The sequence below is a fragment of the Aquarana catesbeiana genome, linkage group LG12, assembly GCF_042186555.1.
Source record: "Aquarana catesbeiana isolate 2022-GZ linkage group LG12, ASM4218655v1, whole genome shotgun sequence".
NCBI classification, from domain to species: domain Eukaryota; kingdom Metazoa; phylum Chordata; class Amphibia; order Anura; family Ranidae; genus Aquarana; species Aquarana catesbeiana.
In genome coordinates this window covers 227,228,433-227,300,521 of record NC_133335.1, presented here as the reverse complement: position 1 = coordinate 227,300,521, position 72,089 = coordinate 227,228,433, and the positions used below count along the sequence as shown (strand labels likewise).

Below are 72,089 nucleotides of genomic sequence, written 5' to 3'. Positions count from 1 at the left end.
TCTGTGCAGTAATCCAGTGTGAGACTTCCTGTAATGAAGACCGCTCACTGCTGCCCTTGTGCAGGCGGGCTGGTCTTGTCTCCGCCCCCTCTTGTAGTTTTCTGCAGGCAGCCTGTAGTGGGTGGAGCCTGCTAGGCCCCTCCCACAGCTCTGCTCTCTTTCCGTGTGCAGGGGGACTGGTCTTGTCTCCGCCCCCCCTGTAGTGGGTGGAGCCTGCAAGGCCCCTCCCACAGCTCTGCTCTGGCTCTTCGTGTGCAGGGGGACTGGTCTTGTCTCCGCCCCCCTGTAGTGGGTGGAGCCTGCAAGGCCCCTCCCACAACTCTGCTCTCCCTCTTCGCGTGCAGGGGAATTGGTCTTCTCTCCGGCTCCACCCCCTCCTGTAGTTTTCTGTAGTGGGTGGAGCCCGGCAGATACTTCCCCATTATGTCAGGGACATGTGTGATTGGCACCAAATTTATTCTGCAGCAGGACACCCCCCCCCCCAAACATCCAACCAATGTCATTAGAGAGTAACTTCACTTTTGTTGAGAATAACCCCTCCCCCTCCGGGTGATCTCTGTACATTGCAGGGATTGTAACAAACTTTGTAGCCTTTTGTTACTCTGAAGAAATAGCTGTTTGTTTCTCTGTGTGAATGGGAGTGACTTTATCTTTGTCAATCAGCTGCTGCATCTGCAGGGCTCTAATGAGGGAAGCAGCAGGGTCTGCATCCCTTTAGATGTGATTTTCCTCTGGGAGTATTTCACCAAAAATGACATTTTTGTTGCAGGGGATGCCCAATACCAGACTTGTATCTTAGTAGGAGATTTACTGAAACTGGAGAGTGCAAAATCTGGTGCAGCTGTGCATGGGAGCCAATCGGCTTCTAACTGCAGATTGTTATGCACAGAAGCTCATTTTTATGCACAGCTCAGATGCAGTCGATTTTACACTCTCCACGTTTAGTAAATCCACCCCTTAGCACAGACTTCTGGGAAATCAGAGAGCCAATCACACGAGCAGGAAATGACAGTTCTGGGGGGGGGGGGGGGGGGGGCGGTCCATTTACCATCTGTGTGCAGAGCGCCTCCAGGTGGCCATATTCCATTTTACAGAAAATGAGAGCGGCTGCAGATTGAAAGTGAATTTCTAATAACTTTCAATGACAATATGAGTTGTGTAGCAATTGTATCTGATACATTTTTTTTCTTTTTTTCTTTGCTATTTTTTTCCCCACAAAAGTGGAGTTACCCTTTAAGAACTATCTTCAGTGTAAAGAAGAACATGGAGTCCTGAAAGTAATGGTTTGGCCCCCACAGAGCCCTGATCACCCCCATCATGGAGTCTGCCTGGGATGAAAGATTGGAGGCAGCCGACATCCACACAAGATCTGTGCTTAGTTCTCACACAACAACCTACCTGCCGAGTTCCTTCACACACTGGCTGCAAGTCTACCTAGAAGAAGGCAAAAGGGGGGAGGGACACCGCACCCCAAATATTGATTGGATTTCTCTTCTGTTCACTCACTTTGCATTTTTGTAAATTGATAAAAATAAATTATTTGAATCAATATTTCTGAAATCATTCTTACTTTACAGCATTTCTTCACCCCTGCCTAAGACTTTTGCACAGCGGTGTATATCTTCGTGTTCTTCTCCGGGGTCCTATGAGTCTCCCCAGACTGGAAGAATCTATTGGGAGTTGGGGGGGTGCTGAGCAGACATTAACATTGATCAATTCCACCCACAGACAGTGTCGTTATGTGATCTGTCTTCAGCGCTGGGATTGCGGTGTAAATACCGGATGGAGGAATCTTTTTACCTGGAAGAGAAGTGATGACTGTCAGATGACTAACAGCTCCTTCATGATAAGACGATCGCTGTGACTGCTGAGCTGTGTCAGGTTACCGAGGGACTTCCATCTGTAGGCACCACCATCCCCCCCGCTCCACCATCCATCCCGCTCCTCCATCTGCCCCGCACCACCATCCACCCCGCTCCTCCATCATCCCCCCCGCCCGCCCCATTCCTCCCCCCCCCGCTCCTCCGTCCCCCACGCTCCTCCGTCCGCCCCGCTCCTCCATCCACCCCGCTCCTCCATCCCCCCCACTCCACCATCCATCCCGCTCCTCCATCCAGCTCCGTTCCTGCATCCGCCCCGCTCCTCTATCCCCCCCGCTCCACCATCCGCCCCGCACCGCCATCCCCCCCGCATCGCCATCCGCCCCCCCGCTCCTCCATCCGCCCGGCTCCACCATCCATCCCGCTCCTCCATCTGCCCCGCACCACCATCCACCCCGCTCCCTTATCCGCCCCGCTCCACCATCCATCCCGCTCCTCCATCTGCCCCGCACCACCATCCACCCCGCTCCCTTATCCGCCCCGCTCCACCATCCATCCCGCTCCTCCATCTGCCCCGCACCACCATCCACCCCGCTCCCTTATCCGCCCGGCTCCACCGTCCATCCCGCTCCACCATCTGCCCCGCACCACCATCCACCCCGCTCCCTTATCCGCCCCGCTCCACCATCCATCCCGCTCCACCATCTGCCCCGCACCACCATCCCCCCCGCTCTTCTATCCGCCCCGCTCCACCATCCATCCCGCTCCTCCATCTGCCCCGCACCACCATCCACCCCGCTCCTCCATCCAGCTCCGTTCCTGCATCCGCCCCGCTCCTCCATCTGCCCCGCACCACCATCCACCCCGCTCCTCCATCATCCCCCCCGCTCCTCCATCCCCGGCCCGCCCCTCCATCCACCCCATTCCTCCGTCCCCCCCCGCTCCTCCATCCCCCCGCTCCTCCATCCGCCCCATTCCTCCGTCCCCCCCCGCGCTCTTCCATCTGCCCCGAACCACCATCCACCCCGCTCCTCCATCTGCCCCATTCCTCCATCCCCCCCGCTCCTCCGTCCCCCCCGCTCCTCCGTCCGCCCTGCTCCTCCGTCCGCCCCGCTCCTCCATCCCCTCCCACTCCTCCATCTGCCCCGAACCACCATCCCCCCGCCCCTCCATCCACCCCATTTTCCCATGTCCCCCCCACTCCTCCATCCCCCCCGCTCCTCCGTCCGCCCTGCTCCTCCGTCCGCCCCGCCCCTCCATCCCCCCCACTCCTCCATCTGCCCCGAACCACCATCCACCCCGCTCCTCCATCATCCCCCTCTCCTCCATCCGCCCCGCTCCTCCGTCCCCCCGCTCCTCCGTCCCCCCGCTCCTCCGTCCGCCCTGCTCCTCCGTCCACCCCGCTCCTCCATCCCCCCCCACTCCTCCATCTGCCCCGAACCACCATCCGCCCCGCTCCTCCATCCCCCCGCCCCTCCATCCACCCCATTTTCCCATGTCCCCCCCGCTCCTCCATCCCCCCCGCTCCTCCGTCCGCCCTGCTCCTCCGTCCGCCCCGCCCCTCCATCCCCCCCACTCCTCCATCTGCCCCGAACCACCATCCACCCCGCTCCTCCATCATCCCCCTCTCCTCCATCCGCCCCGCTCCTCCGTCCCCCCGCTCCTCCGTCCGCCCTGCTCCTCCGTCCGCCCCGCTCCTCCATCCCCCCCCACTCCTCCATCTGCCCCGAACCACCATCCCCCCGCCCCTCCATCCACCCCATTTTCCCATGTCCCCCCCGCTCCTCCATCCCCCCCGCTCCTCCGTCCACCCTGCTCCTCCGTCCGCCCCGCCCCTCCATCCCCCCCACTCCTCCATCTGCCCCGAACCACCATCCACCCCGCTCCTCCATCATCCACCTCTCCTCCATCCGCCCCGCTCCTCCGTCCCCCCGCTCCTCCGTCCGCCCTGCTCCTCCGTCCGCCCCGCCCCTCCATCCCCCCCACTCCTCCATCTGCCCCGAACCACCATCCACCCCGCTCCTCCATCATCCCCCTCTCCTCCATCCGCCCCGCTCCTCCGTCCCCCCGCTCCTCCGTCCGCCCTGCTCCTCCGTCCGCCCCGCTCCTCCGTCCCCCCGCTCCTCCGTCCGCCCTGCTCCTCCGTCCGCCCCGCTCCTCCATCCCCCCCACTCCTCCATCTGCCCCGAACCACTATCCGCCCCATTCCTCCATCCGCCCCATTCCTTTATCCCCCCCGCTCCTCCATATCCACCCCGTCATTCCTCCAGCCCCTCTTCTCCGCCATCCCCCTGCTCCTCCATCCCCACCGCTCCTCCGTCCACCCCGCTCCTCCGTCCCCCCAGCTCCTCCGTCTGCCCCGCTCCTCCATCCCCCCGCTCCTCCATCTGCTCCGCACCACCATCCACCATCCACCCCGCTCCTCCATCATCCCCCGCTCCTCCATCCACCCCGCTCCTCCGCCCCCCCCCGCGCTCCTCCATCCGCCCCGTTCCTTTATCCCCCCCACTCCTCCATATCCACCCCGTCGTTCCTCCATCCACTCTTCTCCGCCATCCCCCCCGCTCCTCCATCCGCTCTGCTCCTCCGCCCCCCCCGCTCCTCCGTTCCCCCCGCTCCTCCATCCACCCTGCTCCTCAATCCGCCCTGTTCCTTTATACCCCCTGCTCCTCCATCCACCCCGTCGTTCCTCCATCCCCTCTGCTCCGCCATCCCCCCTGCTCCTCCATCCACTCTTCCATCTCCCCCCGCTCCTCCATCCCCCCCGCTCCTCCGTCCGCCCCACTCCTCAATCCACCCTATTCCTTTATACCCCCCGCTCCTCCATCCACCCCGTTGTTCCTCCATCCCCTCTGCTCTGCCATCCCCCCGTTCCTCCGTCCCCCCGCTCCTCCATCCCCCCGGCTTCTTCATCCGCCCCGCTCCTCCAGCCCCTCGCAGCCGGCCCATTGAGAAAACGCAGTGCGATTCGTGCATGCGCAGTAGGAAACCAACTGTGAAGCCACAAGGCCTCACTGTCAGTTTCCCTTACCCAAGATGGCGGCGCCAGCACCCAAGAGCTGATTCCAGAATCGGCTTAGGTGAAGACACTGCGGGATCCCTGGACAGAAAAGTGCCCTAATAGTAAAAGTCAGCAGCTACGGAATTTGTAGCTGCTGACTTATAATTTTTGGTGGCGGGGGGGGATGGGGGGGGTGCTGGAGCTCCTTTTTCAAGCTTTGACAATAAATTCTGGAAGCTGATTAGTTTCTATGTAGAGCTGCACAAGTTTTTTTCACTCTCAAGTTTTAGTAAATAACCCCCGGTGTGTTATATGGTGCATGCACTTCATCTGGCGCATGCGCAGTCTCATGGGGGCGCAGGAATAGGGGCCCAGGCAGCACAAAAAAGGTAAATAATGAATGAGAACATCAGAAGGATCTCAGTTTGATTGTTTATTTCCCCTGCATTGACGAGTTTATAAAGTATGGATGAAGGGCGGGGGGGGTCCTCATTAATATTGCAGTAGCAATGAATGGGAGACTGCGCCTTACTTTTTAGGTTCATTGGATTTTTGGATTTCTGGCGGAATCAACAGGTTTTTTTTTTTTTTGCACTTATAAAACTGATAGAACAAAACACTTTCATTAGTGTTAACAAAAGATCAGTCCACTGTTCTTACCATGGGTGTAACATGAACCATGGTCACCATGCACAGCGCCGCCCCCCCCCACCCTTGACTGCCACCCTTTACAGGATCTCAGGGCTCTACTCCCCAGAACATCCTGTTAAATTTGAAATCAGCTGCTCCTGGCTCCGCCCACCCATTTGCATCATACATTCACAGGAAGGCACCACTGCCGCTGTGCCAGAGGCACTTGTAGTTCTCAGTGTAGCACAAACGTGATGACGTCACCGCACTCGAAGTCCACTAAGAACCTCCTCTAGTTCTATAGCTGAAGGTCTGTACCTCTGTATGGACCAGAGACTGAAGGAAAAGTCTGCAGGAGCCAAAGCATTGCACCCGCATTCCATTGCAAGCGCCAACTTTCCATTCTTGCACAATGGATACATTTAATGTTATTTTAATGATTTTTTTTTTTTTTTGCAAAAGGTGGAATTCTGCATTAACAGACCCAAGGGGAGCAAATAAGATGATTTCATGGTTCAGGTGTAAATGCGCTTTAAGGAATATCATCCCTTTTAGCTGCCCCCCCATCTCTCCATGTAACATTCAGCGGGTACTAAAAATAAGGATACGTCTCCTTCAGATTGCTGTGGGAGAAAAGCGTGGTCTCCCATCCCTTACTAATGCAGTATTAGGTGTGAATAGGTTACTTGGGACTAACAATCATCTTTCCAGGAAATGTGATGAGAGAAACATCAGTGTCTGAGAAACTGCAGTGACATTGCAAGGAGAAATGGCAACGTTGGGTTTTATTTTCTATGTGTGAGATGCTTGTTGGTGGAAATGTAGATCTGCTGCCTCTGAGGGCACCCCAGGCATATAGATGGGAGCCAAGCTGGCCAGGATTAGAGGGTCTGAGAAGGAACACACTTGTGTCATTAATGGATAGATTATTATCTGCAGGACCCTGGGGAGACGTGATGGCTCTAACTGGGCCATGGTGCAATGACACCTCCACCAGGGCTGGAGAGAGAGAGGAGAGAAGGGAGAGAGCGAAGGGAAGAGAAAGAGAGAGAGAGAAGGGGAGAGAGAGAGAGAGAGAGAGGGAGAGAGGAGGGGGAGCGAGGGAGAGAGAGGAGAGAGGGGAGAGAGAGAGAAGGAGAGAGGGAGGGGGAGAGAGAGAGAGAAGGGGGAGAGAGAGAGAGAGGAGGGGGAGCGAGGGAGAGAGAGGGGAGAGAGAGAGAAGGAGAGAGGGAGGGGGAGAGAAAGAAGGAGAGAGAGAGGGAGAGAGAGAGAGAGAGAGAGAGAGAAGGGGGAGAGAGAGAGAGAGAGAGAAAGAGAAGGAGAGAGAAGGGGGGGGAGAGAGAGAGAAGGGGAGAGAGAGAGAGAAGGAGAGAGGGAGAGAGAGAAAGAGAGAGAAGGAGAGTATAAGAGAGAGAGGGGGGAGAGCGAGAAGGAGAGAGGGGGAGAGAGAGAGAGACAGAGAGAGAAGGAGAGAGAAGGCGAGAGATAGAGAAAGAGAGAGAGAGAGAAGAGAGAGTGGAGAGAGAGGGGGAGGGAGAAGAGAGAGATAGAGAGAGAGAGAGAGAAGGAGAGAGAGAAAGAGAGAGAAGGAGAGTATAAGAGAGAGAGGGGGGGAGAGCGAGAAGGAGAGAGGGGGAGAGAGAGAGAGACAGAGAGAGAAGGAGAGATAAGGCAAGAGATAGAGAAAGAGAGAGAGAGGAGAGAGAGAGTGGAGAGAGAGAGGGGGGGGAGAGAGAGAGAGAGAAGGAAAGAGAGGAGAGAGAAGGAGAGTATGAGAGAGAGAGAGAGAGAGAGACAGAGGGAATGGGAGAGAACGGGAGAGAAGGAGAGATTAGGGGAGAGATAGAAAAAGAGAGAGAGAAGAGAGAGGGGGGAGAGAAGCAGAGAGAAGGGGAGGGGAAGAGAGAGAGAAGGGGGGAGAGGGGGGGGAGAGAGGGGGGAGAGAGAGAATTGGGGGGGAGTGAGAGAGAGAGAGAATGGGAAAGAAGGGGAGAGAAGGAGAGATAAGGAGAGAGATAGAGAGAGAGAGAAGAGAGAGGGGAGAGAGAGAGAAGGAGAGAATGAGAGAGAGAGAGTGAATGGGAGAGAACGGGAGAGAAGGAGATATTAGGAGAGAGATAGAGAAAGAGAGAGAGAAGAGAGAGGGGAGAGAAGGAGAGAGAGAGAGAGAAGGGGGGGAGAGGGGGGAGAGAAGCAGAGAGAAGGGGAGGGGAGGGGAAGAGAGAGAGAAAGGGGGAGAGGGGGGGAGAGGGGGGGAGAAGGGGGGGGGGGGAGAAGGGGGGGAGGGGGAGGGGGAGAGAGAGAAAGAACAAGAGAGAGGAGAAGAGTGAGGAGAGAGTGAGGAGGAATAAACTGAATTTTACATGAAATAATAAGCGACTTTGAGTCTCCCGTTGTTCCCTAAATTCCGCGGTTGCCATGGTGTTTCTGGTCCTCCAGCTTCTCGCTGCTGTATGAGAAGTGATGGAGAGAGGGGGCAGAGAGGCTCATTCTTCCCCGGAGCATATGTGTTCCTGCAGCACGCAGCAGCTTATCTGAGGCAGAGAACAATTACAGGGCAATGAGTAAAATCCTGACAGCAAATTGCTGATTCTATCCAGGAAATACTGCATCGTCACAGAGCTCCAGGCTTTGGCAGTCATCTGCTGCAGACAAAGTCAGCAGGCTTTTCCTACTGCCCTTAGTCTGCAGCCTGGTGTCACATGCCATGTGTGGGTGGGGGTGCAGTGGACACACAGGCCCTGGAACCTCAAAGTTTTAGGGTCACAGCCATTTCAGAGATCTGCAGTGATGGGGATAGCCGGGCAGCCAGATGCAGAGGAGGGAAGAAAATGTGAGTTACTAAGCATGCAGACTGCAGTCATTTCCAGGCAGTGCCAGGATCGGGACAGTGAGGGGCAGCTGCTCCGAGTGCAGCACCCTCACATGAGGAAAGCATGTGGTGACCACATCACCCAGGGCTGGGACAAGGGGTGGGCAGGAGGGGCAGCTGCCCCGGGCACGAGGGACAGCTGCCCCGGGCACAGTGAAGCAGGGAGCAAAGATTGGACACAGGGCAGTAAAACCCATTCTACGCCATCTTTGCTCCAGGTGCTAGACAAATCTGTCCTGGTACTGACCTCAACACATGTATCCTTATATGCTCCAGCGCTGGAAACTAGTGGACCGTGGCCTCCTTCTAATGAGCCGTGGCTTTCTGCTGTCACGCCTCTCGCCCCAACAGTCCCACAGCTGCCAGAAGAACACACTGCGTATGCGCAACTGCCCACCCATCCCCCAGAAAACAATTGCAAAGCTCTGCGCAAACTGCTGGCACTCTATAAATCTTGTATTATAATAATGTGCAGTGCCCCCTCCATGTCAACTATGGGCAGCTGGGACACAGAATGGAGAGAAGAGGTGCAGACAGGATGGCGAGCCAGTCCTGGCTTCCAAACAGAAAAGGCAAGAATGTGCCGCTCCGTGAGCTGTGAACTACTATAGCAGCATAGGGTGCAGGTCCTGACTTTTTAGAACCCCCCTTCCTGGAGAAGATTCTAAAGGCTGATTTACACAAACAGCTAGGGGGCGCTAAGACCAGACAGCCGAGGCATGGTTCTACCCCCCTACCATGAAAGCCTTTGTTCAGGCACTTCCTGAAATGGTGACAACCCTGTCCTGGTTTCCCTGTTGTGCGCTCATGTTCAACCCAAAAAATAAATAAAAAACATACAATCCCATATACACAATCCTTCTCCACAGTTGATCTATTCGGAAGGTAAAAATCCCCAGTAAAGCATGATCCAATTTCCTATAGCAGGGGAAAAAAATTCCTTCCTGATCCCCCGAAAGGCAATCGGATTTTCCCTGGATCAACTTTACCTATAAATGTCAGTACCCAGTTATATTATGTACATCTAGGAAAGAATCCAGGCCTTTCTTAAAGCAATCTACTGAGCTGGCCAGAACCACCTCTGGAGGGCGTCTATTCCACATTTTCACAGCTCTTACTGTGAAAAAACCTTTCCGTATTTGGAGATGAAAACTTTTTTCCTCTAGACTAGGGATCTCCATACTACGGCCCTCCAGCTGTTGCGGAACTACACATCCCATGAGGCATTGTAAAACTCTGACATTCACAGACACAACAAGGCATGATGGAAATGTAGTTCCTGAACAACTGGAAGGTCAAAGTTTGGAGACCCTTGCTCTAGACGTAAAGAGTGCCCCCTTGTCCCCCTTGTGATGACCTTAAAGTGAATAACTCAACACCAAGTTCACTATATATTTTACAAACAGTCTATTGACTGGAATGGTACCAGCTGATTGGAGAAAAGCCAATGTAGCACCAATATTTAAAAAGGGCCCAAAATACATCCATGGGAATTACAGACCAGTTAGCCTAACATCAATAGTATGTAAACTCTTGGAGGGGATGATAAGGGACTATATACAAGATTTTAGTAATGAGAACGGTACCATTAGCAGTAATCAGCATGGATTAATGAACAATCGTTCTTGCCAAACCAATCTACTAACCTTATATGAGGAGGTGAGTTGCCATCTAGATAAAGGAAGGCCCGTAGACGTGGTGTATCTGGATTTTGCAAAAGCATTTAACATAGTTCCCCATAAACATTTACTGTACAAAATAAGGTGCGTTGGCATGGACCATAGGGTGAGTACATGGATTGAAAACTGGCTACAAGGGCGAGTTCAGAGGGTGGTGATAAATGGGGAGTACTCAGAATGGTCAGGAGTGGGTAGTGGTGTTCCCCAGGGTTCTGTGCTGGGACCAATCCTATTTAATTTGTTTATAAACGAGCTGGAGGATGGGATAAACAGTTCAATCTCTGTATTTGCAGACGATACTAAACTAAGCAGGGCAATAACTTCTGCGCAGGATGTGGAAACCTTGCAAAAAGACCTGAACAAATTAATGGGGTGGGCGACTACATGGCAAATGAGGTTCAATGTAGAAAAATGTAAAATAATGCATTTGGGTGGCAAAAATATGAATGCAATCTATACACTGGGGGGAGAACCTCTGGGGGAATCTAGGATGGAAAAGGACCTGGGGGTCCTAGTAGATGATAGGCTCAGCAATGGCATGCTGCTGCTAATAAAGCAAACAGAATATTGGCATTAAAAGGGGATCAACTGCAGAGATAAAACGATAATTCTCCCGCTCTACAAGGCTCTGGTCCGGCCGCACCTGGAGTATGCTGTCCAGTTCTGGGCACCAGTCCTCAGGAAGGATGTACTGGAAATGGAGCGAGTACAAAGAAGGGCAACAAAGCTAATAAAGGGTCTGGAGGATCTTAGTTATGAGGAAAGGTTGGGAGCACTGAACTTATTCTCTCTGGAGAAGAGACGCTTGAGAGGGGATATGATTTCAATTTACAAATACTGTACTGGTGACCCCACAATAGGGATAAAACTTTTTTGCAGAAGAGAGTTTAATAAGACTCGTGGCCACTCATTACAATTAGAAGAAAAGAGGTTTAACCTTAAACTACGTAGAGGGTTCTTTACTGTAAGAGCGGCAAGGATGTGGAATTCCCTTCCACAGGCGGTGGTCTCAGTGGGGAGCATTGATAGCTTCAAGAAACTATTAGATAATCACCTGAATGACCGCAACATACAGGGATATACAATGTAATACTGACACATAATCACACACATAGGTTGGACTTGATGGACTTGTGTCTTTTTTCAACCTCACCTACTATGTAACTATGTAACTATATGGACCCCTTATATATTTGTACATGTTGATCATATCCCCCTTAATCTTCTCTTCTCAAGAGAGAATAAATTCAGTTCCTCTAATCTTTCCTCATAGCTGAGCTCCTCCATGCCTCTTATCAGTTTGGTTGCCCTTCTCTGCACTTTCTCCAATTCCCCCATATCCTTTTTGAGAACTGATGCCCAAAACTGAACTGCATATTCCAGATGAGGTCTTACTAATGATTTGTACAGATGATATCTCTCTCTCTGGAGTCCATACCTCTCCTAATACAAGAAAGGACTTTGCTCACTTTGGAAACCGCAGCTTGGCATTTCATGCTATTATTAAGCTTATGATCTACCAAAACCCCCAGATCCTTCTCCACTAAGGACGCCCCCAGTTGTACTCCCCCTAGTATGTATGATGCATATTCTTAGCCCCCAAGTGCATAACTTTACATTTATCAACATTAAACCTCATTTGCCACTTAGTTGCCCAATTAAACAGAGCATTGAGGTCGGCTTGTAAATTGGAGACATCCTGTAAGGACGTTATTCCATCGCATAGCTTGGGGTCATCTGCAAAGACAGAAACGGTACTTTTAATCCCAGACCCAATATAATTTATAAAGATGTTAAAAAGTAAGGGTCCCAACACTGAACATTGGGATACACCACTGATAGGAGGATGTGATCACTGGCGGGACAATAAAGCGATGACAGACCATGTGACTTCTATGGGGCCCGGCAGCACAGGGTTCCCACAATGGTTTCGCGGGTCTCCATGGCATTTGCACAGCATAGGAAATCTGCACCTTGAATTGCTAATCTATTCCAGTAAACATCGACAAGTCAGATCGCTGCATTGACCTTCCTTTGGGGTTCGTAGAATTTTAATAAAATACCTTTCAGTTTAAGCAGGGCTTTCACATGGCACTTGCTGGCCTCTTGCTTGCCCATCTGCCTTCCGCTTAAATCTACACCTCTCTGTATGTAATGCTCTCCCATAAAAAGAATGCTGCTGAATCGCTCATACAGTATATAGCCAGGAAAGGTTCAGCTGGGCTTAGTCAGAAACTTCTCGCCCAATGGGTCCTTGTCATGGTGGACTCCCCTGTCAGGTGATGTGGGTTCACCCAAGGCACAAAATCTTTGTGACAGCTTGGTCTTCACTAGAATACCCTGCAAGATGGGCCTATGACCCTAGTGACCCCTAGGTTATTTTGCAGCAAACTGACACCAGGCCACATTTAAGATCGCAGGAACTGAACAACTATGATGCCAAAATGGGGTACAAGTTAGAGGAAGGAAGGTCAGAGTCCAGGCAGAGGTTGGGGAAGGCAGGAACATAGTCAGGGTCCAGACATAGCTTGGGGCATGGAAGCTACAGCATAGTTGGGGTCCAAGCAGACATCGAGACAGGCAAGAGTGTAGTCAGTTTCTAGGTTGTGGGTGAAGCAACTTTGTGGGAACAGTTTGGGGACGGCCCCTTTATGTTCCAACATGACTGCGCACCAGTGCACAAAGCAAGGTCCATAAAGACATGGATGAGCGAGTTTGGGGTGGAAGAACTTGACTGGCCTGCACCTCAACCCGATAGAACACCTTTGGGATGAATTAGAGTGGAGACTGCGAGCCAGGCCTTCTCGATTACATCAGTGCCTGACCTCGCAAATGCGCTTCTGGAAGAATGGTAAAACATTCCCATAGATGGCAGGCAAGAGCACAGTCGGGGTTCAGGCAGAGGTTGGGACAGGCAGGAATATATCCGGGGTCCAGGCAGAGGCCGGGGCATGGAAGTGTGTAGTCAGTTTCTAGGCTGAAGCAGGTGGTAGGCAAGAGCATAGTTGGTGTCCAGGCAAAGGTCAGCGCAGGAAAGTGGATAGTCGGGTCAAGGCAGAGGTCGAGGCAGGCTACAGCATAGTTGGGGTCCAATCAGACATCGAGACAAGCAGAGTGTAGTCAGTTTCTAGGTTGAGGGTGAAGCAGGTGGCAGGCAAGAGCATAGTCGGGGTCCAGGCAGAGGCCTTGGGCAGGCACAAGCATAGTTGGGATTCAGGCAGAGATTGGGGCAGGAAAGAGCATTGTTGGGGTCCAGGCAGAGGTTGGGGCAGGCACAAGCATAGTCAGGGTCCAGCAAAGGTCAGGACAGGCAAGAGCATTGTTGGGGTCCAGGCAGAGGTTGGGGCAGGCACAAGCATAGTCAGGGTCCAGCAAAGGTCAGGACAGGCAAGAGCATTGTTGGGGTCCAGGCAGAGGTTGGGGCAGGCACAAGTATAGTCATGGTCCAGCAAAGGTCAGGACAGGCAAGAGCATTGTTGGGGTCCAGGCAGAGGTTGGGGCAGGCACAGGTATAGTCAGGGTCCAGCAAAGGTCAGGACAGGCAAGAGCATAGTTGGGGTCCAGGCAGAGGTCGGGGCAGGCAAGAGTGTAGTTGAAGTCCAGGCAGATGTTGAGGCAGGCAAGAGTGTGGTCAGTATCTAGGCTGAGGCAGGTTGCAGGCATGAGCATAGTCGGTGTCCAGGCAAGGGTCAAGGCAGGCAAGAGTGTAGCATAGCTCCCAACTGTCCCTGATTTCAAGGGACTGTCCCTGATTTGGAGCAATGTCCCTCTGTCCCTCTTTCCTCCTCATTTGCCCCTCATTTTGGTCTGATCTATATACACTGAGCAAAATTCTAAACGCGACACTTTTGTGTTTGCCCCTATTTATCATGAGCTGAACGCAAAGATCTACGACTTTTTTCTATGTACACAAAAGGCCTAGTTCTCTCAAATATTGTTCACAAATTTGTCTAAATCTGTGTTAGTGAGCGCTTCTCCTTTGCCGAGATAATCCATCCACCTCACAGGTGTGGCATATCAAGATGCTGATTAGACAGCATGATTATTGCACAGGTGTGCCTTCGGCTGCCCACAATAAAAGGCCACTCTAAAATGTGCAAGTTTTACTGTATTGGTGGGGGGTCAGGGGGGTCCGAAAACCATTCAGTATCTGGTGTGACCACCATTTGCCTCACACAGTGCACCACATCTCCTTCGCGTAGAGTTGATCAGGTTGTTGATTGTGGCCTGTGGAACGTTGGTCCATTCCTCTTCAATGGCTGTGCAAAGTTGCTGGATTTTGACAGGAACTGGAACGCGCTGTCGTATACGCCTATCCAGAGCATCCCAAACATGCTCAATGGGTGACTTGCACGGTGAGTATGCTGGCCATGCAAGAACTGGGATGTTTTCAGCTTCCAGGAATTGTGTACAGATCCTTGCACCATGGGGCCGTGCATTATCATGCTGCAACTCGAGGTGATGGTCATGGATGAACGGCACAACAATGGGCCTCAGGATCTCCTCACGGTATCTCTGTGCATTCAAAGTGCCATCAATAAAATGCACCCGTGTTCGTTGTCTATACATACGCCTGCCCATACCATAACCCCACCGCCACCATGGGCCACTCCATTCACAACGTTGACTTCAGCAAACCGCTCACCCACACGACACCATACCCGCTGTCTGCCATCTGCCCTGTACAGTGAAAACCAAGATTCATATGTGAAGAGAAGACCTCTCCAAAGAGCCAGACGCCGTCGAATATGAGCATTTGCCCACTTGAGTCGGTTACGACGACAAACTGCAGTCAGGTGGAGACCCCGATGAGGACGACAAGCAGATGAGCTTCCCCGAGACGGTTTCTGACAGTCTGTGCAGAAATTCTTTGGTTATGCAAACCGATTGTTGCAGCAGCTGTCCGGGTGGCTGGTCTCAGACGATCTTGGAGGTGAAGATGCTGGATGTGGAGGTCCTGGGCTGGTGTGGTTACACGCGGTCTACGGTTGTGAGACCGGTTGGATGCACTGCCAAAGTCTCTGAAACGCCTTTGGAGACGGCTTATGGTAGAGAAATGAACATTCGATCCAAGGGCAACAGCTCTGACGGACATTCCTGTAGTCAGCACGCCAATTTCACGCTCCCTCTAGACTTGCGACATCTGCGGCATTGTGCTGTGTGATAAAACTGCACATTTTAGAGTGGCCTTTTATGGTGGCCAGCCTAAGGCACACCTGTGCAATAATCATGCTGTCTAATCAGCATCTTGATATGCCACACCTGTGAGGTGGATGCATTATCTCGGCAAAGGAGAAGCGCTCACTAACACAGATTTAGACAGATTTGGGAACAATATTTGAGAGAAATAGGCCTTTTGTGTACATAGAAAAAAAAAGTCGTAGATCTTTGCGTTCAGCTCATGATAAATAGGGGCAAACACAAAAGTGTTGCGTTTATAATTTTGCTCAGTGTAGATGTATATAAAAAGCACTTTTTATCTATCAAAAAGTGTTTCCCAGCACTGAACCTTTCATCTGATTTCTAAATTGCTGCATTTGTAATTCCAAAAGCCAATATAAAGGAATAGTAGCGGTAAAAAAAAAAGCACTTGTGGGTTTAACCAATCTTGTGTTTTTGTACAATTCTCCTTTAGGGGGCGTGGCAAGGGGACGTGTCCGGTGCTTGCATACTTTTGCTAATAGGTGTCCCTCATTCCCATCTCAAAAAGTTTGGGAGGTGCGGTGTAGTCGGTATCTAGGTTGAGGCAGGCAGCAGACAACAGAGTAGTCGGGGTCCATGCAGAGGTCATGGCAGGCAGGAGATTAATTTTGAGATTTTTTTTTTGGGAATGAGGGACACCTACTAGCAAACGTATGCAGGCATAGGACACGCCCTCTGCCACACCCTCTTAAAGGAGAATTAACCAAAACAAAAGGTTAATTAAATCCACAAGAGCTTTTTTTTTTTTTTCTACCACTACTATTCCTTTATACTGGCTTTTAATTAAAGTTTACAAATGCAGCAATTTAGAAATCGGATGAAAGGTTTAGCGCTGGGAAACACTTTTTGAAAGATAAAAAGTGCATTTTATATACAACTATATGGATAAGACCAAAATGAGGGACAAATGAGGGGGGAAGAGGGACAGAGGGGACATTGCTCCAAATTAGGGACAGTCCCTCGAAATCAGGGACAGTTGGGAGCTATGCAATAACCCAGGGCAAAAAGACCCACGTGCGTCCCCCTTTCCTGCTTCCATGAGCTGTGAATTGCGCTAGCAGCATAGATTGCAGGTCATGAACTTTTTGCCTCCCCTCCCGCTAAAGTGTCAGCTCTTCTGCCTAGCCCTTGGCCCGGCCCTGATCTCACTCATAGAATTCGGCAGCAACGGGGGGTGACCTGGTGACCTCACATATTAAATGAAGAATGCAGGGCCTGCATGGAGTGCATGGAGTGATGGACATACAGTAGGTACAAGGGGGGGGGGGGGGGGGAGCAGCAGCAACCAGGCCTTTATAAATGCAGCGGCCACACACACCAGCAAATATTTAAACCCCTACAGACGCGTCTGGCAGTTAGCTGCATGAAAACACCACAAACGTCATTTTTTTTCCGCGAGAGGAGTCGCCGCGTTTCAGAACCGCGCAATGTGTCCGTTTTGGGGTGCACAACATTTTCTGAAATTTTTGCACCGGCAGAACTGCGCCCCCAAAAAAGTGAAACAAAATGTGTCAGGAGCGGAATGACCCCTTAGGGTGACGCTTGCTGGGAAGGGGTTAACACGCCCCCCAAGTTCCACAATGACGTCCCCCCCCCTCCCTCCTTTCCTCGCTCTTTAAGACGTCCAGCATGTGCACAGAGTGTGTCAGATTAAACGCTTTCGCGGCCACCCACGGACGCTCAGCCTGGGGGGGCGGAGGGGAAGGGGTTGCCATGGCAACAGCATCAGGCTCCTTTACATCAGCAAGTCTTAGGGAATGAGAAGGGATTGTGAATAGGTGTGTGAGTCGCGGGGTGGGGGGGCAAAGAGGGGCCGGAGCGAGCCAATGACAGGCACCGCCGGGCCTGCTTATATAAGCGTCCGAGATCTGGAAGAGGCACCGGGGGGGGGGGGGGTCGCAGAGCATGCTGGGGCCACAATATTCTCCCATCCTATGGATAGGAGCTGCAGAAGACGGACTGCGGAATTCTTTTCTGATCATTTCTGCCAATCAAATTGCAACAAATAAATACAAAATAATAAAAAAAAAAAAAAAAAAGATGAAAAACTACAAACGGCTCAATGAACAGTTATTGATCGTTTTGCTTCTCTGTAGCTTTTCTCTTTATTTAACCCTTCCTTTTTTTTTATTTCCACCAATCTATGGGCCAGCTAAGGTGTACATGTACATTCTCTGGTACATTGACCCCAGAGCTCCAGAGTGCGCATAACACCATCAAGTCATTAGAAACAACTACAGGTTACTATTAGGTACTCTTGAGTACTGTCTGCTGCATTATTACCGCCCCCCCACCCTTCCCAACCTTAAGGTCCTCTGCATCCTGATCTCTAATGCCGCGTACACACGAGCGGAGTTTATTGCAGACTTTGTCCGGCGGACTTTTCGACGGACTTTACGACGCACTTTCCGAATGAACGGACTTGCCTACACACGATCAACCAAAGTCCGACGGATTCGTACGTGATGACGTACGACCGGACTAAAACAAGGACGTTCATAGCCAGTAGCCAATAGCTGCCCTAGCGTCGGTTTTTTGTCCGTCGGACTAGCATACAGACGAGCGGACTTTTCGACCGGACTCGAGTCCGTCGAAAAAGATTTGAAACATGTTTCATTTCTAGGTCCGTCGAACTTTTGGGGAAAAAAAGTCCGCTGCAGCCCACACACGATCGAATTGTCTGACGGACTCCGGTCCGCAGGACCAAGTATGCCGTAAAGTCTGGTTGTGTGTACGTGGCATAAGCCACGCTCATTCGCAGCTGCATGCTCCCCAGCTAACCCTATAGACTGCAAGGATGCTGACACAAGGAGAGAACACTGGAGAGCGATGTGAAGGATACCTCTGGTCTTTGGATGACCATTAGCCACTTTTGACTCCTCTTGTTATATAACAAGAGGGTCAACTTCATCTGGTGAGTGGGGAGCTACACTATATTGTCAAAAATATTGGGACGCCTGCCTTTACACGCACAAGAACTTTAATGGCCTCCCAGTCTTAGTCCATAGGGTTCAATATTGAGTTGGCACACCCTTTGCAGCTATAACAGCTTCAACTATTCTGGGAAGGCTGTCCACAAGGCTTAGGAGTGTGTCTATGGGAATGTTTGACCATTCTTCCAGAAGCGCATTTGTGAGGTCAGGCTCGGACGTTGAACGAGAAGGCCTGGCTCGCAGTCTCCACTCTAATTTATACCAAAGGTGTTCTATCGGGTTGTGCAGGCCAGACAAGTTCCTCCACCCCAAACTCGCTCATCCATGTCTTTATGGACCTTGCTTTGTGCACTGGTCCAAACCATTTGGTGGAGGGGGGGGATTATGGTGTGGGGTTTTTTTTCAGGGGTTGGGTTGGCCCTTTAGTTCCATTGAAGGGAACTCTTAAGGAGTCAGCATACCAAGACATTCATGCTTCCAACTTTAAGGGAACAGTTTGGGGATGGCCCTTTCATGTTCCAATATTACTGCGCACCATTGCACAAAGCAAGGTCCATAAAGACATGGATGAGAGAGTTTGGGGCGGGGGAACTTGACTGGCCTGCACTGGTGTGCAGTCATGTCGGAACATGAAGGGGCCATCCCCAAACTGTTCCCACAAAGTTGGAAGCATGAATGTCTTGGTATGCTGACGCCTTAAGAGTTCCCTTCACCCGGAACTAAGGGGCCAAGTCCAACCCCTGAAAAACAACCCACATCATAATCCCCCCTCCACCAAATGGTTTGGATCAGTGCACAAAGCAAGGTCCATAAAGACATGGATGAGCGAGTTTGGGGTGGAGGAACTTGACTGGCCTGCACAGAGCCCTGACCTCAACCTGATAGAACACCTTTGGGATGAATTAGAGCGGAGACTGCGAGCCAGGCCTTCTCAACCACATCAGTGCCTGACCTCACAAATGCTCTTCTGGAAGAATGGTCAAACATTCCCATAGACACACTCCTAAACCTTGTGGACAGCCTTCCCAGAAGAGTTGAAGCTGTTATAGCTGCAAAGGGTGGGCCAACTCAATATTGAACCCTATGGACTAAGACTGGGAAGCCATTAAAGGTCATGTGTGTAAAGGCAGGTGTCCCAATACTTTTGACAACATACTATATATTATACCCGTGGTGAATTGGTGGCACAAAAGTGGACATTGGAGTTGAGGATAGCACAATGCACTTCAATGCAGCTGAAAGGACTTGTAATATTGATTATCACCAATATCTGGGACTGACAACTTTTAGCCCGGTTCACACAGGGGCGGCACGACTTGCAGGTCGCCTCACCGAGGCGACCTGCACACGACTGCCACGGCGACTTGCAAAACGACTTCTGTATAGAAGTCTATGCAAGTCGCCCCAAGTCGCCCCCAAAGTAGTACAGGAACCTTGCGTCGCTCCTATTAGAATGGTTCCATTGTACAGTACGGGAGGCGACTTGTCAGGCGGCTAGGTCGCCTGACAAGTCGCCTCTGTGTGAACCGGCACTTACTATTTTCAATCTTGTTTTATTTGTGAATTGCAAATTGGCATCGTCATTCACATCATTATCATTCAATATTAAGTACTATTATGGGTTTCATTTGAATATGCATATTGGCACCATAGTGCACTATATATATATACAGTGGGGACGGAAAGTATTCAGACCCCCTTCAATTTTTCACTCTTTGTTATATTGCAGCCGTTTGCTAAAATCATTTAAGTTCATTTTTTCCCTCATTAATGTACACACAGCACCCCATATTGTACACACAGCACCCCATATTGTACACACAGCACCCCATATTGTACACACAGCACCCCATATTGACAGAAAAACACAGAATTGTTGACATTTTTTCAGATTTATTAACAAAGAAAAACTGAAATATCACATGGTCCTAAGTATTCAGACCCTTTGCTCAGTATTTAGTAGAAGCCCCTTTTGATCTAATACAGCCATGAGTCTTTTTGGGAAAGATGCAACAAGTTTTTCACACCTGGATTTGGGGATCCTCTGCCATTCCTCCTTGCAGATCCTCTCCAGTTCTGTCAGGTTGGATGGTAAACGTTGGTGGACGGCCATTTTTAGGTCTCTCCAGAGATGCTCAATTGGGTTTAAGTCAGGGCTCTGGCTGGGCCATTCAAGAACAGTCATGAAGTTGTTGTGAAGCCACTCCTTCATTATTCTAGCTGTGTGCTTAGGGTCATTGTCTTGTTGGAAGGTAAACCTTCAGCCCAGTCTGAGGTCCTGAGCACTCTGGAGAAGGTTTTTGTCCAGGATATCCCTGTACTTGGCCGCATTCATCTTTCCCTCAATTGCAACCAGTCGTCCTGTCCTTGCAGTTGAAAAACACCCCCACAGCATGATGCTGCCACCACCATGCTTCACTGTTGGGACTGTATTGGACAGGTGATGAGCAGTGCCTGGTTTTCTCCACACATACCGCTTAGAATTAAGGCCAAAAAGTTCTATCTTGGTCTCATCAGACCAGAGAATCTTATTTCTCACCATCTTGGAGTCCTTCAGGTGTTTTTTTTAGAAAACTCCATGCGGGCTTTCATGTGTCTTGCACTGAGGAGAGGCTTCCGTCGGGCCACTCTGCCATAAAGCCCCGACTGGTGGAGGGCTGCAGTGATGGTTGACTTTCTACAACTTTCTCCCATCTCCCGACTGCATCTCTGGAGCTCAGCCACAGTGATCTTTGGGTTCTTCTTTACCTCTCTCACCAAGGCTCTTCTCCCCCGATAGCTCAGTTTGGCCGGACGGCCAGCTCTAGGAAGGGTTCTGGTCGTCCCAAACATCTTCCATTTAAGGATTATGGAGGCCACTGTGCTCTTAGGAACCTTAAGTGCAGCAGAAATTTTTTTGTAACCTTGGCCAGATCTGTGCCTTGCCACAATTCTGTCTCTGAGCTCTTCAGGCAGTTCCTTTGACCTCATGATTCTCATTTGCTCTGACATGCACTGTGAGCTGTAAGGTCTTACATAGACAGGTGTGTGGCTTTCCTAATCAAGTCCAATCAGTAGAATCAAACACAGCTGGACTCAAATGAAGGTGTAGAACCATCTCAAGGATGATCAGAAGAAATGGACAGCACCTGAGTTAAATATATGAGTGTCACAGCAAAGGGTCTGAATACTTAGGACCATGTGATATTTCAGTTTTTCTTTTGAATAAATCTGCAAAAATGTCAACAATTCTGTGTTTTTCTGTCAATATGGGGTGCTGTGTGTACAATATGGGGTGCTGTGTGTACAATATGGGGTGCTGTGTGTACAATATGGGGTGATGTGTGTACATTAATGAGGAAAAAATGAACTTAAATGTTTTTAGCAAATGGCTGCAATATAACAAAGAGTGAAAAATTTAAGGGGGTCTGAATACTTTCCGTCCCCACTGTATATAACAATTCTCACTATTTGAACATTTTTTTTTATTTGGTTGATTTGCATTTGGAGTTGCAAGCGCTGTTTACACACATTTCTGTGGGTCACTTGAGCATTATGTAACCTAATTAGTTTGGAACAGCAGCTGCAATAATTGCACTGGTGGCGTGAGGGTGTTTTATATATAATTTAAAGTGGACCCGTCATCAGATATAGTTTTTATATATATAAATACTTGTGCTACTGATCTCATCCAATCCTATGACCCTATCCAATCTCTACTAAAAATGTATCAATATGTAATTATAAGGAGGAGTGAACACTAATCTGTGTGGCACAACACATTACAAATCACTAAATAGAAATTCTGTATACAGTGCCTTGAAAAAGTATTCATACCCCTTGCAATTTTCCACACTATGTCATGTTACAACCAAAGACGTAAATATATTTTATTGGGATTTTATGTGATGGACCAACACAAAGTGGCACATAATTGTGAAGTGGAAGGAAAATGATAAATGGTTTTCAAAATTCTTTACAAATAAATATGTGAAAAAGTGTGGGGGGTACATTTGTTTTCAGCCCCCTTTACTCCGATACCCCTAACTAATATCTAGTGTCTGTGATCAATTTCCTTCAGAAGTCAATTCATTAGTAAATAGAGTCCACCTGTGTGTAATTTAATCTCAGTATAAATACAGCTGTTCTGTGAAGCCCTCAGAGGATTGTTAGAGAACCTTAGTGAACAAACAGCATCATGAAGGCCAAGGAACACACCAGACAGGTCAGGGATTAAGTTGTGGAGAAGTTTAAAGCAGGGTTAGGTTATAAAAAAAAATATCCCAAGCTTTGAACAGCTCACGGAGCTCTGTTCCATATATCACATGGCCGTCCACCTAAACTGACCGGCCGGGCAAGGAGAGCATTCATCAGAGAAGCAGCCAAGAGGTCCATGGTAACTTTGGAGGAGCTGCAGAGATCCACAGTTCAGGTGGGAGAATCTGTCCACAGGACAACTATTAGTCGTGTTCTCCACAAATCTGACCTTTATGGAAGAGTGACAAGAAGAAAGACCTTGTTGGAAGAAAGCCGAAAGAAGTCCTGTTTGCAGTTTGTGAGAAGCCATGTGGAGGACACAGCAAACATGTGGAAGAAGGTGATCTGGTCAGATGAGACCAAAATTGAACTTTGTGGCCTAAAAACAAAACTATCTGTGGTGGAAAACTAACACTGCACATCACTCTGAACACACCATCCCCACCGTGAAACATGGTGGTGGCAGCATCATGTTGTGGGGATGCTTTTCTTCAGCAGGGACAGGGAAGCTGGTCAGAGTTGATGGGAAGATGGATGGAGCCAAATACAGGGCAATCTTAGAAGAAAACCTGTTAGAGTCTGGAAAAGACTTGAGATTGGGGCGGAGGTTCACCTTCCAGCAGGACAACAACCCTAAACATACAGCCAGAGCTACAATGGAATGGTTTAGATCAAAGCATATTCATAGGTACCGCATGTACAAACATCACATCTACAGATGCAGTGACATCACATGACTAAGAACTCCATAAAGTAAAAGATAAAATATGGAGATTTACATCCAATGCGGTGAATGTGCGTCCGTACTTCATCACACCAGACAAGGAAATAAAGATGCGAAAAGTCCAAAGCAGCCAATAACTATAATTCAATTTTCCGTATCCCAGAGGGAAAGGCTGACTAGAAATATCCCACCCAAACAATATTCTTATATCGGTTGGATAATTGGAGAAAAAAATTGATCCTGCCAGAAATCCAGTGAGCTTCCTGTGCTCTCTGCCTGGACTGCACTGTTATCCGTTACCTTTGAGGCCGATTTTCTAAAACTGGAGCAGTCAGAATCTGGTGCAGCTCTGCATGGTAGCCAATCAGCTTCTAACTTCAGCTTGTTCAGTGAAGCTTTGACAATAAATCCTGGAATCTGATTGGCTCCCATGCACAGCTGCCCCAGACTCTGCACTTCCAGTTTTAGTTAATCAATTGCTTCTTTTGGAGGACTACAGAACCGATTCCCCTATGTTACACAGAAAAAAAGAGGGAAGTATTCTGTAGTTTTGTCCTGGGGAGACAACAGGGCCGCTGATGGGGGGTACCACTGGGCCTCATGTAGGGGGGCTGGGCACACAGAGGGGCCCAGACAAGGGGATCAGTGCAGCAGGAAGGGAGGGCAAATTACAGAATGAAGTCCTGTGTCTGTGTCTCTCCCTCCAGCAACTGAAAGCCGGCGGGAGGGAGAGGGGGAGAAACCAGCTTTCAGCTGCTGGAGGGAGAGACACAGACACAGTTCATTGTTCTGTAATTGTCCTCCCATCCTGCTGCACCAATTCCCCTCCCTGTGCTGCCCACACCTGATCCCCCTCTGTGTGCCCGGGCCCACCTTTGCCCCCCCCCCTCCAGCAGCGCCGCTGGCTTCCCTCTCCCACTGGATGTTGCAGGTACACAGGCCAATAAAGAGCAGAAGAAGGGCCCGGTAAATATGTAATTTACCAGCCCCTTCTTTTTCTGAATTGGACACAGTGAGTGATCAGTACTGATAATTGCTGTGTCCATTCATAACTGAGCATAGTAAGCTGTGTCTACTATGCTTCGGTTCATGAATGAGCTGGAAGCATCTGTTTCTTCATTCAACTTCAATGCAACTGAGGCTACAGAGAAAGGAATTGAATGATCTCTCTTTAATTCCTTTCTCTTTGTCAAAGGTGAAAATGTCAAGTAGGCTGTACGGGCCCTGTGATTTCTAATGGCAGCCCCGGGGTGACAAGGCTGCTAGTCCATGGATGCAGTACAATGTGTGAGCGTTGTCACCCTGGGACAGGAAGTGTGTTACTGGCAGGATCACCACCCTGCTCCTCTATAGATACAGTACAGTGAGTGAGCGTTGTCTCCAAAGGACAGGAATTGTGTTACTGGCGGGATCACTTCACTGGCAGGAAGTGAAGGAAAATCTCCCCAAGGGAGACAAAGATGGCCAAAGTAAACTGACAGGGGTTCTAACCCCCCCTTACTTCATCCAAAAAAAAAGTTTTGCCTATAGTTACACTTAACGCCCCGTGTCAGCAAATTTTTGGTCACGCTTCAGGCTTTTGTACAGACATTTATTTATTTATCTTAGCCAATGGAAAACCAGCTACCCGGCTGGAATACACATATTTCATATGTATTGTTCAGGCTCGTAAATTGAAGAATTTTGGGGCCAAAATGTGTGACTCTGCCCTAAAAGAAGCTCCAGTACCATACCTCCCAACATTTTGAGATGGGAATGAGGGACACCTACTAACAAATGTATGTAGGCATAGGACACGCCCCCTGCCACACCCCCTTAAAGGAGAATCAACCAAAAAAAAAAGGTTAATGAAATCCACGAGGACTTTTTTTTACCACTACTATTCCTTTATATTGGCTTTGAAAATGTACAAATGCAGGAATTTAGAAATTAGATGAAAGGTTTAGCACTGGGAAACACTTTTTGAAAGATAAAAAGTGCATTTTATACACAACTATATGGATCAGACCAAAATGAGGGAGAAAGAGGGACATTGCTCCAAATCAGGGACAGTCTCTCGAAATCAGGGACAGTTGGGAGCCATGCCTGTACTGAGATGAGTGACAACTTTCAAGCGGTACTGCATTCAGGTGTAAAGCCCAGGAGCCCGGTGTCCAGTGGCTGAGTGGTCAGCCCTTCCGCCTGGCAGCACTGGGGTCACCAGTTCAAATCCCGACCCCCGATACCACCTGTATGGAGTTTGCATGTTCTCCCTGCAAAGGGTTTCTTCCCCCACTCCAAAGACATACTGGTAGAATAATTGGCTCTGATCTACATTGGCCCTACTATATGAATGTGAGTTAAGCTCTTGAGGTCAGGAAGTGATGTGAATGTATGATATAAGTTGTTGGTGTTATATAAAACACCTGGAATAAAAAAATACATATTCCAGCACCTTGAAAAAAAAAAAGTAAACAATACTCGCATACAACCTGGAGCTGCCCCCTGCAGAAGGTCCTCTTGGTCACTAGATGTCTCCAGCATCATTCAACCCATTTTTTGTGAGCCTAGGCCGGTGATGATGAACCTTGGCACCCCAGATCTTTTGGACCACATTTCCCATGATGAATGAATGAATGACTGACTTGTATAGCGCTGCAAATGCGAACTGAATCGCCTCAAGGCGCTTGGTCCATCCTGGGGGTCCAGCTTGTTAGAAGAGGTAGGTCTTGAGTTTCTTCCTGAAGGCCTGATGGTTTTCTTCCATACAGATGTTGGTCGGTAGAGTGTTCCATAGCCTTGGTCCTTGCATGATGCTCATGCACTCTGCAGTGTAGGTGAGCATCGTGGGAAATGTAGTTCCAAAACATCTGGGGGTGCCAAGGCTCGCCATCACTGGCCTAGGCCATTATAGGCACACACTCCACCTGTGGGGGGCATCATCACACTAACCTGGGCTCCAAATACCGCTGCACATGCAATGTTCACCTGTCATTATGTGAGCTCCGTTCAGTAAAGGAGGAATGACCATCCAATCCTACCACTGGAGGACCCATCAGGTGAGTGGATTGGCCAGAAGACCCTTCAAAAGAGAGAGATCTGTGTGTACATGTGACTATATACATTATATTACCAAAAGTATTGGGACGCCTGCCTTTACACGCACATGAAATTTAATGGCATCCCAGTCTTCGTCCGTAAGGTTTCAATATTGAGTTGGCCCACCCTTTGTAGCTATAACAGCTTCAACTCTTCAGGGAAGGCTGTTCACAAGGTTTAGGAGTGTGTCTATGGGAACGTTTGACCATTCTTCCAGAAGCGCATTTGTGAGGTTAGGCATTGATATGGATCAGAAAGCCTGGCTCGCATTCTCCGCTCTAATTCATCCCAAAGGTATTCTATCGGGTTGAGTTCAGGACTCTGTGCAGGCCAGTCAAGTTCCTCCCCCCCAAACTCGCTCATCCATTCTTTATGGACCTTGCTTTGTGCACTGGTGTGCAGTCATGTTAGAACAAGAAGGGGCCATCCCCAAACTGTTCCCACAAAGTTAGGAGCATGAAATTATCCAAAATGTCTTGGTATGCTGACGCCTTCAGAGTTCCCTTCACTGGAACTAAGGGGCCAAGCCCAACCCCTGAAAAATAACCCCACACCATAATCCCCCCTCCACCAAATGATTTGGACCAGTGCACAAATCAAGGTCCATAAAGACATGGATGAGCGAGTTTGGGGTGGAGGAACTTGACTGGCCTGCACAGAGTCCTGACCTCAACCCGATAGAACACCTTTGGGATAAATTAGAGCGGAGACTGCGAGCCAGGCCTTCTCGTCCAACATCAGTGCCTGACCTCACAAATGTGCTTCTGGAAGAATGGTCAAACATTGCCATAGACACACTCCTAAACCTTGTGGACAGCCTTCCCAGAAGAGTTGAAACTGTTATACCTGCAAAGGGTGGGCCAACTCAATATTGAACCCTACGGACTAAGACTGGGAAGCCATTAAAGTTCATGTGCGTGTAAAGGCAGATGTCCCAATACTTTTTGACAATATAGTGTACATAGCAGTGGCCTCCAAACTGTTACCCTTTGCTTTCCCTTATCTGGCCCTTGGGGCACTATTCCACCAACTGACACCATCAATGGGGCACAATTCTTCTCACTGATATCAGCAATGGGCCACTATTCCTCCCATTAAAGCCAATGATGGGGCACTGATGTTGGGGCATTTTCTACTCCCACTGGCCACAGTCCGGCCCCCCTAAAGCCTAAAAAACAATAAACTGGCCCTTTGCTTAGGAAGTTTGGAGACCCCTGGTGTATAGTATATCAACTCCATGCATATTTTATACTGATGTATGTTACTAACCAGCCTGACATTCTAAACAACTTTTATTTAAGTGTGTGTCACTTTTTATTCAATGAATTGATATTTTATTTTCCATGTATCCTTCATGTATCATTCATGTATCATCCATTTATCACCCATGTATCACCCATGTATCATCCATGTATCACCCATGTATCATGCCTCATTCAAAATCCCATGGGCAAATATTTTGTTTTGACAGTATAAAAAAACGACGCTTTAATATAAACTCCTAAATCCTATAAAGCCTTATAAGATCTTAAATATTAAAAACAATTATAAACAGTACAGTATATTTTTACATTAAATTTCCTCCTGTCGCCGTCTAGTGGCGATAGGCTGAATCACACAAATGGCAACTTTTTAAGAGACTGCAATGCTGCCATGAGCATATGCAGTGCCTATATAGCGCCATCTATTGGTAAAACACACAAAATGCCATACAAATCTTTTTACTTCCTTTCTTACTTGCCTGTAAAAAAAACAAAAGCAATATAAAGATACTTCTTTTGTCACCTTTTTACCATAAAATTAATTCAGTTTAAACACAACATTGAACCTAAGACGGCAGCACCCTAGGGGACAGTTTTATCGGGTACAAGGTAGCCCCCCTAAGAAATCAGTTGTATATAAAATGCACTATTTATCTTTACAAAAAGCATTTTCCAGTGCTAAATTTTTCATACAATTTCTAAACTGCTGCATTTGTAAATTCTAAAAACCAATATAAAGGAATAGCAGTTGTAAAAAAAAAAAAAAAGCACTTGTGGATTTAACTAATCATTTTTTTTTTTTGTATAATTCTCCTTTAGGCTAGGTTCACACTGCTGCGAAGTTTATTGCGAATTTGAGCCGCTGCGATCGCTCAAATTCGCAAGTCATTTTAATAACATCGTTTTCCATGAGTGCCGTTCACATCAATGCGTTGCGAATCTAACCTGCGTAAAAAAGGGGTCCTGTCCGAGTTTGATCCGTGTGTGATGCGAATTCCGCTTCATAGATTGCAAAATTTGCAGTAGAATCGCAAGAACACATAAAGAATTCGCAATGCAAATTCGCAACGCAATCGGATCAAAATCGCGCTAAATTCGCACTGCAGAAGTGTGAACCTAGCCTAAAGAAGGCGTGGCAGGGGGTGTGTCCCATGCCTACATATTTTTGATAATAGGTGTCCCTCATTCCCATCTTAGAGTTGGGAGGTGCGCTTACTAACTAGTCATGTGATCAGTGAGCCCCGCCCCCCACCTGTCATACAACGTTCTCACTTTCATGCATACACCTAACAAATATCAGGTGTGGCAGCGCTTTCCCTTTAAGGGGCGGATCCCTCATCATTCCATGAACTGTTTTCCTCTTCAAGTGCCTCCAATCGGCCAGCAGCTGGTATTCTACCAATGACATGTGTATGCCCCTTTAATGGGCGGAGCCACCCTTATGATGTTCAGTAAAACAGGGGGGACCCCGCCAAAATCAGCGTTTTTGAATACTGTGGATTTTCTAAAATCTGCGCCGTTGGCTGCCGAGCAAACTAGAAGTGGCATCGCTTCCTGGTTTCTACATCGGAGACCCGATCAAAGACGAATCCTGGTGGGACAGGAGATCCGGACGGAGTGGCGGGAGGCGGCGGGAGAAGTGGGACATCCCCTCCTGCTCCTTGTGATAACGGCCGAGCGGCTGCTTAGCTGCATCGGTTGTTATCACATGAAAACCGACCACCGGCTCTAAAAAACTCTAGCTGCCGGCATCACTCCGGTACAACCACTTCCTCTAAAATGATGTACAGGTATGTGATTTTGCGAGAAGTGATTAAACCTCACTATGTAACATCGATCGATGTGAATGGAGGAATCTCTCGTATGCCCAGCTTTAGGAACGTGGGGTGGTCAGCGGGCGGTAGCTCCAATGCTTCGGCCATACCTCCCAACTGTCCCTGATTTGGAGCAATGTCCCTCTGTCCCTCTTTCCTCCTCATTTTGGTCTGATCTATATAGTTGTATATAAAATGCACTTTTTATCTATCAAAAAGTGTTTCCCAGTGCTAAACCTTTCATCCAATTTCTAAATCGCTGCATTTGTACATTTTAAAAGCCAATATAAAGGAATAGTAGTGGTAAAAAAAAAGCCCTTGTGGATTTAATTAACCTTTTTTTTGGGTTATTTCTCCTTTAAGGGGGTGTGACATGGGGCGTGTCTTATCCCTACATACATTTACTAGTAGGTGTCCCTATCCCAAAAAAGTAGGTGTCCCTATCCCATTCCCATCCCAAAATGTGGGGAGGTATGGCTTTGGCGCATACTTTTTTCTGGCAGAGATTTCTTCATCCACATTGATTGATGTGAATGGAGGAATCTGCTAGGTTCTTTTTTTTTTTCGTGCAGCTTGTGGAACATTCCTTGTATGCCCAACATTAGAAGAGTGGGTGGATGTGTGGCGGTAACTCCTAATGTTGCACATACATGTAGTGTTTTTAGAGGCCCTAGGTTAATTGGCTTAATTGGTTAATTGGCTTCTGTCCATAATAAATTGGCCCTAGTGTGTGAGTTGGGGACCTTGGATTGTGGGCTCCTTGGGGGTGGGGACCAATGTGTGTGTGGAGCACTGTGTAAAAAATTGACAGCGCTATATGGGTACCTTAAATAAAATAATAATAATAGATGGGCATCTTGATTGGTCACAATGTATAGGAATGGGGACAATTGTGGACTAACTCCAACAATCACTCGGGTTGAACTGGATGGACTGGTGTCTTTATTCAACCTTACTAACTATGTAACTATGTAAAATGGCAGCACAGTTCAAACAACCCCCCCCCCGAAACGACCCTTTTTTTGGACAGTAGACATATATTTCCCAACTGTCCCTGATTTCGAGGGACTGTCCCTGATTTGGAGCAATGTCCCTCTGTCCCTCATTCCTCCTCATTTGTCCCTCGTTTGGGTCTAATCTTTGTAGCTATATATAAAATGCACTTTTTATCTATCAAAAAGTGTTTTCCAGCGCTAAACCTTTCATCTGATTTCTAAATTGCTGCATTTGAAAATTCCAAAAGCCAAAATAAAGGAATAGTAGTGGTAAAAAAAAAAAAGCACTGGGTTTAACCAATCTTGTTTTTTGTACAATTCTCCTTTAAGGGGCGTGGTAAGGGGTGTGTCCTATGCCTGCATACTTTTACTGATAGGTGTCCCTCATTCCCATCTCAAAAAGTTTGGGGGTGTGTAGACACCACAAGGTATTTGCTGAGAGACATCTTGAATCCATGGAAGATACTTTTTTTTTTTTTGCCACGCGTTCTTGGAAAATGCCAAAAAACATTTTTTTTTTGTACAGAAAGCTGGCACTTTAATGAGCTATTTCTCACACATGACATGGGTTTATGTGGCATTACACCCCAAAATACATTCTGCTACTTCTCCTGAGTACAGGGATACCACATGTGAGACTTTTTGGCAGCCTAGCCATGCACAGGACCCCCAAATCCAATAACCACCTTCAGGTGGTCAGGGCACATTTCCTCAATGTCGTTTCCTCACTATCTTATCACGGTTTTGGAGGCCCTGAAATGCCAGGATAGTGTTAAGGAAATGATTAAGAGCTCCAATCGAGCCCAAGGTTATCTGCTGCTGTCTCTAATTTGAAAAGTGTTGATATGCATGCATATAAAAGTAAACACTCTGAGACACGCTCAGTACCGTTACTTTTTACACTTCTAATTTATTCAAGGCGGTGCTAATGTTTTATACACACAAATACGTCATTGCTATGTTAGTCTAATAGGTACATCTCATTGGTTAAGATAGAAAAAGAAAATGGAGAATCTTCATAACGAGGTCTGACTGTCTTTGGTTTTATCTTCAGTTCCGCGTTCCTCTGATGTGTGGGATGTAGGGGGTACCCGCCATCTTGAGAAAATATAGGAACAGAGCAAACCTGTATACTTATATAATGAGTAAGGAGAAAAATATGTATACACATAAGAAAATAGACATTTTCAGATTACTATTATTATTATCTACATCACATTCCTTCACAATCCCCCCTAAAATGACTATTTTCTCTTTTCTGTCCCTAATACTAAAGGTCCCACTTTGGCCTGGCCCTTCTCCTCAGCAACTCTTTTAGGCTGTATATAGAATTGGGCAGTAACTGTTCACTTCCCTCCTCGATACAGCTGGAGAGGTGCAGTCAGGCGCTATCTATCCCTATAACCCTATAGGATGGTGAGGTTATGGACAGGGAGTGACTGAGAGGAGTGAAGGGTTTGTCATCTTCCATCATAAGGAGGTCCTCTTCTTCTTGGTGGAGAAATGTAGGTGTGCTATTGTCTACAGCCTTGCTCATTAACTTTTTATGAAAGGTAGAATACAGCATACAATCAGGGCTAAAAGAACCAGGATTATTAATACCCTTACCCGTATCTGGGCGAGCACCTTCTGCCACCCACTCATCCAGCTAAAATATTGGTCCCATGGGTCTGTGATACCTGAGTTCTTCTTCAACTCTAGTGACAGATCTTCTAATTTCTTTATAGCTAAAGTAACCTTACCATTTGGGCCAGTATTATCAGGAATGTATGTGCAGCAAGTTCCTGTTTTTTTTCCTATGATTTTACAAAAAACTTTCCCAGCTAGCACCATGTCTAAGGCCATCCGGTCCTGGAATGTCATGTAGGAAGTGGGGGCTAACTGGTCAGCAATTCCCTGGAGGGCATTTTTAGTGTAATTTACAAATCTCTGTTGGTTATAATATGTGTAGTGTCAGGTCACCTAGAGGCTGGGTGACAGATGCACACCGTTGGGATCAGGAGTGCACCGCAAGGTAGTGGACCCTACGGGTGACTGCTGCGGATTGAACCCTGGGAGGTTCAGGAAGCAGGTCTACTGGATCACTGACACAGATCTCACTGGGAGCTAGAGCATAGATTCCCCAGGGCGCGGAGTCGAAGAGCCAGCAGGTGTTCACCAGAGCCTTTAATGGTAAGGATGGACTGCGCTGCAGTCTGGCTCCAGGTCGCGGCCCCCAGGGTCTCACAGCTCACGCTCACGGTAGACTACAGGTAGGGATGAGCCGAACACCCCCCGGTTCGGTTCGCACCAGAACCCGCGAACGGACCGAAAGTTCGCACGAACGTTAGAACCCCATTGACGTCTATGGGACTCGAACGTTCGAAATCAAAAGTGCTCATTTTAAAGGCTAATTTGCATGGTATTGTCCTAAAAAGGGTTTGGGGACCCGGGTCCTACCCCAGGGGACATGTATCAATGCAAAAAAAACTTTTAAAAACGGCCGTTTTTTCGGGAGCAGTGATTTTAATGATGCTTAAAGTAAAAAAAAAAAGTGAAATATTCCTTTAAATATCGTACCTGGGGGGTGTCTATAGTATGCCTGTAAAGTGACGCGTGTTTCCCATGTTTAGAACAGTCCCTGCACCAAATGTCATTTTTAAAGGAAAAAATCTCATTTAAAACTGCTTGCGGGTTTAATGTCATGTCGGGTCATGGCAATATGGATGAAAATCAGTGAGACAAACGGCATGGGTACCCCCCAGTCCATTACCAGGCCCTTTGGGTCTTGTATGGATATTAAGGGGAACCCCGCACCCAAATTAAAATAAGGAAAGGCCCTATATACTCTGAACAGCAGTATACAGGCGGTGCAAACAAGACAGGGACTGTAGGTTTGTTGTTAAGTAGAATCTGTTTGTAATTTTGAACATTTTTAACGTGTTTAGCTCCAGCCAAAAAATCTTTTCTAAGCTTTTTGGAAAACATAGGGAAGGGTTATCACCCCTGTGACATTTGTTTTGCTGTCTTTCCTCCTCTTCAGAAGATTTCACCTCACTTTTTTGTCCCAATGAAAAATGTTTTTTGAAAATTTGGGTTTTTTTGTGGAACAAGGATTGGAAAGCATCAGTGGAAAGGAGAAATTGTTTTCCCATATTAACTCTTACAGGAGAGAATTTCCCTTCCTAGGGGTAGATTTCATCTCACTTCCTGTTGTCTCCTTCCGTTTGCAAGTAGGAGTCGTTTGTAAGTTAGATGTTTGAAAGTAGGGTCCTGCCCTATATACTCAGCAGAAATTTGGGCCTTAGGTGTTGCTGTGGCCACAACACTGTAAGCCCTCACAGGGCCCTGCTGTGAAATATTAGATCAAGAATTGTAATTACATGCCCCTGTTGAACAGGAGCTGAAAAATTAGGCCTTAGGCACTGGTGCTGGTGCCACAACACTGCAACCCCTCACAGACACTCTAGTTGGAACGCAGGAACGAGCCCTGCTGCAAAGTATTGCATCAAAAATTGTAATTACACGCCCCTGTTAGACAGGGGCAGAAAAATTGGGCCTTAGGCACTGGTGCTGGTGCCACAACACTGCAACCCCTCACAGACACTCTAGTTGGAACGCAGGAACGAGCCCTGCTGCAAAGTATTGCATCAAAAATTGTAATTACACGCCCCTGTTAGACAGGGGCAGAAAAATTGGGCCTTAGGCACTGGTGCTGGTGCCACAACACTGCAACCCCTCACAGACACTCTAGTTGGAATGCAGGAACGAGCCCTGCTGCAAAGTATTACATCAAAAATTGTAATTACACGCCCCTGTTAAACAGGGGCTGAAAAATTGTGCCTTAGGCACTGGTGGTGGCACCCAGAACCAAAAATGTTCTTACAAGCTATCAGCGTGATGATTGAGGAGGAAGAGGATAATTACTCAGGGATAGTCACTCAGCATAGGCAGTTTTTGAAGGGATCTGAGATTTCAAAAAAAATTATTCGGTTACATCAGCATCAGGTGCTTGGTAGCTGGTGGTGATCCAAGACTCATTCATTTTTATGAAGGTCAGCCGATCGACCGAGTCGGTGGACAGACGCACCCTGTGATCGGTTACCACGCCTCCAGCAGCACTGAATGTGCGTTCCGAAAGAACGCTGGATGCAGGACAGGCCAGTAGCTCAATTGCATACTGTGCAAGCTCTGGCCAGTGATCCATCCTCAAGACCCAGTAACCCAGAGGATTTTCGGTGGGAAAGGTGTCCAAGTCTGATCTTGCCCCTAGGTATTCCTGCACCATGTAAAACAGACGCTGGCGATGGTTGCTGGAACCGATCATACCTTGGGGCTGCGGACCAAAAAATTGTCTGAACGCATCGGTCAGACGGCCACCTTCTCCACCGCTCCTTCTTTGACTGACCGAAGCCTCAGCAACACGTTGTCCAGAAACAGGAGTTTGTAACCTCCCAGTCTCTGGGAACGCGTTGCACAGACCTTTCTGCAAGGCCTCCCGAAGATGTTTCATCCTCTGCTCCCTCTGCGATGGCAAGATAAGGTCCGCAACCTTACCCTTGTAACGTGGATCAAGGAGGGTTGCCAGCCAGTATTGGTCCTTCTCCTTGATACCACGAATACGAGGATCCTTACGCAGGCTTTGCAGGATCAGGGAGGCCATGCAGCGTAGGTTTGCTGAGGCATTCGGTCCGGAGTCCTCTGGGTCACTAAGAACGACATGGTCCGCAGCCACCTCCTCCCAGCCACGTACAAGTCCATGTGTTTCTTGGGACTGATCCCTTAAAGACTGCTGCTGATGCTGAGTGCCAGGCTCCACCTCCATACTGACACAATCTTCCTCCTCCTCCTCTTCCTCCTCGTCCTCTTCCTGTGTGATCGGCGGGCACGCAGGAACACTGTCTGGATAAAGGGGGCCTTGAGAGCTAAGGAAGTCCTCCTCTTCCTGCCTCTGTTCTGCCTCAAGTGCCCTGTCCATTATTCCACGCAGCGTGTGCTCCAACAGGTGGACAAGGGGGACAGTGTCACTGATGCATGCACTGTCACTGCTCACCATCCTCGTGGCCTCCTCGAATGGTGACAGGACAGTGCATGCATCCCTGATCATGGCCCACTGGCGTGGGGAAAAAAAACCAAGCTCCCCTGACCCTGTCCTGGTGCCATAGTCGCACAGGTACTCATTGATGGCCCTCTGCTGCGTGTGCAGCCGCTGCAGCATGGCCAACGTTGAGTTCCACCTGGTGGGCATGTCACAGATTAGGCGGTTCTTGGGCAGGTTAAACTCCTTTTGGAGGTCCGTCAGCCGAGCACTGGCATTATATGACCGGCGGAAATGCACACAGACTTTCCTGGCCTGCCTCAGGACATCCTGTAAGCCCGGGTACCTGCCCAAGAACCGCTGCACCACCAAGTTAAGGACGTGAGCCAAACAGGGCACATGGGTCATTTGTCCCTGTCGGAGGGCAGAGAGGAGGTTGGTGCCATTGTCGCAAACCACCATTCCTGCCTTAAGTTGGCGTGGCGTCAACCACCTCTGAACCTGCCCCTGCAGAGCTGACAGAACCTCTGCCCCAGTGTGGCTCCTGTCCCCCAAGCACACCAGCTCAAGCACGGCATGGCATCTTTTGGCCTGCGTACTTGCGTAGCCCCTTGAACGCCTACGGAGCACCGCTGGTTCCGAGGAAGAGGCCATGGAGGAAGAAGAAGAGGAGGGGGTGGAGGAGAGAGGTGTGTCACAATCAGCATTTTGGAGGCGTGGTGGCGGAACAACCTCCAACACTACTGCACCTTGTCCTGCATCCTTCCCAGCTGCCAGCAGAGTCACCCAATGCGCCGTGAAACTTAGGTAACGTCCCTGTCCATGCCTGCTGGACCATGAGTCAGCGGTAATATGCACCTTACCGCTGACCGCCCTGTCCAGCGAGGCATGGACATTGCCTTCCACATGCCGGTAGAGAGCCGGAATCGCCTTCCGTGAGAAAAAGTGGCGTTTGGGTACCTGCCACTGAGGAACCGCACATTCCACAAACTCACGGAAGGGGGCAGAGTCTACCAACTGAAAAGGCAGCAGTTGAAGTGCTAGCAATTTTGCCAAGCTAGCATTCAACCGCTGGGCATGTGGATGGCTGGGAGCAAACTTCTTTCGGCGGTGCAGCAGCTGGGGCAGGGAAATTTGCCTGGTACAATCTGACGTCGGTGTACCAAAAGCAGATTGCCCACAAGTACTTGGCTGTGACACACCTAATTCTACACCTTCATTCCTCTCACTGCAGGTCTCAGAGAGGACTGAAGGTCTAGTGGGGTTGGAAATCTCAGCTGATGAGGAGCAAGGAGAGATCCTCTTTGTTCTTTGGTGTGGGTCTTTTAGATACGCTTGCCAACGAACTGCATGGCAGGTCAACATATGTCTGGTCAAGCATGTGGTACCCAAGCGGGAGATGTTTTGGCCACGCGAGATACGCTTGAGACATATGTTGCAAATAGCAGCGGTGCGATCTGATGCACTCGTCTCAAAAAAGGCCCACACCAAAGAACTTTTTGAATAACGCGCAGAGACTGCAGCGCCCTGCACATGTGGAGCTTTGGGGTGTGATGCAGTCAATGTGCTGCCCTTAGGCTGGCCCCTGGAGGGCATCCTGCCTCGTTGGTGATATGCCGCCGCCGCCTCCTCCTCCTCCTCCCCTCTCCTATCAGGCACCCACGTTGAGTCAGTGACCTCATCATCCCCTCCCTCCTCATCACTGGAGCAAACCTGGCAGTATGCTGCAGCAGGGGGAGCATGACTGCCAGATTGCTGTCCTTCTTGGGCACCCCCTCTGTCCGTGCTCATGTTACTGCCTTCATCAAGCTCAGTATCGTCATCAGAGCCTTCCAAACGCTGGGCATCCTCCTGGAGCATGTACCCAACACTGTGGTCAAACAGTTCGAGGGAATCCTCATGAGGACATGGTGGAGCTAGGGAAGGAGTCACTGATGACATTGAGCTGAGGGAAGAGGCCGCTGCTTTGCCAGACAAAGCACCCTGGGCATGGGTGAGAGAGGATGAGGAGGATGAGGACGGCTTGGTCATCCACTCGACCAAGTCTTCCGCATGTTGCGGCTCAACACGGCCAGCTGCCGAAAAAAAGGCCAAGCGTGTCCCATGGCCACGTGCTGATGAGGATGCACCGTCTCCACGACCAGCACTAGACACAGAGCCTGCTTGCCCTCTCTTATTGGCTTGTGACTGTCTGCCTCTCCTTCTTGGCCTTCCAGACATACTAATGGCCTGTAGCTGCACTAAGCTGGGATAGAACACCTGTAATTTTCTTCAAGTAGCTTTATATACTGTAACCAGACAAGCCTGCCTGTCAGTAGGAAGATAACAGGAACGGATCTAGCTGAACACTGTGAGCAGGACGCACTGTACTAAATGTAAATAGTCTAGCTGCCTGACCGTGGTACTAATAGGATCAAATAGAACACCTGTAATTTTCTTCAGGTAGCTTTATATACTGTAACCAGACAAGCCTGCCTGTCAGTAGGAATTTAACAGGAACGGATCTAGCTGAACACTGTGAGCAGGACGCACTGCACTAAATGTAAATAGTCTAGAAGATAACAGGAACGGATCTAGCTGAACACTGTGAGCAGGACGCACTGCACTAAATGTAAATTGCAGGAACGGATCTAGCTGAACACTGTGAGCAGGACGCACTGCACTAAATGTAAATAGTCTAGAAGATAACAGGAACGGATCTAGCTGAACACTGTGAGCAGGACGCACTGCACTAAATGTAAATAGTCTAGAAGATAACAGGAACGGATCTAGCTGAACACTGTGAGCAGGACGCACTGCACTAAATGTAAATAGCAGGAACGGATCTAGCTGAACACTGTGAGCAGGACGCACTGCACTAAATGTAAATAGCAGGAACGGATCTAGCTGAACACTGTGAGCAGGACGCACTGCACTAAATGTAAATAGTCTAGAAGATAACAGGAACGGATCTAGCTGAACACTGTGAGCAGGACGCACTGCACTAAATGTAAATAGCAGGAACGGATCTAGCTGAACACTGTGAGCAGGACGCACTGCACTAAATGTAAATAGCAGGAACGGATCTAGCTGAACACTGTGAGCAGGACGCACTGCACTAAATGTAAATAGCAGGAACGGATCTAGCTGAACACTGTGAGCAGGACGCACTGCACTAAATGTAAATAACAGGAACGGATCTAGCTGAACACTGTGAGCAGGACGCACTGCACTAAATGTAAATAGCAGGAACGGATCTAGCTGAACACTGTGAGCAGGACGCACTGCACTAAATGTAAATAGCAGGAACGGATCTAGCTGAACACTGTGAGCAGGACGCACTGCACTAAATGTAAATTGCAGGAACGGATCTAGCTGAACACTGTGAGCAGGACGCACTGCACTAAATGTAAATAGTCTAGAAGATAACAGGAACGGATCTAGCTGAACACTGTGAGCAGGACGCACTGCACTAAATGTAAATAGCAGGAACGGATCTAGCTGAACACTGTGAGCAGGACGCACTGCATTAAATGTAAATAGTCTAGATAGAAGATAACAGGAACGGATCTAGCTAAACTGAATACAGTGTATATATATATATGCAACACCTGGGATGCATATATATACACAATACACTGTAAGTGCAGCTAACTGACTGACTGTTCTGCCTAATCTATCTAACTCAAATCAAATGACACTGTCTCTCTCTCTCTCTCTCAGCACACCGGAACACACACTACACAGGGCCGCCGTGCAGGCGGCCTTATATAGTGTGGGGTGTGTACTAAATCCCCTGAGCCATAATTGGCCAAAGCCACCCTGGCTTTGGCCAATTACAGCTCTCTCTACTGACGGCGCTGTGATTGGCCAAGCATGCGGGTCATAGTGCATGCTTGGCCAATCATCAGCCAGCAATGCACTGCGATGCCGCAGTGAATTATGGGCCGTGACGCGCCACACGAATTTAGCGCGAACGGCCCATAACGTTCGCAATTCGGCGAACGATCGAACAGCCGATGTTCGAGTCGAACATGGGTTCGACTCGAACACGAAGCTCATCCCTAACTACAGGAGAAGAGGAAGGAGGCAGCAGGCTGGAACAACAAGGAAAGTAATGGACAAGCTAAGGTCAGTAACAGGAATCAGATGTAGGAAACACAGCAAGTACACACAGAGGCTAACACACAGTGGTTGATCAGCACTGCTGGCTTGCAGTGCACAGGTTAATATAGGGTTCCCTGATAGGGCCTGGGGTGGGGCCATGCTTAGAGGAGAGGTTACAAAAGCAGTCAGGTGAGGGTCAGCTGGTCTCTAGAGATGAACACATGGAGACAGGTATGCTGATTGACAAACTCTATTGCATAACCATGACATGTAGTTAATCCAATCTACATTCTTGCTGACAGTTGTTATGGGGATCAAAGACTCAAAACCAGCTTTTACCTGATCCCTGGCTTTAAACTCATCAGGGACCCCCCTTGTAACCCCTATGACATGTATGTATACATGAGGATCAAAGCTTCCGGAGAGAGCTGCTCGCTTCCTCCTCTGACTGTGTGCTGGGTCAGTGTATGTATCAGGGGTATCTTTGGTAGGATATGGGGCTTTCTATTTTCATCTTCCTTTTTTTTTTTTTTTGTCAAATGCACTCTGTGGTCGCCCAGTCTGGCCCTGTGTTCCAACCCACTGGCTCCCACAGAAACCACAACTCTGTCCCCAGTAACTGTCTGTGTGGCATACATATATGTCCTTACCGTCAGGGATATTACTGTACCAATGGCATCACCATGAAGGGTCAAACGGACAAGGTACTATGTCACAGTAATCTAAGGTAAAGGTGCTCACATGTGTACCTGAAGAGTTACACCAAAACGTAATTATGTTATCATTTTTGTGATGGCCACCCCCTGGGCCCCCCCCCCTTAGATCAAACAGAAAAAGGATATGCAGCACCCGAAAACACGCAGTGATAAGCGTGCATTCAGGTGTTCTTCCTGGCCAACTTGACTGAGGTGGCTGTGGTCACAAAAACTTGGAATGGACCATCATAACTTGGCTCAAGGATCTCCAGACAATAGTTGGTGTGTTCCTGTATCTAATTCAGGATCTGGAATGGAAGAAAACACCTGGACATGCATTCAGGTTAATTCTCGTGATAAAATGGTTACATAATTAGTCAACACATCAGACTGTAACTGTAACTGTTGTGGAAAGTAACAACCAAATCTGGGAGCTGAACCAAACAAAATTTCATAAGGGGATAGGGCATGTTTCCCCTGGGGGTGTGTCTGACACTGAACAGGGCAATGGGCTAACTGTCTAGCCAACTCATGTTAGTCTCTTGGGCCATCTTTAACATCCTGTTTTTAGTGTCCCATTCATCCTTTCTACCTTCCCGCTACTTTGAGGGTGGTATGGGATGTGTAGTGCCAACTGAACCCCCAGTGCTGCCCAAATCTCTTTAGTAAGGGTTGTTGTTAGGGCTGGTCCCTGATCTCTCAATATCACCTCTGGGACCCCAAATCTACATACTATCTCACTCAGTAGTTTCTTAGCTGTGGTCCTGGCAGTCATGACCACTTCCACTAGGGCGTATTCGAATCTGCCACTTCTTGGCACTTGAGAATGATCAATTTGCATCCTCTGGAATGGGGTATAGGGCTTTTGCCAGGTGCTTCTTCTGTGCTTCTTCTGTGCTTCTTCTGTGCATCCTGGGTTACATTTGGTGCAGATAATGCATGATCTGCAGAAGCTGTCGGTCAGTGGAGTAACTCTTGGTGCAACACTTGTTGATAAGAGAGTTCATAAAAGTCTTTGTCAAGTGGGCAGCTCCATGTGCCCATTGCACCACGGCTGGGTACATACTTCTGGGTAGACAAGGCTTCTTGTTGCACTCGAATAGTCCATTTCTGAGAGTTGCTCCTCTCCATTTCCAGCTTTCCTTCTTATCCGCACTTGTTGTTTCCTGTAGTTCTTTTAGATAAATTCTGTCCACTGGGAAAGTCTGTAAGGTAAGCACGGGGTGGTCTTCTTCTACCACCCTGCTGTCCACTTCCCGTGGACCACCAGCTGTCTGTTTGGCAGCTGTATTGGCTCGATGATTGCCTTAAGCTTCCTTTGAGTTCATTTTGTCGTGTGCTTTACTCAGAATAGTCACTTGGGTTGGGAGAAGCAAGGCATCAATCAAGTTTTCACAAGTGTTCCTGCAGCCATCAGGAATCCTCTGTCCTAGATAACACCATAATCATGGGCAATGCTGAAAGCATATCTTGAGTCCATATGAATGTTGGCTCTTTTTCCCTCTGCCCATTTATATGCTGTAGTAAGTGCTTACAGCTCTGCCTCCTGTGCAGACATCACCAGTGGTAAGGCTTCAGCTTGTAGAACAGTGTTTTCAGTGGTGACCGCGTGTCCTGTGTGGTCATGGGGTAACAAGTCAAGACTCTACTCCTCCTCCTCCTTTCCCCCCTCGAGAAGTGGAAGAAGGGTGGTAGGGTTCAGTGTTTGACAACTTAATAGAGTAATGCTGTCCAGTAGGAAGGAACACAGGAGTCTCAAGTGTCTGGTAGTGGACAAATGTTTCGGCTGGATCTTGGTTGAATATGGCAACAACGTCATGGGGAGCAAGCAGAACGAGGCAGTGTCCGAGGACCAAGTTCAAAGTTTTGTCAAGCAAGGCTTGTGTAGCAAAGCCAGCTCACAGACACAATAGGCCTCCTCTTGCTACCACATCCAGTCGACAGGAATAATATCCTACAGGGCGTAGGCTGATGCCGTGTGATTGGGTGAGTACACCTGCAGCATGTCCCAGACGTTCGGATACAAAGAACTTGAGCGTTTTGCCGTAGGCTGGGAGCCCTAGCGCCGGGGGTGGCGCACTTAAAGGCTTCAAACTTTAGATATTTCTTCAGGAGACATCTGGAAGGGTCTGATTGCAGAGCATCAGTAGGAAGGCTTCTGGAATCCATGCTCTGCACTCGGAAATTAGTCCAAGGAAAATGACAGGTGTTGAGCACCACTGCAATTTGGGCTTTGAGGCTCTGCAGCCCTGGTTGGCAAGATAGCACAACAGGCTTTCTGAGGTGACTTCAACAGGGGGTAAGTCAGCTGCACAAAGGAGAAGGTCATCAACATGTTGGAAGAGAATCACTTCCGGCTGTTCCTCTTGTCATGTGTCAAGGATGATAGCCATAGTTTTTGCAGACTGGCTTGGAAAGTTCTGTACCCCTTGTGGCACAACTGTTTAGGTATGTTTCCGTTTCTTTCCGTGGATGAATGCAAAAAGGTACCAGCAGGAGGGGTGAGGGTGGACACTGAAGAAAACGTTTGTAAGGTCCACCTCTGTGAGGTATTTTGCAGTCAAAGGCATCCACAGCAGGTACCTGGTTCTCCTTTAGGGGTTCTCTTCTTGGGGTTATTGTGGTTTCCGGGGCAATGATGCGCCCTCTTTTAGCTTGACTGAAACTGGTGGCACCTTTAAGTGACCGTTGTCTTCCGGTCCTGTGGACCATAGGCACGCAGGGATTCTGTCAAGTACTTCCTGCAGTATTGAACTTGAAGTTTTTTCTTCATTAAGTGTCATCAGGAGAGGCAGAGAACACAAGGCAGATGAGTCTTCTAAAGATAGGGGAGTATGTAACTTCATCCCCCCTTCAGGCGTGTCCTGATTGAGGCCTGTAGTCCGGACAACACATCAGCTCCTAGTAGATTCAAGGGACATGTAGAGGACACCACAAATCTGGCAAGCAAATCAGGAAATGTCCCCACTTGGAGTGGCTCTGCAAATGGACTGGAGCGGAGCACCCCATCCACTCCCACGCAGGAAACGTGTGTGTCTCTTTTCATAGTGGGAGAAACTCAGATCATCAAAGGCCTGTACGAGTTTAGTATGATACTTCTTCAGACTCCCCTTTATCTTGGGTAATATCTTGGATTGTGGTCTTCTGATCCGTCAACTTCTCCATTGCCCAGTCGTGGAGTTGTGCACAGAACTCCACGCCTGAGGTGTAGGAAGTGGCACTTGTCAGGCTGGCATCATTGAAGGCCGTCTGCATGACTGGCCAAAAGACATATCCTGCTTTGATTTGGCATAGGCTGATCAAGTCTCTCCAGGCAGCTGAGTAAGTTTCTTGTATCTGCACTATCCTGTGGTAGAAGGGAATTGGCTGCTTCTCTGGGTCAGGCAGACTTGTCACTAAGGCCGCTGCTTGTGATAGAGTAAAAGCGACATACATCACTGGTGCCCCTTCTGGTAACCAAGACTGTTGTTAGGGCGGGGGCTGGCAAGAAGCACTGTTCCTTACGGTTGCCAGCATGTGTTTGAGATCCTCTCGGAACTGAGAGTCTGGAGCCGGATTGGGGGTTAAATCAGTGGGTGACCTTGCTGCCTGCTGTTGGGCTTCCCACTCAGATGCTTCTTCATCATTAACATATCCGGCCTGGGAATGTGATGCTCCCGTATTGGGGAAGACAGGTGTGTGGTATGAACCATCTTGGTTTAAAACAGGGAGGGCTGGGTACAGGCTGTTTAAGCTTACTGGGTGTACCAAGATGGCCGCCGGCAGGAAGTGCACTGGACTGGGTAGAAAGTGAAGGCATGGGTGCACTAAGATGGCAGCCGGGCTGAGTTGTCACAGTGGGTTGTGCTTGGGTGGTGAGAAAGGAGTGGTTGTTAGACGGAGGGCAGTGCTGTCCCTCCCCTCCTTTGTTTCAAGTTCCAACATATCATCAGCTCTGTGATACACATACATAATACAATCGCCATCTTTCTTAACTTCCTTTATCCAATTTTCTTTATCACACAGGATTTTTCTCCCCGTTTCTTTAGCAACATAACTTTCGCCACTTCGTTCAACTTTGTTAACTATTTCAACATCTTCTTCTCTCCTTCTTTGCAATATGACTTTCTTTACAATATCACTTTCTTTTCTCTCTCTCTTTCTCGGCTAACGGCTTGAGAAGAGAATACATACAACCAAGGGGTTAATATTTTTTCTCAGTGTTCTTATCAACAAATTCCTTCGGTGGGGGCACATAAGACTAATGTACGGTTAATCTCAGAACAAGAACAAACACATCAGGGGTAATAGGGAGCAACGTAGCAAACAGTAAATCACAAATACACTCACGACAGGACATTACACCTGCCACTCTTCGAACTGCAAAATTTCAGCAGGCTAAGATAACCCCAGGGGCAGACATCACCCCCTTCACAATCCAGTTAAAGGCCGTCATTACAGTTACCTCCCAGAGGCCGACAGCACATCTGGGGGTGACACATCTGTAATGCTTTCAGACTGCAATGCCAGCAGCTGAGATTTCCTTTTAAAGATCCGACAAATCCTTGAGTAACCGTCCTATAACCGACTGCCACAATAACCCATCTCACGCCAGAAGCCGACAGCTCGTCTGGAAATGAGAACACACATTCACACATGTAGCACTTTTAGACTGCTGAGTTTCGTAGCCCAAAGAATGGCAGACAGTGAACAAATACAGTCAGCAGAAACCCATTGACAGGTTCGTTAAACAACCTCAGGCGAGGAAATACCTGCCTCTAAGACAGTCTCAGCATACCGACAGAATCCAGCCGTCATCCGAAAGATAAGAGAGTCGTACAGTGGTAAGAATATAAATCAAACTCACCGGTACTGTTAGGGCTGCGCAAACCCCACTCTCATCAATCAGTTAACGCCCGAATGCTTGTCGCGGTATAACTTCGACTGTAGCCTGAGGTCCCGGGTTTCGGCACCATCTGTTAAGGAAATGATTAAGAGCTCCAAATCTCTAATTTGAAAAGTGTTGATATGCATGCATATAAAAGTAAACACTCTGAGACACGCTCAGCACCGTTACTTTTTACACTTCTAATTTATTCAAGGCGGTGCTAATGTTTTATACACACAAATACGTCATTGCTATGTTAGTCTAATAGGTACATCTCATTGGTTAAGATAGAAAAAGAAAATGGAGAATCTTCATAACGAGGTCTGACTGTCTTTGGTTTTATCTTCAGTTCCGCGTTCCTCTGATGTGTGGGATGTAGGGGGTACCCGCCATCTTGAGAAAATATAGGAACAGAGCAAACCTGTATACTTATATAATGAGTAAGGAGAAAAATATGTATACACATAAGAAAATAGACATTTTCAGATTACTATTATTATCTACATCACATTCCTTCACAATAGTACAAACACCACCCCCCCAAATTACCACTTTTTGGAAAGTAGACACCCCAAAAAGATAGTTGTCATGACATCAAGACACTTGGGGGTCTATGGATACACAATGTTCACTGAACGAATGTCACACATGAGCATGGCTCCAAGAAAACGTGCCGCGTGCTTCCCTTTTTTTTTTTGGTCAAACGTAAAAGATGGGGGTTGCAACAAGTAAATAAACCCTTAAGCCCCACAATTTGCATGCGCCTGTGAAATCGTTATATGGTACCAAAAATTCTCCATAGGGGACACCATACCTCCCAACATTTTGAAATGGGAATGAGGGACACCTACTAAGAAACATATGCAGGCATAGGACACGCCCCCTGCCACACCACCCTTAAAGGAGAATTAACCAAAAAAAAAAGGTTAATTAAATCCAGAAGGGCTTTTTTTTATCACTTCTATTCCTTTATATTGGCTTTTAAAATGTACAAATGCAGCAATTTAGAATTTGGATGAAAGGTTTAGCGTTGGGAAACACTTTTTGAAAGATAAAAAAGTGCATTTTGTATGGATCAGACCAAAATGAGGGACAAATGAGGGGGAAAGAGGGACATTTCTCCAAATCAGGGACAGTTATGGGTGACACAGTAAATGGCCCTTACAGGTTATCAGTTTACCGCTAACCATGAATGATGGACTTAGAATTATTGCTCATTTTAATTGTGGTGATGCCTCACATGCGGAGCAATTTATGTTGCCATATGTGTGTTCCCTACATTGCACGTTTTCATTGGTGTGTGTATATGGAGTGAAGGGGGCGCATTTTTAAGTGTAGCCACGTTTTTTTCCCCCTTTATTGCTAACACAAGGGGACTATCTATTGGACCCCCCCCAATGTCTCCACCCCAACCAATCAAGCACAGTTTGTGCGTCCCCTGCTGTAACCTTGGCTAGAATAGCCAGGGACCTGCGGGGTGGTGTACTGCGCATTAGACATGTGCGCCGTCAATAAAGTCGTTTCGTATTAGAATTAATTCGTACTTCATAATTCGTGTCCGAAATTTCATACGAAATACGAATTTTCGTTAACTTTACGTAACAATTACGAATGTTCGTTATGATGAATTTATCATTATGAGGGGCCTCCCACCATCCGTGTGCTATGCCGACTTCCTGGGTTTTTAACTTTTAGGCTTGTTAACTTTTTGTAACAATTACGAATGTTCATTAGGAATTTGGATCCGAAATTCGTAAAACGAAATTTTCGTATTTCGTGCAAAATTCGGAAGCATAGCAATTCGTATTTCGGATCCTCCCGAATGCACAAATTTACGGAAATTCGTACGAATTTTAAATTTGTACCAAACTAATCGCACATGTCTACTGCACATCGCTTCCAGGTTCATTAGTCACAGAGGGGGGATCCTTGGTCTGGGCCCCCAGGAGGAGCTTGGGAGCCACTGTAGGCACTGCGTGGGTGGGAAAGGGGGGGGGGGTTTCAAAGCATTCTCAGAGCTCATTAAAGTGTTCTGTGGCTCTGTGCACAGGTGTCCAACTGGAGGCCCTCCAGCTGTTGCGGAACTACAAGTCCCATGAGGCATTGCAAGGCTGACAGTTACAAGCATGACTCCCACAGGTAGGGGCATGATGGGATATGTAGTTCTGGAACAGCTGGAGGGCCGCCAGTTTGACACCCCTGACGTCGGTTTTGCTTTAACCTCTTGGATATCAGAACATATATAAAAGTTCTTTAGTAGACAAGGGATTAAAGGTTTACTATAATGAACAATATTATAGAGATAGTAGTATCCAGTGATACGAAGTCCTCTATTTTCTACAAGCCTTTTAAAACTACGTGTCCACTTTAAAGAGAAGTATGTTTTTTTTTTTTTTTTTTTTTATATTCATACTTAACTAGGTGGATGCTGCATCTGGTCCCCGATGCCTCTACACTGAGAACCCGAGTGATCAAACATCGCCGATGGCTCGGTTCTCACAGCTCACCAAGCAGAGAGCTGCTGACTGTCAGTCAGTAGTTCTCCGCTCTGCCCCCTCCCGCCGAGCTCACTGGAGCGCTGAGCTGTGATGGGTATCAGTCCAGGCACCTGGCGGATCCAGACTTTATTGTCGGGATGACGCGGTGCCTGGACTGATTGCAGTGAAGTCAGCAGAGAGCAGACTTCAGACGGCTCTCTGCTGAAAACGGGTCACAGGAGTACAAAACGTATTGCACTCCTATGACCCATAGGAGAAGCCCAGACTAACGAGCTCAGGCTGGACTTCTCCTTTATAGAGAACAGTGTCCACAGGAGAACGATGTTTCAAAGATTTCACTGAGGAATAGAATGATGTCAACCTGCTGAAAGAAATTAAAGATCGGATTTATTGCAGGATCAACCTCTAAAATGTTTTTTCATCCAATTCCCCTCAATTTTTCTTAAACTATTTTGACATCCTGCATCATCATATTTATCATATGATCAAAACCTTGGAAACTTAACCATCAGCTTGTAAGACATCCCATTCCAGAACCATAATTGCCCTTTTTCTCCCTTTGCTCCTTCCTCCACCTTTCTGGGAACTTTCCACAAGATTTTGGAGGATGTCTGTGGGAATTTGTGTCCATTTGAGAGCTCAGGTACTGATGGGGGATGAGAAGACCTGGATCAATATCAGCATTCAAATTCATCCCAAAGGTGATCAGTAGGGATGAGGTCAGGGCTCTGTACAGGGCACTGGAGTTCCTACACACCAAACTGGTCACACCATGTCTTTATGGAGCTGGCTCTACTCTTCTGGAAAGGGTTCCTATAAAATTTTGGAGTATCTCCAGGCATTTGTGTCCAATCAGCCAAAGAAACATTTGTGAGGCTGGGTACTGATGTTTGAAGAGAAGACCTGGCTCCCATGTTGGGCACCAAAAAAAAAAACACCTGGCTTGCAGTTCCAATCCATCCCAAAGGTGATCAGTATGGATGAGGTCAGGGCTCTGTACAGGACACTGGAGTTCCTACACACCAAACTGGTCACACCATGTCTTTATGGAGCTGGCTCTACTCTTCTGGAAAGGGTTCCTACAAAATGTTGGAGTATCTGTAGGAATTTGTGTCCAATCAGCCAAAGGAACATTTGTGAGGTTGGGTACTGATGTTTGAAGAGAAGACGTAGCTCCCATGTTGGGCACCAAAAAAAAAAAACCTGGCTTGCAGTTAACGGTCCAATCCATCCCAAAGGTGATCAGTATGGATGAGGTCAGGGCTCTGTACAGGACACTGGAGTTCCTACACACCAAACTGGTCACACCATGTCTTTATGGAGCTGGCTCTACTCTTCTGGAAAGGGTTCCTACAAAATGTTGGAGTATCTGTAGGAATTTGTGTCCAATCAGCCAAAGGAACATTTGTGAGGTTGGGTACTGATGTTTGAAGAGAAGACGTAGCTCCCATGTTGGGCACCAAAAAAAAAACCTGGCTTGCAGTTAACGGTCCAATCCATCCCAAAGGTGATCAGTATGGATGAGGTCAGGGCTCTGTACAGGACACTGGAGTTCCTACACACCAAACTGGTCACACCATGTCTTTATGGAGCTGGCACTACTCTTCTGGAAAGGGTTCCTACAAAACGTTGGAGTATCTGTAGGAATTTGTGTCCAATTAGCCAAAGGAACATTTGTGAGGTTGGGTACTGATGTTTGAAGAGAAGACGTAGCTCCCATGTTGGGCACCAAAAAAAAAACAAAAAAAAACCTGGCTTGCAGTTAACGTTCCAATCCATCCCAAAGGTGATCAGTAGGGATGAGGTCAGGGTTTTGTACAGAACACTAGAGTTCCTACACACCAAACTGGTCCCACCATGTCTTTATGGAGTTGCCTCCCTCCCCCAATGGCCATTAATATGAAGTTGCTCTCCTCTTCCCATGGCCAATAATATGGAGTTTCCCCCCCTACATGAATATGACATCCTACACTCTTCTGGGAAAACTTCCCACAAGATTTTGGAGGGTTTCTGCGGGGATTTGTACCACTTGTGAGGTCAGGTACTGATGTTGGATGAGAAGACCTGGCTCACCATCGGCATTCCATTTCATCCCAAAGGTGGTCAACAGAGATGAGGTCAGATCAGGTCAGTACAGGACAACTGGAGTTTCTCCACACCAAACTGGTCACACCATGTCTTGCTGGAATAGAAAAGGGTCTTCAAACTGTTACTACAAGGTTGGAAGAGCAAAATTGTCTACAATGTATTTGTATGATGGAAGATTGCCAGGACCCATTACTGGAGACGCCTGAACTAAAAGACATTGTAGACAATTGTACTCTTCCAACCTTGTAGTAACAGTTTGGTGAAGACCCTTTTCTGTTCCAGCAGGACTATGCCCCCCCGTGTACAAAGCCAACTCCATAAAGACATGATGTGACCAGTTTGGTCTGGAGGAACTCCAGTGTCCTGTACAGAGCCCTGACCTCATCTCTACTGGTTACCTTTTAGCCGAATCTGAATACCAACAACCAGGTCTTTTTTGGTGCCCAATGTGAGGCCCAACACGTGATCCAGGTTTTCTCATCCAACATCAGTACGCAACCTCACAAATTTTCACAGACACCCAAGTGGAGGATGTTATAGCCACAAAGAGGGAGGGGGAGGGGTGAACTCCATATCAATAGCAAGGGTGATGGCACAAGCTCTATAGATGTCATATAGTGAATATTTTATCCTCTTTCGAAGACAAAGAAAAGGAACATTTGTGAAAACCAAAATACATTTATTTTAAGGAAACTGTATTTAAAAGGACAGTAACCGCCAGAAAGAAAAGATTCCAGAGGGGAGGATATGTTACATACGGCTCCATGTTTTCCTGTACACGTTATCAGCCATTTTCAGGCCGGCCTTTCTTTCTGATGAGTGAAATACATATATACACACACACGCACGGGCTGTATACACGGACACACCCACCGCCTCTCCACAAAAGAGAGAACACTTTTTTAAACTATTATGTTATTTAATTTAAATCCAGCAGACCTTCGACATCCAATCAGTTGACCATTGTTGAGGTAATGGTCACATGGTCTCCAGCAGGGCTGCTCATCACAGTAGTCACAGCCAGCCAATAGCTCCACCTCAACTGTCCCCTACTATTAGTCCCCAGGTTCCTATGCAGCAGACACAGATCATGTGATCAGCGCCTCGGCACCTGTCATGGTACCAGGCATGTATCAGGGATGTGGGATTTCCCTTATTGATGGGAAAAAGTAAACTTTTAGAGTCACATTTGTTTACAGCATGGAAGGTGACTATTCCAATAAATGTTTCTTCACGTTCGGCTTAGGAAGCTGCTGTCCTAAGAGGGGATTGCTACACCCTACCGATGGTGGGGGTGGGCATGGACAAGGAAGGAGGACAATGGAAGACTACACAAAAGGAAAAGATTTCTAAGCAGCACAGAACCAGAAGTCCTAAATGAACAATATTCCTTCAAGGCCAACTCCACCCTTTGCAAAAAAAAAATATAATAAATGCACCCATAAAAATGGGCACTACTTATTTTTTGGGTCTAAGCCTGCAGAGCGTTGCAACTGCTATCAGTGGATGGTGGGTGCAATGCCAGGCTTCTGTAGACTCCTCCTCCAGCTCCAAGGTACAGAGTTTTAGATGGAGAACTGGAGGAAGTGTCAAAGGACTACAAATACGGGGATCACTGCACTTGTGTTCCACTGGAGACTACATGTTCATTTGTAGCGGTTGATGATGGGACGTGTAGTCCTTTCAATCACAGGTCTCTCGGACAGCTGTTGGGTAGAGAAGAACCCCCATACGCTGTCAGAGGGGGAAGTCTGGTAGCTTCAGAAGTCAAGAAGGATCCAAGTGGCATCTCTGACTCTAGAAAATCGGGTTGTATAGGTGGGAGGAACGCTCAGAAGGGATCAGACTGAACACAACTGAGCTCATCCCTGGTTGTCAGTCTACATCAGTAAGTTCTGTTACTGGCGGGATCTCCAGGTGAGTAACGCTGTAACAGGTTCACAAAAAGCGATTTGCTTAAAGTTATGGTACTCAGGCCACATGCACACCGGAGGGCCTAGAAGGCACGGGTGCACCATCCAGCCCCCCAAATCTAGGACAGGCTGAAATAAGACAGCGACTGGATGCTGTACTGAGGAATTATCACTTTCAGGGGTGTATGCTTTTAGGGACCTAACCTCTCATCCTGACATAATGCCTGGAAGGGATCTCTCCCATGTCTCACCACAACTTTTGGTACCAATAGCCAAAGTCAGGCAGGAAGAGGAGGCAAAGGGAGGAGCTGCAGGGGCCAAAAGGAGGAGGGGGAGGAGCTGCAGGGGCCAAAAATAGAGCAGAGGAGGCAAAGCAAAAGCCAAAAAGGGGGGGGGGGGGGAGCTGCAGGGGCAAAAAGGGAAAGACATTGCAGAGGTCAAAAAGGGAGAAGTGGAGAAGCCAAATGAGGAGGAGGAGCTATAGGGCCCAAAGGAGGAGGGAAGGAGCTGTAGGGGATGAACAGAGAAGAGGAGGCAAAGCAAAGTCCAAAAGGAAGGAGTAAGGGAGGAGCTACAGGGATCAAAAGGAGGAGCTGCAGGGGCTGAACAGAGAAGAGGGGGAAGAGCAAAGGGTAAAAGGGAGGAGATGAGGAGCCGAAAAAAAGGAGGACCTACAGGGGCCAAAAGGAAAGGAGGAGTTGTAGAGGTCAAAGGAAGGAGCTGAGAATCCAGAGGAGCTACAGGGACAAAAGGAGGAAGAGGGGAGGAGCTGCAGGGCCCAAAGGAGGAGGGGAGGAGCTGTAGGGGCTAAACAGAGAAGACAAGGCAAAGTCCAAAAGGAAGGAGTAAGGGAGGAGCTACAGGGATCAAAAGGTGGAGGGGAGGAGCTGCAGGGGCTGAACAGAGAAGAAGAGTTAGAGCAAAGGCCAAAAGGGAGAAGCTGAAGAGTCAAAAAAGGAGAGGAGGAGCTACAGGGGCCAAAAGGAAAGGAGGAGTTGCAGCAGTCAAAGGAAGGAGCTGAGAATCCAGAGGAGGAGGAGCTACAGGGACAAAAAGGAGGAGGGGAGGAGTTGCAGGGGCTGAATAGAGAAGATGAGGCAAAGCAAAGTCCAAAAGGGAGGAGCAAAGGAGTAGGGGAGGAGCTACAGGGGCCAACGGAAGAGGGGAGGAGCTGCATTGGCTGAACAGAGAAGAGGAGGCAAAGGCCAAAGGAAGGAGCTGAGGAGCCAAAAGGAGGAGGGGAGGAGATATAGGGGCCGAAAAGGAGAAGAGGAGGCGCTGCAGGAAGCCACAGATATCACTAATGAACAATTTACTGTAGCAGCCTCTGAGTGGGGACAACGCTGTGGCACAATACATTTGGAACGAAGCATTGTTGGCACCAACACCCAGATTAGCTGCATACACAGGATCAACAGAGACTTTCCAGCAGTGCAATATGCAATAATCTGGTGCAAAGAGCAATAGGTGACCTCCGCTCAGTGCAGCCAGAGAAGAACCCCCATAGATCTATCCCAGACATCACCACCCACTTCATCAAATGGTAATGGAAACACCGACTTATAACTACTGCAAAAGGAGTTGTGGAGCGATCCCTCCATTCCCAATCACCCCCCTGCTGCTGCAAGGAAGTAAGGCCGGAGGGTGGGAGATATGCTAGAGAACGGCCCCGTGGGGCTGGTTGTATCCTTCCATGTCAGTTAGTGTTCAGCAGCGGGCTGTGTTAGGAAGGTCTCTGTGTTAGGAAATTGCAGCATCTGACATCCTCCGTGAACACAGACCGCCGTAATTTTGACCGCAGGAACGCGGCGTGAGGTTAGGAAGCAGCCACCAGCTGTGGTTTGGGTTTATTCTTGACGGCTTCTTTCTCTGTTGGGAGAAATAAAGAAATAAAAAAACTTTAACCTTTTCGCTGCCAGAGCCGTTTTTGCACACCTGATTCATTTTCTGAAAGCAGACACCATAGGGAATAAAATAGTGGTAGCTCTAAATTTTTATGTCACACGAGATTACCACAACAAGAAAAAAAAAAAAATACACTAAAGTGAATTTTAGGGCACACAAATGCAATAAATTACCCTCATTTTTGGTAAAATATAAAAGCCAAGGTTACACCGAGTAAATAGATATCCAACATGTCAAACCTTACATTTGTGTGTGCCTGTGAAATGGCGACAAACTTCAGTACCCTATATTTTCTATAGGCAAAGCTTCAAAAGCCCCCTATAGGTCAGTGATGGCGAACCTTGGCACCCACTACATCTCCCATGATGCCCTCCTACTCTGCAGGGTGCATGAGCATCATGGGGAAAGTAGTTCCAAAACATCTGGGGTGCCAAGGTTCGCCTCCACTGCTATAGGTCATCAGCTTAGCATTATGGAGGAGATCTGGTACTATGATTATTTCTCACTCCGGCATGTGTGGCGATATGTAACAGGTGTATCGCAATCATGTGTTTACGTTCATACATCCGAATATGTGGGGGTGGGCCTCAACATTTTTGGGGGATTTTATGTGCTTGGGTGTAACAAATTTTATGCAACAACATTTTTTTTTGTCCACATCACATAGGGAACAAAAAGACCACTGTCTCCCCCTGTGCTCCACGGAATGTATTACAATGCACATCGCATTACAATATATCCCTTCCCGGCTATGCTGGCCGGGGAAAGTGGGGAGGTCTTTTGGCAAAGAGCAACTGTAGTATCTGTTCTTATCAGTTGCCAGAGGAGGCGCTGTGGTGCTCTCATCGGGGAGTGCTATCCAAATCCTCTGGTGTGATGGTATCTGGATGGTCCGTTTCAGCAGGGGCCGAACCCAAGTGCTCCCTGGATTGGGAGGCTAGTACTCGGTCGAGTCTGAGCGGGCCAGAAGGGTACTCCTGGTACGGATGGGTCCTGCACTGGTCTGGCCCAAGGGCTGGGTCATCCCAGCCTTCTGGCTAGGATTGGTGTGGTCGCTGTTCCTGTCAGTGTCCGGTGGAGGAGCTGTCACCCTGACCACGAGAGATCATGCAAATCCACTGGACCATGATGGGGGCCTGGAAAGGTTAGTATTGGTGGAGGCTGTGTTTGGCGCACGTCAGGTACATACACCACATGAACCTGGCAGAAAAAGTGTTGAAGGTGGTTTTAATCTGTTTATTTTGCTCTCCATGAGACTGCTGCTTGCAGCAGTGATGTCTTGGATGTGATGTCAGCAGCCCTGGGAGACTAAAGTGACACTCTATAACAGGGATAAGCAATTAGCGGACCTCAAGCTGTTGCAAAACTGCAAGTCCCATCATGCCTCTGGGTGTCATGCTTGTGGCTGTCAGAGTCTTGCTATGCCTCATGGGACTTTTTGTTCTGCAACAGCTGGAGGACCGCTAAATGCATATCCCTGCACAATAGCATTCCCCTTCTCTCCTTCCCTGGAGACTAGATTAGGCTGGGATCACATATATGGAAATTGGATGCGTTTTTTGTTAACTGTATCCAATTCACATAACATGCGAATGTGACCAGCTTTCAATAGAGCCGGTTCACACATGTCTGGGGCGGCTGCGGTCTGAAAAAGGGTCCACTTTGTTTTTGGGATCTGATTCAGGTAAAAATTTGCACCTGAACCTTTGAACAGACACATTCCGGACTGCAAACCTCAGCCCGACATGTGTGAACCCAGCCTGAAAGGTTACGTAGGAAGGAGGCAGAGGAGCTGGGCCAGCATTTGCAATTTAAGTTGGTGACAGGGTCTCTAACAGAAAGTGAATGAAAGAAGCTTGGGATAAACTTGGGCTTACATTGACAAAAATGTTAAAAACACACACACAAAAAGGGGGAAGACTTGATAGATCACCGGGCCCCTTTTCGGTTTTTCTTTTTTGTGTAATAATAATGATCTGTAATTATTCTGTTTTCTGTGAGAAATATACGAATATCCAAATCTGAACTACATTTTCCTTCCTTCCCTCTCTTTACATGAAGCTGTAAGATTTCCTAGGCCAGTGATGGGGACACGCTTACCTGGGGTGGTCTCTGGGAGAGGCTCTGTGGGCACCTCTGGGAGTTCCACGTCTTCCTGTAACAGAACACACAATACCCACATCAGCACAACTTATCACCGTACACCCGGAGTTCCCCGTTGCCATCGGCTCTGTGTGTATATGTGGCAGCAGGGAGGGGGGCTGCATTGCTGTGCTGCCATATATATATATATATATATATATATGTGTTTTGCGCTCACTTGGTGCCCCCAGCACTGTGGCTGGGTTGTCACTTCCCAGTCACTTTTTATCCAATCCAAAGCCAGCGAGATGGGTTCCTGTTCACATGACCGCTATAACAGCCAATCACAGTGATCACAAGGCACAGGGAATGGCTCTGGAAGAACCCTTTAAAAAGCCAGCAGTAAGGGGTGGATTAGTTTATAATTGGTCTTCCCTGATCTCTCCAAATCCCCCCTAACCAGTGTACATCAACATGCTAATAACATTCTTAAATCTTAAACCTGTTTTCAATACATACCTTATTTTTACACCCAACAACATCATCACTGGGTCTTTGCGTTTCTCTATATGCAATGCAGGCAGATCATGGCTGGTGGGAGGGGCTGGAAGGGTGCTGTCCATCAGTGGTTCTCAACCCCGTCCTCAAGTACCCCTAACAGGCCATGTTTGCAGGTTTTCCTTCATCTTGCACAGGTGCTTTAAATCTGAGTCAATGGCTTGGTATTTTTGGACAGCTATTTTATCTAAAAGAAATTCCCCAAACATGGCCTGTTGGGGGGTACTTGAGGACGGGGTTGAGAACCACCGCTGTACATCACTTCCTAAAAATGCACACAGCACATTGCCTCAAAACTTCTCCCCTGTTGGCGCAGTAAATAGTTTGTGGCCAGCTTGGTGCTAACAAACTATTTAAAAGGGACATTAAAACGTGGAGATCAGCTCCCCCCCCCCCCCCCCCCCCCCATTTTGGATAGAGAAAGGGAGGCTTAAAACCCCTTTAAAAGTGATTGTAGAGGTTTGTTAAAAAACTAACAGGTTATACTTACCTGCTCCGTGCGAGGGTTTTGCACAGAGCGGCCCGACCCTGCTTTTCTGTGGTCCCCAGCGGCGCTCTTGGCTCCTCCTCTTTTTTGGGTGCCCCCTCGGAGAGCCGCTTCCCATGGGGGCACTCGTACAGGCGCGCTCCTGAGTGCTGCTGCTGGGTCCACTGACACAGAAGGCAGGACTCGGCCCTACCCCCAGGTTGCTGGATTTGATTGACAGCAGCGGGAGCCAATGGCTCCCGCTGCTATCAATCTATCCAATGAAGACCCGAGACAGCGGCTGGAGCATCCTCAACGCTGGAACAGGTTTTTCACCTTAATGCATAGAAAAACTTCGAGACTACAACTCCTTAAAAGGTTTATTTTTGCCATCGGTGTCCCATTGGGGAGATTTGACTTCACTTCCTGTCCCATAGCCAAACAATAAGGGAGAGAAATCCCTGCAAAACTAAGAGGATTTCTTGGGGACCCCCCCAGGTCACCAGAACTAGTGTCCCCATTGGAAGATTCCCCCCTAAATTACTTTTCTGGGAACAACACAAAATTAGAGATTTTCTTTCACTTTCAACGATAACTATAAACTGGAGAAATAGAGAGGATAAATCTCTGCAACTGGGACACAGACAGCAATAAAAACTGACAGGGAAGGGAGGGGGTTCCATCCCTCTCCACTCTATCCAACACACATTAAAAAAAAAAAAAGTTTTGCCTTTAGTTATACTTTAAGCCTTTTGGGGTCCCGGGATATTTTGGGATAATGTAGAAGTATGCAGAGCACGTTATGGACACTCTTACCTTGTAAGGTGACCCCCTCCAGCACCACCATAACCACATTCACTCATCACTCTATTGCTGCGGCTTCCATTTTTTCTTCCGGGATTAGAAGTCTTCTAACGGCTGGGTCCGGATGATGCAACTCCCACGCATGCGCACAGAACATACATCTCAGCATTTAGCCCCAGCATTGTACCCGGAGCTGCACATGTATGGCTCTCAGTGTAGAAATCATGAACTGCCATCAGGTGAAAAGACGTCCAGACTCCCTATTGCCAGAAATATCATCTGCCAGCAGCTTACCTTTTATGTTTACTTCTGCCCTAATCCCCTAGGCATCGACGGTACGCAAATATGTGGGCTTTCGGCAGGCGAGCCTTGGCATAACTGCATACCAATTAGCAGACACAGCTGAGAGCCCGTGCCTTGGGTACTCCCAGCGCAGTTACTGGCGGCTAACGGAAAGCTCCTAATCGCTTCTTGCGATCAGGAGCTTTCCAATCATGTGACAGCCAACCACATGATCATAAGCCCCAGCATCTGAAACCTCTTAAAGGGCCAGGTGGCATCGGCGCAAAGGGGGTTAAGGATCTTCATGAAGACCAGCGTTTCTCCTCCAAGGGTGACACACAGTTTTGTCTCTGCAGCTCATATATTGCTGGTGACATCCAGATGAATGGTCTCTGTGATGTTCTCTAGGGGGGGGGGGGGTTCAGCAGCTACACATGTACTGCATTCAAATTGGAGCTCCCCGATATCTGGAGGATTCCCCTGAAGAAGTCACATCCCAGCCGTATCGTCCCCTTACCTGAGTGATGGCCTCCAGTTCTAGTAGAATGGCCTCTTCGTCCTCTGTGGTCAGATTTCCAGCTAAGAGCTCATCAATTTGCTGCAAAAAAAAGGAGGAAGACGCCATTATCTTCTGCGACGGCTCCAACATATGACACCCCCTTTGCCTACAACTTTATCACATTTATACAGAGTTGAATATTTTCTAGCACTTAGCAAAGTACAAAGAGCCATTCATACCAGACAACGCCCCAGGAGGAGCTTCTACCCCCCCCCCCCCCCCCCCGCCACTCTACAGGTCAAATGTACCTGCTGGTATGTCCTGGAGCACCCCCCCCATTGTTATAGTGTCATTACTTACTCTCTGATAGTCAATGCCTTCCTGCGTCTCATCCATAATCCGCTCCACCTCTTCTATGGACATCACCTGAAAAAGACCAAACATGTTACCTCTACAGCTCTCCAAGGGACACTCCCCCACTTCCACCCCACCACCACCTCCAAAACAATGGATAACGTTTTAAAGCAACCCTGTGTTTAGCCCCAGGGGGATAAAATAACAGCTTTGCTTTAATCCCTCCCCTGCAGTACATACTCACCGCTCCCCAAAATCAGCTGCGGAGAATGAAGAAACACCTGGAACTTCTGCGGGGGTGGGGGTGGGGGGGTTGTGGGAGAAACATGTGACTGCACTGGGCCAATCAGCAAGCATGGTCACACTTATGCTCAGAACATTCGGTCATTGTGTACAGCTGTCCGTACGACAGAAGACGCTTCAATGAGCTGGGACACGCTGGAAAACCAGTAGCCAACGGCTGTGAAAGCTGATCAGTGCGCTCTGGTTGGGGAGGGGTCCCCAGCTCAGTGGGGGGAGATCGTTAAAAGTTAGTAGCCCTAACATTGCCTAGTTAGTACAGCGACCTCTCAGGTTTTCCTCCGTTCAGCCTGTGGGGTTCTGTGCATCAGGCTTTAGAAGGTGCCTGGCCCTGGATTGGCTGTGACTTCAGCGATCCAGAGCCTACAGAGGGCGGCTTCATTTATTCCCGATATCTATGTCTGGCCATTCATAGCAGGCTGCTTATTGTAACTGGCCAATCATAAAAGGAGGTGGAGAAATGACCAGCATTGATGTCCATCAGGACTACAGCGATGTAGGTTATAGTTTCTGTATTATTTATTATGTGGATTTTTACAGCATTTCACATACTGCTCATTCACATCATTCCCTGTATCCAAGGAGCTTACAATATAAAGTCCTAATGTCAGCAGCCAATGACTTGACCAGCATTCCTTTGGAATGTGGGTGGAAACCTGCAGAACCCAGAGGAAACCCACACTCAGGCACGGGGGGGAGATGCAAACTCCATGCAGGCCAGGATTTGATTGGAAGACCCCAGTGCTGCAAGGCCCTAACGGGAGGACCCCAGTGCTGCAAGGCCCTAATGGGAGGACCCCAGTGCTGCAAGGCCCTAGCGGGAGGACCCCAGTGCTGCAAGGCCCTAGCGGGAGGACCCCAGTGCTGCAAGGCCCTAGCGGGAGGACCCCAGTGCTGCAAGGCCCTAGCGGGAGGACCCCAGTGCTGCAAGGCCCTAGCGGGAGGACCCCAGTGCTGCAAGGCCCTAGCGGGAGGACCCCAGTGCTGCAAGGCCCTAGCGGGAGGACCCCAGTGCTGCAAGGCCCTAACCACTAAGCCTCTGTACTAAACTAATAGAATGATGGCACTCAGCTTTAGAAGACCTCCTCCTTCCTATCAGGTTGGAGTGACTCTGCAGGCAGTCGTTGTGTCCTGTACACAGGAGCTCATAGAGGACACACAGTGTGGAGAACTGCGAAGACTCCTATGGAGCAGTACATGGGGATCAAAGCAGCTCTGTCACCTCTGACCCCCCCCGCAGCTCACACTCACCTCATGCATCTTCTTCAAGCAATCGTTGCCAATTTTTAGGCCTTCGATGACTTTCATTTCAATCTGAGCAAATTCAATGTCTTCCACCTGGAAAGATAAGGATTGCAGATGAGCCAAAATTATAAAAAACAAGTTAAGTATTTATCGCCCTCGTAGGATCATTCATAAACATTTCCAAAGACAACAAAAAGAGCATTAGGTGGAAAGAGAAATGCGTACGGCTAGGTGACCTGCAGATGTCATTTGTCGTTCCCCCCCCCCGCTTCTGGTAACAGATGAAGATGTCCTGTAAAAGTGGTGGCTACACTTCCACACCCCGGCTACTAAATGGTCAGAGCAGCCGTCAGCCAATCACCAGAGGGCGCCGACAACAGCTGGTTGGATAATCACACAGATGACCAATTTACACGGAAAGGGGGGGTGCTACCGCAGTCACCCAATTCTCTACTATACAGCTAAGGTAATAGGCAAGTACACCTTCAGCTGTTATAGCTGCCAGTAGTTTCTTTACATGCCAGTGCTGCCGCTTTCACTGCAGTATTAGTTAACTGGCAGCAGTGAAAGGGTTACCCCCTCTATCCCCCTTTCCCTATTCACACCTTACCCCCTCTACCCCCCCCCCCCCTTTCTACCCCTTCCCCTATCCACCCCTCACCCCCTCTATTCCCCCCCCATTATCACTTTCCCTGTACACCCTCTATCCTCTCCTCCTCTTTATACCTTTCCCTGTCCACCCTCACCCCCTCTACCCCATACCCCCCCCCCCCATACCCTCTTTGCTACACCTTTCCTGGTCCATCCCTCAACCCCCCCCCTCACTACCTCTTTCCCTATCCACCCCTTACCCCCTCTGCCCCCCCCCCCATCACTTTCCCTATCCAGTTTCCTCATTATGTCCCATTTCTGCATTTCAGAATAATCCCTTATGTTCTATTCCAATCACCCCCCTGCATTATCCTAATTATTATTTTTCCCTTTTTTAATTGGAAAATAAACTGGACGGCCTGGTATCAGTCTCTTGTATGTCCCTGCACAGCAGAACATAGTCTGAGAGGGAGAGGGAGATCTGCGAAGCTCATCCATCTGCTGCTGCTTCACTGTCCACTTACAAGCAGTGAAGAGGACCGGGCTACATTACATAACTGCAGCACAGACTCGGTCCAGCAGCTCATCTCTACCCCTTTCCCTGTCCATCCTCCACCCCCTCTATCCCCTCCTGCTCTCTACACCTTTTCCTGTCCCCCCCTCCTCTCCACCCCTCACCCCCACTATCCCGCTTTCCTCTCTAAACCTTTCTCTGTCCACCTCTCACCCCATTTACCAGTCTACCCCTTAACCCCCTCAAAGCTAGCTGCAGCAGAGACTTGGGTCACCAGCTGGCTGTGCTGTACAGCGGAGCGGTGTAAAATCCAAGACTGCAGAATTAGAGGTTTCGCTGGAACCAGACACGAGTAAGGAAAGCGATGAGGGACTCACCATCTTCTCCAGGTTGCTGATCTGATTATCTGTCTTCTCCAGCAGCTGCTCCTGATATCTCTTCTTCTTCAGCAGTAATTTGGCTTTTCTGGGAAAGATAAAAAAAGAACAAAGTGTGAAATAACGAGACAAATGGAGAGGGGAAGTGGCAAGAGCTCAGCGGATGGAAGACAAAACTTCAATCCATTCCCTTTACCTGAAAAAGAGGCCAGAAAAATATTTAACCACTTCCTGCCCGCCCCATTGTCTCTTGAAAAAGTTTTCAATGCCAGGGGGGAAGGAAAGGATCGGCGATCATGTGACCACCGTGATTGGCAAGGGGCGTGTCTACAGCAAACGGGCGAGCATAGTGTGATGTCACATGTGGCATGGTGTGCGTCTCCCTAAAGGCAGCTGCCACACAGCAAGACGGGGCGTGGTAGGGGGTGTGGCCACAAAAATGATTACTAGAGATAGAGGCGTGGCATACCTGTATCCTCTAGTCGGCCTGTTTTAGAATCGCCATCTGGGGGGTTTCTTCTCCCTTTGCCACAGGAAGTGAGAAGACAGCCGACACCAGAACCCCAGCAGGAGATTCCCCCTTTCCATTGGTTGTAGTGACAAACTGTAAAACATTCCACCATCATGTTCTGCCCCAATGAAAGCAGCCTCCAGAACAGGCAACGAATGGACAGATTGGGACCCTGGCTGGATTTCTATTTGGATTTCTATTTGGGGCCCCCGGACAGAAGCCTCACTTACTCTTTCTTGCCATTGTGGAGAAGCTGTTTGGCCAGTTCCCGCTCACGCTGCAGCTGGAAGGCGATCTTCTTCTGATATTGCTTCAGCTTGTCCCTCTGCTGCTTGAGTTGCTGAAATACAACAAAAGATGATACAGTGAGAACCCCTTTACCATCAATATATAAAAAAAGGGAACCATGTGAAAAAGACTATCACTGAAGACCATTATTCCACACATGACCAGGCAGCCTCCTCTTCTCCTCCCGATAGAAGAAGGCCTACACCGCTGCAGGATTCCCCGTCATCACCAACCAAACCCTTCTTCTCAAGGAACCCCCTCACCCCCACTCTCAACTCCCTCTGTTTTTTTTTTTTTGCCAGAGACTACAACGATGAATAGTTCAGGAGGGACCAAAGCCAGAAAAAGGTTTAAAATAGCAAAGACCAACCTAGACAAAACAGAAGAACTGCCCAGTCTGGGTGAAGAATCAGAGGTGAGCCATGAGGTGGCTCTGTGACTAGCACAAAGATGGTCCCAGGCCTCCAAAAAAAAAAGGACTGAGTGGAGTGCCGACACCCGGACTGGACACTAAGGGTCCAACAAAGGGAACCATTTGAAAAAGACCATCACTGAAGACCATTCCACACATGACCAGGTGGCCTCCTCTTCTCCTCCTGATAGAAGGAGACCTACATCGCTGCAGGATTCCCCGTCACCACCAACCAAACCCTTCTTCTCAAGGAACCCCCTCACCCCCACTCCCAACCCCCTTTGGGTTATTTTTTTTTTTTTGCCAGCAACTAAACAGGTTATTATGTGATAACTCCAGGATGGTCACATCAGAGACTACAACGATGAATAGTTCAGGAGGGACCAAAGCCAGAAAAAGGTTTAAATAGCAAAGACCAACCTAGACAGGACAGAAGAACTGCCCAGTCTAGGTGAGGAATCAGAGGTGGACCATGAGGTGGTGCTGTGACTAGCACAAAAGATGGTCTCAGGCCTCCAAAAAAAGACTGAGTGGAGTGCCGACACCCGGACTGGACACTACAGGTCTTAAGGGTCTAGATTATTGTAATAACAGACCAGACCGATCTTACAACTGACGTCTTAACTCATTGGAACCCCCTAAAGATTCTGGACAGAGAGGACCTCTAAATACTCCATTAGATTCTATGTGCCGCAAGATACCACGACTCTTCGACAAAGATGGCAGAGTCACCTCCTGAGAATGGCAAGAAGATTCCTGACTCCGTTGACTATTCCCTAGAACCTCTGGAATGTTCCTGTGGAATTCCACCAGATGGCGTACCCATGCAGGCCCCCCTCTAAGTGCATTGCAGCATAAGGGGGCACCAACTCCTGAGCACTGCAATAGGTGTGATGTTCTGTGCATTTCGTTGTTCTGACACGCTGACCTGCCTACGGGATGTCCTCAACTGAACAATGGGACGTTTTAGGCCTTCAAGAAATGCGAAAGATTTTGTTTTTCTTCCTTCATATAGTTAAAAAAAAAAAAAAAAACCCCGTATAGAATTAATTTGGGTAAAATGCTGTATGACAGAGTAGTCATCAGTCAAACTATCGCAGCCGGTAAGGAAAGGGTCACAGGTGGCAGTTTGTGATGACATGGGCACGGAACCGTCACTGATGTCCTCAATTCCAGGAACCTTCTCAGACCTGTCCAATGATAAAGTTCTGTTATCTGTGGGAGTGGCACATGGTATCTAATGGTGAGATCTGAGAGCACTCCCTGCAGATTAGTGGAGGTTACTATGGGATGTTAGTTGGGGGATTATCTCACCGCTCTACACCTGAGCCACACTTCCCGACAAAGGGATTAGAAACTAATCCAGATGAAGTGCAGTGGTCACTGTGAGGGAACATGAACCGCCATGGGGACACATTGTATCATTGTCACATCCTCCTCCATACTGCTACATGGCCTTCAGAACTCCTCCCACGGCCTCCTCCATACTGCTGCATGGCCTTCAGAACTCCTCCTACATACTGCTACATGGCCTCCAGAACTCCTCCCGCATCCTCCTCCATGGCCTCCAGAACTCCTCCCGCATCCTCCTCCATGGCCTTCAGAACTCCTCCCGCATCCTCCTCCATGGCCTTCAGAACTCCTCCCGCATCCTCCTCCATGGCCTTCAGAACTCCTCCCGCATCCTCCTCCATGGCCTTCAGAACTCCTCCCGCATCCTCCTCCATGGCCTTCAGAACTCCTCCCGCATCCTCCTCCATGGCCTTCAGAACTCCTCCTCCATACTGCTACATGGCCTTCAGAACTCCTCCCACATCCTCCTCCATACTGCTACATGGCCTCCAGAACTCCTCCCGCATCCTCCTCAATGGCCTCCAGAACTCCTCCCGCATCCTCCTCCATGGCCTTCAGAACTCCTCCTCCATACTGCTACATGGCCTCCAGAACTCCTCCCGCATCCTCCTCCATGGCCTCCAGAACTCCTCCCACATCCTCTTCCGTACTGCTACATGGCCTCCAGAACTCCTCCCGCATCCTCCTCCATGGCCTCCAGAACTCCTCCTCCATACTGCTACATGGCCTCCAGAACTCCTCCCACATACTGCTACATGGCCTCCAGAACTCCTCCCACATCCTCCTCCATGGCCTCCAGAACTCCTCCTCCATACCGGTACGTGGCCTCCAGAACTCCTCCCACATACCGGTACGTGGCCTCCAGAACTCCTCCCACATACCGGTACGTGGCCTCCAGAACTCCTCCCACATACCGGTACGTGGCCTCCAGAACTCCTCCCACATACCGGTACGTGGCCTCCAGAACTCCTCCCACATACCGGTACGTGGCCTCCAGAACTCCTCCCACATACCGGTACGTGGCCTCCAGAACTCCTCCCACATACCGGTACGTGGCCTCCAGAACTCCTCCCACATACCGGTACGTGGCCTCCAGAACTCCTCCCACATACCGGTACGTGGCCTCCAGAACTCCTCCCACATACCGGTACGTGGCCTCCAGAACTCCTCCCACATACCGGTACGTGGCCTCCAGAACTCCTCCCACATACCGGTACGTGGCCTCCAGAACTCCTCCCACATACCGGTACGTGGCCTCCAGAACTCCTCCCACATACCGGTACGTGGCCTCCAGAACTCCTCCCACATACCGGTACGTGGCCTCCAGAACTCCTCCCACATACCGGTACGTGGCCTCCAGAACTCCTCCCACATACCGGTACGGGAGGAGGAAGAGGAGGAATATGGGCAGAATAGTACAGGAGGAAATGGGAAGAGGAATACTCTCAGGAGGTGTGTACAGGGGAGGAGTCCTCAGGTGTGAGCAGTGATATTGGGGTGGATCAGGTTGTGGGGTGTCCTGTTCGGGTGATATTGGGGTGTATCCGGGTGTGTGGTGTCCTGTTCGGGTGATATTGGGGTGTATCCGGGTGTGTGGTGTCCTGTTCGGGTGATATTGGGGTGTATCCGGGTGTGTGGTGTCCTGTCCAGGGGATATTGGGGTGTAGAGTGCCTTGTTCGGGGGATATTGGGGTGTATCCGGGTGTGGGGTGTCCTGTCCAGTGATTTTGGGGTGGATCAGGTTGTGGGGTGTCCTGTTCGGGTGATATTGGGGTGTACTCGGGCGAGTCTCTCACCAGCACAGCCTTGTCCTGCTCGGTGACCCGGCTCCGTCTCTTCCGCCCGAATATATTGCCCATAGTGTTGCCCGGCGGGCGGCCTCCTCATCCCCTCCGGATCGAACACTTCCGCCTCCCGCACGGCGGCCGGGAGGGACCAATCCAGACGGGAGCCGTCACGTCACCGCCCGGTGCAGGCTGGGGTGGACCAATCAGCGACGGGTGACGTCAGTGGGCGATGCAGGCTGGGAGGTGTAGTCCGCCCTGGAAGACATAATTGATGGGCGGGGTTACGCTGTCAGCTCCTCCCATCCGAGGCGTACAAAGCCACGCTGGTGACGCCCCGTGTTCTGGAGTTGCCCCGCCTCCTCTCTCCTCCCTTCCTGTCATTATCACCTAATGGCCCCCCTGAGAGGCGTGTGGGGCCCCGCCCCCTCTGTGAGGTAACAATTTTACACACTTTTAGTGCGTCCCATCGATCGTTCCTAAACCGCCCGCCCTTAAAATCAATGGGCGGCTTTCCTTGGTTAAAAGCGCCACTATAATAAGGCGGCGGCCCCTTCCACACCGAGGGGCTTCTGAAGTGCCAGTAAAACACGGAGCGCTTTTCATTCATTTCAATGGAGAGGAGCGTTTTTTCACCGCCCTGCCAGCGTACCGCCCCATTCATTGATTTTAATTGAAATAGTTTTTCGTGAGCTTTTCAGGCGCTTTTTTTTTTTAGCGTGAAATCGCCTGAAAAGTGCTTCAGTGTGAAAGGGATGGGAAGAGGTGTCCCCAGGAGGAGATTTCCCCTCACTTCCTGGTCTGGTGACACAGATAAGACTCTGCAATCCTTCCCTCCCCCCCTTCCTCATCCATCCTTCCTCCCCCTTGTTTCCTTTGCTTTCCTTTCTTCCTGTTCTCTCCTTTCCTTTCTTACTCTCCTCCCCTCCTTCTTTTCTCCTTTCTCTCCTCTCTTTTCTTTTTCTCCACTCCTCATTCTTCCTTACCATTCTTCATTCCTGCCCTGCTTATCATTCTTCATTCTTATCATTCTTCATTCTTATCATTCTTCCTTCCTCCCCCTTGTCATTCTTTCTTACATCCTCCATCTCTTCTCATTCCTCCCCTCATTCTTCTTTCATTTCTTATCTCTCCTTTTTCCTCCCTCCCCTCTCCTTCTTTCCATTCTTCCTTCATCCACCCCTCCCTCCTCATTCCCCCTTCAACATTCTTGTCATTCTTCCTTTCTCCCTCCACTCTTCCCTTCTCATTCCTTCCTCCTCTCTCTTCTCATTGCTCCTCTCCCTTCCTTCCTTCTCATTCTTATCTCCCTCCCTTATCTTCCTACCTTTCTTTCTTTCTTTCTTTCTTTCTTTCTTTCTTTCTTTCTTTCTTTCTTTCTTTCTTTCTTTCTTTCTTTCTTTCTTTCTTTCTTTCTTTCTTTCTTTCTTTCTTTCTTTCTTTCTTTCTTTCTTTCTTTCTTTCTTTCTTTCTTTCTTTCTTTCTTTCTTTCTTTCTTTCTTTCTTTCCCCCATTCCTCCCCCTCCTCACAAGTCATTCTTTCTTCCTTCCTTCCTTCCTTCCTTCCCAATCTTCTTTCCACTACCTCCTTATTCCTTCCTTCCACTCCCTTCTCATTCTTCTTTCCACTACCTCCTTCCTTCCTTCCTTCCTTCTCATCCTTCCTTCCTTCCTTCTCATCCTTCCTTCCTTCCCTCCCTCCCACCCTCCCTTCTCATTCTTCTTTCCACTACCTCCTTCCTTCCTTCCTTGTTTCCTTCCTTGTCCTTCCTTCCTTCCTTCCTTCCTTCCTTCCTTCCTTCCTTCCTTCCTTCCTTCCTTCCTTCCTTCCTTCCTTCCTTCCTTCCTTCCTTCCTTCCTTCCCAATCTTCTTTCCACTACCTCCTTATTGCTTCCTTCCACTCCCTTCTCATTCTTCTTTCCACTACCTCCTTCCTTCCTTCCTTCCTTCTCATCCTTCCTTCCTTCCTTCTCTTCCTTCCTTCCTTCCCTCCCTCCCACCCTCCCTTCTCATTCTTCTTTCCACTACCTCCTTCCTTCCTTCCTTCCTTCTCATCCTTCCTTCCTTCCTTCTCATCCTTCCTTCCTTCCCTCCCTCCCACCCTCCCTTCTCATTCTTCTTTCCACTACCTCCTTCCTTCCTTCCTTGTCCTTCCTTCCTTCCTTCCTTCCTTCCTTCCTTCCTTCCTTCCTTCCTTCCTTCCTTCCTTCCTTCCTTCCTTCCTTCCCAATCTTCTTTCCACTACCTCCTTATTGCTTCCTTCCACTCCCTTCTCATTCTTCTTTCCACTACCTCCTTCCTTCCTTCCTTCCTTCTCATCCTTCCTTCCTTCCTTCTCATCCTTCCTTCCTTCCCTCCCTCCCACCCTCCCTTCTCATTCTTCTTTCCACTACCTCCTTCCTTCCTTCCTTCCTTCTCATCCTTCCTTCCTTCCTTCTCATCCTTCCTTCCTTCCCTCCCTCCCACCCTCCCTTCTCATTCTTCTTTCCACTACCTCCTTCCTTCCTTCCTTCCTTCCTTCCTTCCTTCCTTCCTTCCTTCCTTCCTTCCTTCCTTCCTCTCCCTTATCATTCTTCTTTTCCCCTCCCTCCTTATTCCTCCCTTCCCTCCTTCATTTCCTTTCACCCCTCCTCCTCTCCTTCTCTCTCTCTAACATTAGACACGTGGGCAGGTCTTACACCATATGGTGACCTCTATCAGAGACTTCTTCCTCTGACACACAAGGTAGAAGGCACGGCGGATCCTGCTGTCTATAGACGTGAAGACGGGTCCCAGAACAATCTTCTTCTTTATTGAGGAAGACAGATTCCGGATCATTACTGGAGACTTTTGATGCTGTTATTTGTCACCAAAAATGACCCCTTAATTCCCCTCCGTTCCTCATCTCTGCCACTGTGTGCTGTATGTCTGCGGGTGTATGGGGGGGTTGGGGGGTACCAGGATCTGATCCCTGAAGGGGGATACCCATAGGGGGTGCACCGCCAGTGTATATACACAAGGTGGCAGCAAAGTGACGGTGATGTGTATATGGTAATATAGGGGGCGCACCACCAGTGTGTATCCACAAGGTGGTAGCAGAGTGACGGTGATGTATGTATGGTAATATAGGGGGCACACCACCATTGTGTATCCATAGGGTGGCAGCAGAGTGACGGTGATGTAGGTATGTTAACCACTAGGGATGAGCTTCGAGTTCGAGTCAAACTCATGTTCTACTCGAACATCGGCTGTTCGCCAGTTCGCCAAACAGCAAACAATTTGGAGTGTTCGAGGCAAATTCGAAAGTCGCGGAACACCCTTTAAAAGTCTATGGGAGAAATCAAAAGTGCTAATTTTAAAGGCTTATATGCATGGTATTGTCCTAAAAAGTGTTTGGGGACCCGGGTCCTGCCCCAGGGGACATGGATCAATGCAAAAAAAAGTTTTAAAAATGGCCGTTTTTTTCAGGAGCAGTGATTTTAATAATGCTTAAAGTCAAACAATAAAAGTGTAATATCCCTTTAAATTTCGTACCTGGGGGGTGTCTATAGTATGCCTGTAAAGGGGCGCATGTTTCCCGTGTTTAGAACAGTCTGACAGCAAAATGACATTTCAAAGGAAAAAAAGTCATTTAAAACTACCCGCGGCTATTAATGAATGGCCGGTCCCGAGTCTCCCGACAATACATCGTGACGTCAGAGGGGGTCACCCGTTACGCCCCCCCCCTCTTACGTCACAGGGAATGCCACAGGGAAGTCCCCGTGCGTCAAAGGGGGGCGGGGTCACCGGGTGGCCCTGCCCTCCGTTATATAAGAACCGTCAGAAGAGGAGAAGCGTCGCACAGCGGGAGCCTTCCATCCAATCGTGGATGCGTAGCGGCCCGAGAAGAAGATGAAGAAAAGAAGATGAAGACAAGGAGGCGCCGCGGAGGAAGATGCTGGACGAGAACACCAGCGCCGGGCGGAAGCTACTTGGCGCTTCAGAAAGCGCTGCAAGGCAGGCTAAACGCCCGCAAATGAAGCGCCACATATGCAATCTCGTGATTGCATAGACATGGCGCTTCCCATAAGTGCACTGTGTCCGGCATCGCACTGTATCCGGCGTCCGAACACAGTGCACTTAAGGACCTTTTTGTGTATTTTTTTTTTAAGGGCCAGCTTTAAAAAATTTTTTTGAGACTGCCTGGAGGGGGGGGGGGGGGGGGGGGCTCTGGCGCCCCCTATGGACGGGCCACCACTGAGAAGAATACATATCGCCCTAAACTGAGGAAAAAAAATGTTTTTTTTATATATATTCTGGGGGATATTTATTATAGCAAGAAAGTAAAAAATATTGCGTTTTTTTCAAAATTGTCGGTCTTTTTTTGTTTATAGCGCAAAAAATAAAAACTGCAGAGGTGATCAAATACCACCAAAAGAAAGCTCTATTTGTGGGGGAAAAAAAGGACATCAATTTTGTTTGGGTACAACATCGCACGACCGCGCAATTGTCAGGTAAAGCGACGCAGTGCTGAATCGCAAAAAGTGCTCTGGTCAGGAAGGGGGTAAAATCTGCCGGGGCTGATGCGGTTAATATAGGCAGCGCACCGCCAGTGTGTATCCACAAGGTGGCAGCAGAGTGATGGTAATGTTGAATGTATAGTACTACAGGGGGCGCATCACCAGTGTATATCAACAAGGTGGAAGCATAGTGAAGTGATGTAGTTATGGTAATATAGGTAATGTAGCACCACCAGTGTGTATCCACAAGATGGCAGCAGAGTAACAGTGATGTATGTATGGTAATATAGGAGTCACCACCAGTGTGTATCCACAAGGTGGCAGTAGAGGGACGGTGATGTATGTGTTAATATAAAGGGCTCACCGCCAGAGTATGTCCACAAGGTGGCAGCAGAGAGACAGTGATGTATGTATGTTAAAAGAGAAGTATGGGTTTGGGGATTTTTCCTTCATTATACTTACCTAATTCATAATTTTTTTGGGTGTTTAGATACACCTACATCACAATTTTGACTATTATTTTTGCTTTCTTACAGGACACTAGATCAACATTGTTATCTGTGTTTACAGCACCTGTTCACTTATATTTCTTTGGGGTTCAGGCACATTCACTTTGTTGTTTGAACACTTTGTTATTTACAGGATATTTGAATATTATGTTATTCAGAAGTTTTATATTGTGTGCATAGCACTCATTTTCGTTTTTCCGAATTTTTATTATTTTTAAGTTCACTGTTTACATGGTGTCACATTGATACTTTTAGCACTTCACTTTTATATATTAGACCCATAGGAGAAGCCCCGCCAAACGAGCTTAGGCTGGACTTCTCCTTTAATTTAGGGGGAGCAACGTCAGTGTATATCAACAAGGTGGCAGCAGAGTGACGTTGATGTATGTATGTTATTGTTAACCCATTGGCGATGGCTACTGCCGGCCCTTTAAGGAGTTTGCTATGCCGGGAGGGGGGCGGGTCTGATCACATGATCAGAAAAGTCCCAAACTCTTTGTGAGCCGCCGATTAGTGTGCGAGAGAGCCATCAATCCGCACTAACCAATATAGGGGGCGCACCGTCAGTGTGTATCCAGAGGGTGGCAACAGAGTGGCGGTGTTGTACGTATGTTAATATAGGAGGTGCACCACCAGTGTATATCCACAAGGTGGCAGTAGATGGACGGTGATGTTGTTTGTATGGTAATATAGGGGAAGCACAACCAGTGTGTATCCACAAGGTGGCAGCAGAGTGACGGTGATATATGTAGGGGAAAAATCGGGGGCGCACCTCCAGTGTATGTCCACAAGGTGGCATCAGAGTGACGGTGATGTATGTATGTATGTTAATAAAGGGGGCGCACTGCCAGTGTATGTCCACAAGGCGACAGCAGAATGACAGTGATGTATGTATGGTAATATAGGGGACGCACCACAAGTGTATGTCCACAAGATGGCAGCAAAGTAATGGTGATGTTGTATGTATGGTATGTATGTATGGTAATATAGGGGCGCACCACCAGTGTATGTCCACAAGGTGGCAGCAGAGTGACGGTGATGTTGTATGTATGGTAATATAGGGGGCGCACCACCAGTGTATGTCCACAAGATGGCAGCAGAGTGAAGGTGGTGAATGTATGTATAGTTTATTTAATATAAAATATATAAAAAAACGAAATAGTTGATGGGGGTACATTCCACCCTGTACTGCGACGCAGCGCATGCATACACTACATTACAATTCCCATCATACAATGTGAATACAGATTTCCCCTAGGAATGGGACTTTTTAGGCACAGATTGTGAAACGATATTAAAAATTCCAATTTATTTATAGTATCAGAAAAAAGTAGCAGTCATATCCAAAAAAAAAATAAAAACATGG

At 48.4% G+C, this 72,089-nt stretch overlaps 1 protein-coding gene across 1 annotated transcript; it reads right to left on the bottom strand.

Annotated features, from left to right (window-relative positions):
- Positions 1-50,155: 50,155 nt before the first annotated feature.
- On the bottom strand, positions 50,156-65,931 carry CHMP6 (charged multivesicular body protein 6). Its single transcript, XM_073606846.1, has 8 exons — positions 65,748-65,931; positions 62,129-62,238; positions 61,388-61,475; positions 59,912-59,998; positions 58,367-58,432; positions 58,025-58,105; positions 55,416-55,470; positions 50,156-53,279 (listed from the first exon to the last, which is right to left on the bottom strand). The coding sequence occupies exons 1-8, from the start codon at positions 65,808-65,810 to the stop codon at positions 53,227-53,229; spliced, it is 603 nt and encodes a 200-aa protein (XP_073462947.1). The 5' UTR covers positions 65,811-65,931; the 3' UTR covers positions 50,156-53,226.
- Between the last annotated feature and the right edge of the window lie 6,158 nt (positions 65,932-72,089).

Bases quoted from the DNA above. Each gene is read 5' to 3' on its own strand.
- CHMP6 (XM_073606846.1), bottom strand. From the start codon at position 65,810: ATGGGCAATATATTCGGGCGGAAGAGACGGAGCCGGGTCACCGAGCAG. The intron at 61,476-62,128 runs GTAAGTGAGGCT...TATCTTTCCCAG, and splicing joins CTCCACAATGGCAAGAAAGA to AAAAGCCAAATTACTGCTGA. The intron at 58,106-58,366 runs GTAAGTAATGAC...TTTTTTTTGCAG, and splicing joins AAGGCATTGACTATCAGAGA to CAAATTGATGAGCTCTTAGC.